We start from the raw sequence: 58,963 nt of genomic DNA on the forward strand, positions 1-58,963 counted from the left end.
CAGTCTACGTAAAGTGTTTAGCACATGGTAAGAATTTAACAAATGTGAATTATTATTTTCTGTATTAACTTAGACAAATCCTTTCAAGAAGTTTGGCTATGATGGGAGAAGAGAAATGACAATAGCTGGAAGGGGGCATAGAATTAAAGAAAGGTGGTTTTTGTTTTGTTTTGTTAGAATTAGTAGACTTTATTTCTTAAAGTTTAGGTTTACAGAAAGATTGCATGGAAAGTGCAGAGAGTTTCCAGTTATGCTTTCTCCCCCTCCACACACAAAGTTTCCCCTACTCTTAACATCTTGCATTAGTGGTACATTTGTTACAATTAATGAAGCAATATTGATACATTATTACTAACTAAAGTCCATAGTTTACATTACAGTTCACTCTTTGTGTTGTACAGTTCTATGGGGTTTGACAAATGTATAATGTCACGTATCCATCATTACACTATCACACAGAGTACCTTCCCTGCCCTTAACATCCCCTGTGATTCACCTATTCATCCCTCCCTCTCTCCAAGCCCCTGGCAACCCCTGATCTTTTTACTGTCACTATAGTTTTGCTTTTTACAGAATATCATATAGTTGGAATCATACAGTATGTAGCCTTATCAAACTGGCTTCTTTCAGTTAGCAACGTGGCTTTAAGTTTCCTCCACGTTTTTTTGTGGCTCAATAGCTCATTTCTATTGCAGAATAATTTTTCATTGTGTGGATGTACCACAGTTTATCTATCCATTCACTTATAGAAGATATCTTGGTTACTTCCAAGTTTTGGCAATTATGAATAAAGCTGCTAAAACATACATGTGCAGGTTTTTGTGTGGACATAGGTTTTCACCTCCTTTGAGGAAATGCCAAGGATTGCAGTTGCTGGATCATACGGTGAAGCTATGTTTAGCTTTGTAAGAAATTGCCGAACTGTCTTCCGAAGTAGCTGTACCATTTTGCCCTCCCATAAGCAATGAATGAGAGTTCCTGCTGCTCCACATATTCCCCAGTGACTGGTACTGTCGATGTTTTGGATTTTAGCCATTCTAATAGGTATGTAGTACGATAGTAGCTTGTTGTTTTCATCTGCATTTCCCTCATGACGTATGATGTGGAGCATCATTTCATATGCTTATTTGCCATCTCTATATCTTCTTTGGTGCGGTGTCTGCTAAGATCTTTCTGCCTATTCTTTTTTTTTTTTTTTTTTGGCCACACCACATGGCTTGTGGAATTTTAGTTCCCCAACCAGGGATTGAACCCAGGCCCTCGGCAGTGAGAGCACGGAGTCCTAACCACTGGATGGCCAGGGAATTCCCTTTTTGGCTCATTTTTTAATTGGCTTGTTTGTTTACTTATTGTTGAGTTTTAAGAATTCTTTGTATATTTTTAATACAAGTCCTTTACTAGATTTGTGTTTTGCCAATATTTTCTCACAGTGTGTGGCTTGTTTTTTCATTCTCTTACCACTGTCTTTCACAGAGCAGCTTTTCGTTTGAATGGAGTCTCATCTATCAAAACTTTTTTCATGGATAGTACTTTTGCTGTTGCATTTAAAAAGTCATTGCCAAGGGAATTCCCTGGCCATCCAGTGGTTAGGACTTGGGCTTCTCACTGTCAGGAGCCTGGGTTCAATTCCTGGTCATGGAACTAAGATCCCACAAGCTTCTCGGAGTGGCCAAAAGTAAAAAAAGTCATTGCCAAACCCAAGATCACCTAGATTTTCTCCTATATTACCTTCTAGCAGTTTTGTAGTTTTGAATTTTACACTTAGGTCTATGATCCATTTTGAGTTAATTTTTGTGAAAAGTGTAAGGTCTGTTCTAAACTTATTTTTTTGCACGTGGATATCCAGTTGTTCCAGTGCCATTTGTTGCAAAGACTCTCCTTTCTCCATTGAATTGCCTTTGCTCCTTTGCCAAAGATCAGTTGACTGTATTTGTGTGGGTCTATTTCTGGCCTCTCTATTCTGTTCCATTGATCTATTTGTTAATTCTTTTGCTCATCCCATAGTATCTTGATTACTATAGCTTTATAGTAAGTCTTGAAGTTTCAGTACTGTGACTTTGTTCTTTGATATTGCATTGGCTATTCTGGGTCGTTTTGCCTCTCATATAAACTTTAAAGTCAGTTTGTCAATATACACAAAATAATTTGCTGGGATTTTGTTTTGTTTTTTTTTGTTTTTGTTTTTGCGGTACGCGGGCCTCTAACTGTTGTGGCCTCTCCCGTTGCGGAGCACAGGCTCCGGACGCGCAGGCTCAGCGGCCATGGCTCACAGGCCTAGCCTCTCCGCGGCATGTGGGATCCTCCCGGACCGGGGCACGAACCCGTGTCCCCTGCAACGGCAGGCGGACTCTCAACCACTGCGCCAACAGGGAAGCCCCAAATTTTTTTTTTTTAAGATGAGGAGAAGCTTGAGCATATTTTAAAGTTTGGGGGGAGGAGCCAGTAGAGAAGAAATGGTTGGAGGCTCCGAAGGGAGGGAATAATCAATAGCAGAAGATTCCTAAGCAGACCGCAAGAAATGGAGTTCAGAGTGCATGTGGAGGAGCTGGCCTTAGACCAGAGGAGGGACCTTTGTCTGTTGTAAGGGGAGAGGAGGGTGAGGATGTGTGCAAATGCACGTGTATTTGTTAATTTGGTAGTGTTTGGATTTTTGGCAAAGATGGATGCCAAGTTATCTGTTGAGAGTGAAAAAATGAGATAGTGCTAGGAAGTTTGAATAGAGGAAGCATGAATGGTCATTGCAGGGAGGGAAAGAGCAGGTTGACCAGAAGGACGTAGCAGGGTCACCAGGCAGAGTTGGGGACTCAGCTGGTGATAAACTGAAGTACTGATCTATGCTGACTTGTGAACTGCCCCGTGGTGCTCAGAAACCCAGTTGCACACATGGAGATGGAAATAGTTCCATTCATCCAGGATTGGGGTATTTCTACAAAGGTTTGATTAAAGGTCAGAGAGGCAAGGGAGAGACTTCCCTGGCAGTCCAGTGGTTAAGACTCCACGATTCCAATGCAGGGGGCACGAGTTCAGTCCCTGGTCGGGGAACTAAGATCCCACATGCCATGTGGCCAAAAAAAAAACAAAGAGGTAAGGGTTTTATAGTGTTGACAAGAGAGAGACAGAAACAGTGTAGGATCTAAGATGGACAGAAAGGGAAGTGAAAATGGAGGGAGTGGATGGCTGGAAACCAGGCAGATGAGGCCGTAGACTGGCAACCCTGAGTAAAGAACAGGCACAGAGGGAGCAGCTGAGCAAGAAATCGGGGGTTATGGTCAGAGTTTCCACATCTGTAAAGTGGGGGAAACAACAGACGTGAACAATGAAAATTAAATGTGACAGAGCATGTGCTTCGTAAACTGCTAGACACCATACCAGTGTTGGTTTGTTGGTTTTTCACTAGACTGTCAGGTTCTTGAAGGTGGGAATTGTGCCTCAGACATTCCTGCTTCCAGCAAAATTGCCTGATGCCAATAAGTGCTTAGTGAATCTAAGTGTGTTAGAAGGATGGATGCACGAGCTGGTTTCCCTTTAAGATTGAGACTCTGCCAGGATTGTCTGAATTTTCTAGTCCAGAAAACAGCCAACTAGTTCTTCAATATTCTTGTATACAGATTAGCTGAAGTTTGACAACATTGTTAAAAGATCAAACCATGTTCTGATAATGGCAGAATAGCTTGTTTTGGTTAGATAGATAGATGATAGATGATAGATGATAGATGATAGATGATAGATATTTATATTTATCTATAGGTAGATGGATAATAGATAGATGATAGATAGATATTTATTTTATCTATAGATAGATATTTTTAAATATTAAAAATAGTTGCTTGAATACATTGGAGAGTGCCCCAAAGGGCAAAAAGTGGAAGAGATTTAATGCTTAAAAGAAGGGAAAACACGGGTGAGATCCACATTTAACTGACTTTTAAAAACAGGTTTTCATGAGGTGCGTGGTCAGTGTGGGGTGGTGGATAGAGCCTGAGAAGAAACAGGCAAAACTAATCTATGGTGATTAAAACTAGAATGATGGTTGTATCATCTAATTTTAGATGAGGGGGTTGAGGGAGGTAGATTAGAAACGGGCACCAGGGAACATCATTGCATAATGGAACTATTCCATAACTTGATTGGAAGAGTGGCCTCACTCACCTGCCCAGACCCCTGTCCAGACTTACCTGGCTAGACTCATCACCTCTCCGTCTGCTTTTATACTAGCAATTCTGAGCTATGGTTCTGAGAACTAATAGTTCTCAGAGCATACCTTGCTCTTGTACATTTCTGTGCTTCTGCCCACATCTCAGGACCGGTAGTCTATACCGTGCCTTTGTGAAAATTAGGAAAAGGGACCTCCTCTTACCAGCGGAGTGCAGGCTGGGTTTCAGGCCCCTCTCATCCCTTGGTCTGGCACCATATTGCATGGACCAACATGCACACCATTTCCAAAGCCTGGAACAAACACAATTAGCCCACCTGACAACCCCCTACTCAACCACCAGGTCTCAGCTCAACCCCTACCTCCGCTGTGACCTTCCTCTAGCAGATGTAGGAGGGGGTTTGGCCAAGCTTCTTCTGCTTTTGGAATAGCTTCCATTAAAGCGATTATCTTTATTGAATTATGGTTGTTTGTCTACAGACCTCCCTACCCCCATTAGGTTATTCTCAATGCTTTTTCCTCTTTTATTCTTCATACAAATTCCAGTTCCTAACACATAGGAAGTGATCTGTAAACTTGAATGAATGAATAAATGAGTGACATTTTCCCTCTCTGGTCCTCATGATGCTTTTTTGAGAATAAAGGAATCAGAATAAGAGATGCCTGAAGTTCTTACCAACTCTAGAATTCTCTTTTCCAATATTCATTAAGTAAATGGCTGGTGAGCAGATGAATAGAATCCAACCAAAATAAAATCCCTTTAAAGGCGCACCTTAAAGGAACATGGATCAATTTGTTTAAGTCCTATTCTAGAAGCAGGCTACTGTGAGTTTTTTGAATCTCTTAAATATTTTGTCTTGCCTCTGAGACCTTTCAGAGACATTTCAGACCATCTGAAGCAGAGTTTAAGAGGAACTGCTGTAGGAAACCCTTCCAGAGAGTAGATTGTCTTCCATCTCATTATGTACATTAACTATTTCTGTATGTACCTTTCTCAGATATTTTCACAAAAGGAACAACTGTTTCTCTCCACTAGGCATCTCTTTAGCCTCTTTGAAGCTAAAGTTACTTCTCTCATGAGAGGCAATTTTACCCTGAGTTCTTCCTCCCTGATCAGAGATATTTTCCTTAAGCGGACATTGTCAGTTTCCCCAGAAAGGCAGCAAATCTATTCGAGCGCATCAAGCTTCTGAGAAGCTAACAGAAGCAGAGGTCTAGAGCAGGGGCTTTTACAGACTATCTCCTGGATCCCGAAAGAGTCCACTAATTCCCTGAAACTCTATTCACAATATTGTGTGCGTGTGCATTTTCCAAAGAGAGATCGATATCTTTCTTCAGACTCTCAAAGGAGCCCCTTGACCCAGAAAAGCTGAGACAGAACCACTGGTCTAGAGTCTGGGATAAAATAGGCTGGGGAGTACAAGGGCTTTTAAGATCAGATAATACTCTTTGGGGTCATACCAAAGACAGCTTCCTCAACAGCCATAGACTGGAGTCCTTGGAACTGAGTCCATCTGGCCATTCCAGGGGCCCTCCCTCAGGGGCTTCCCCAAATCCCTGGGACTTGCTGAAACCCGCCTGCTCTGCAGACACAGGGACGTTTTGGGGGGATGGCAGATGTCTGGCATCCCTGCCGTTATGTTTTAACAGCAATGGCCTTGGGGCCAGAGGTTCCTGAGAATCATGGGACCCTCTGAAGACAGAATCATTATTCCGCCACAAGGGGGCACCCAATGCCCAGACAGATGGGACAACGAGCCTCTTGCCTCTGCTCAGAGAAGCTTCTCCTGCCCTGAGCCGAAGCTTGAAGCTCCTGGTTATACAACCGGCCTACAAAGCCCTTCTACCCACACCCAGTGTCCCCCAGGAAGCCTCATTGCTCCTTTTGATGTAAACTTTGCGTATGTTCTTGCTAGCCTCAGCCCTTTCCCTAGAGGTGACCCTGGACCCCACGTACCTCCCTGGGGTCGGCCTGGAACATGTAATTTGAATTGCGAAGTCCTGATCCGAGGTGATCATAGCACACACTTCTGCTTTCCACTCCCCAGGTTACTCCTGGGCCTGCAGGGCCCTCACCCAAGGCTCAGTCTTTAGCGTGATTTCAGGGTTGTGAACAGAGCCCTGCAGAGGTGTGCAGATGCCCATGGACATCACTAAAACACCTCTAGATAACTGTGACCTGTTCAGACAGGATAAGGAAAACATCCAGTATTCACTGAGCCCTAAGGGAAGCGTTACCAAAAATCCAGCTTGTGTCGGGATCCCAGGCTGCCGTGTACTCTAGTGAGGGTGCGATTTTAGCCCCAGAAGGCGGGATGAAAATCTAAACCCATCAGAAGGGTGTGGACTTAGACAAAATCCAAAATATTTTTTTGAACTTCTTTTTTAAAAATAATTTAAGTAGAGCACAATAACACTAAAGAAATACAGAAATTTGCTAATTATAGAATGACAAATAATTCTTTGAAGAATATACTTATTTTATTTTCATATCCTATAACAGATTATATCAATTTTTTATAGTATGTTAATAGGTATTCAGAGATTGGATTATATTTATGCAATCTATAAGCGTATCTGGAGGTTAAATCATAACTAAGGCTTTGAAGGAAAATCGGAATGAGATTGAAGAGATGAAGGAATAATTCTAGATTTTCCATCAGCCTCTATGCCTCTATGTGATTTTATTTTATTTATTGTATTTTATTTTTTTAATGCAATATCTATATCTTTAAAAAATCAAAAATATTAAATTTATAAATGGAGGTTAAAACATTTCCAGGAACTTAGTGTACCCAATAGAGAAGACTCACCTAGATGTACGTTGGCCCCAGGTCTAGCAACCCAGCCTCAAATCTCTGGCAAATAGAGAACTTAAGCCTTCTTGAGATGGCAATCACACATCATGGTCATACATTGTCCGCTTGAGATAGTAAAACTACTCCCTTAGTGGACAGGTGTCCTTTTAACTCCAGGAAGGTTTGGAATTGACGTGGTGGCATTGCACTGTGTCAGCTTAGCTAAGATGAAACCACATTTCTTGGAATTCCCTCCCTGTGTGGTTCCAGGTTAAGGCTGGCCAGGAGAGAAATGTGTATGAGGTTCGAAAGGTGGAAAGGCAGACGTGAAGCAGCAGCCGCTGCTCTGAAGGTCAGCGTGGGCGCTAGGCCGCCCCAGCCCCTACCCATCCCAGCTGTTCTGCTGGTTCACTTTTTTCAGCCCAGGTAGCAGCCAATCCTGCAGGGCCTCCAGCTCCCGTCAGGTCTCCTCCTTCAGCTGCACCGACTCCTCGGCCAGGCATGTGTGCCTCTCCATGGCAGAGGGTACCAGGTCCTTCCGCAGACAACCCAAATCATCCAACCTGGAGGTGGTGAGGGACAGACGCAGGTTCCACTTGGTCCTTCCAAGCTCTCCCCCACTCACAGCCAGAACGTCTTCCCAGATGACCTGTGGTGATCTCAGGCCTACCACAGACAGAAACAGAGGAAACAGACATCCACAGACCCCCTTCACCAGTTCCTTATTCCATGTCACTCACAGCAGTTTTGCTTCTCCGGTCAAACGTTAACTGATATCAACCAAAAGTGATGAAGCAAATCAAACTCATGCTAAGCTTCGTATACATTTTCATCATTAGGACAATCTGTGTATATTTACTGCTTAAAGTTTTTGTAATACTTAAAAGAGTTTAGCATGGGAGAGCTATAAAATTAGCCTCATTATTCTATTAAAATGTACAATTGATTTTCTTTTTTTTAATTAAAATTTTTTTTTAATTTTTATTTACTTATTATTTACTTTTGGTTGCATTGGGTCTTTGTTGCTGTGCGCAGGCTTTCTCTAGTTGTGGCAAGCAGGGGCTACTCTTCGTTACAGTGCGCGGGCTTCTCATCGCGGTGGCTTCTCTTGTAGAGCACGGGCTCTAGGTGCGCGGGCTTCAACAGCTATGGCACGTGGGCTCAGTAGTTGTGGCTCGTGGGCTCTAGAACGCAGGCTCAGTAGTTGTGGCGCACGGGCTTAGTTACTCCGTGGCATGTGGGATCTTCCCGGACCCATGTCCCCTGCATTGGCAGGCAGGTTCTTAACCACTGTGCCACCAGGGAAGTCCTGTATAATTTTTTTCAATGAGTGATTCTAAGTTGAAGGGAGTAAAAAGTGTTGACACAATTATAAAGTTTGAGGGAACTTATGATTCTCTATAGCTAAACATTCATTAGACTTACAAAAAGTATTTAAGTATTTAGGAAATATTTTCTTGTTAGGGTCATAAGCCCATCCAGTCATACATTAAATACTTAAAAAGAAATCATATATGTGAAATTTAGATACTCAATTTAAACTATTTAAAGGAATTTGGTGGACTATAGTTGTAAATGGAGTAGATAATGGAATTTAGATTTTTCAACTTCAGTTAATCTAATGTTAACTGAAGGCCAAGAGAGGGAGAAAGAGGCAGAGAGAATAACTGAAGAAATAATGGCTGAAAGCTCAGTGAATTCCAAGTAAGATGCACTCAAAGAGACCCACCCTGAGACACATTATAATCAAATTTTCAAAAGGCAAAGACAAAGAGAGAGTCTTGAGAGCAGCAGGAGAAAAGCAGGGAATTCCCTGGTGGTCCAGTGGTTAGGGCTCAGCACTTTCCCTGCCAAGGGCGTGGGTTCAATCCCTGGTCAGGGAACTAAGATCCAGCAAGCTGCGGGGTGTGGCCAAAAGAGAAAAGAAAAAAGAAAAAGAAAGAAAGCAGCAGGAGAAAAGCAGATCCTCACACACAGGGGATGCTCAATAAGATCATCAGAAGCTTCGGAGGCCAGAAGCCAGTGGGCCAGTACATTCAAAGTGCTAAAAGAAAAGATATTAACCAAGAACACTACAGCTAGCAAAACTGTCCTTCAAAAGTGAGGGTAAAATTAAGACATTCTGATACAAACAAAAGCGATGGGAGATCATGACCATTAGACCTGCCCTGCAAGAAATGCTCAGGGAGGTCCTGCAGGGTGAAATGAAAGGACACTAGACAGTAACTTAAAGCCATATGAAGAAATAAAGATCTCAATAACGGTAAATATATGGGCAATTATAAAAGCTGGTATTATTGTAAGAGTGGTTTGTAACTGCACTTTTTGTTTCCTATAAGATTTAAGAGACTAATACATTTAAAGAAAAAAATTATTACTGTAAAAGTTAGTGTTACTGAAACTTTGATATGTGACTCCCAGTCTTGTTTTCTACATAATTTAAGAGACTAATGCGTTCAAAAGAATTATTAGTTTATGTTTTGGGGTACACAATATAAAATGTAATTCTGTGACATCAACAACTAAAAGGATATGGAAATGGAGCTGTAAAGGAGCACAGTTTTTGTGTGTTATTTAAATGAAGCTGGTATAAATTCAAACTGTAGCGTTATGACTTTAGAATGTTAAATGTAATCCCCGCGGTAACCACAAAGAAAATAGCTATAGAATATACACAAAACAAAATGAGAAAGGAATATAAAAATTTCACTACCAAAAAATCAACTAAACACAAAAAAAGACAGGAATGCGGAAATGGGGAGGGGGAAAGCTATAAGGCATATAGAAGACAAGTAGCACAATGGCAGAAGTCTCTCCTTACCAGTAATTACTTTAAATGTAAATGGTTAAGCTCTCCAGTCAAAAGACAAAGACTGGCAGAATGGATAAAAGCACATGACCAAAAAAAACCCCCCCAAACAAAAAAACACATGACCCAACTTTTGCTATCTGCAAGAGACTTACTTGAGATCCAAAGACATAAACAGGCTGAAAGTGAAAGGATGGAAAAAGATATTCCATGCAAAGAGTAACCAAAAGGAAGCAGGAGTGGCTGCACTAATATCAGAAAAAAATAGACTTTAAATCAGAAAATGTTACAAGAGACAAAGGTCATTATATATTAATGAAAGGTTCAGGGCTTCCCTGGTGGCTCAGCAGTTAAGAATCCGCCTGCCAATGCAGGGTACATGGGTTCGAGCCCTGGTCCAGGAAGATCCCACATGGTATGCAGCAACTTGCATCACAACTACTGAGCCTGCACTCTAGAGCCCGTGAGCCACAACTACTGAATTCATGTGTCACAACTACTGAAGCCCTAGAGCCCGTGCTCTGCAACAAGAGAAGTCACCACAATGAGAAGCCGGTGCACTGTAAGGAAGAGTAGCCCCTGCTCGCCTCAACTAGAGAAAGCCCACGCACACCAATGAAGACCCAATGTAGCCAAAAATTAATTAATTAATTAATTAAAAAATAAATAAAATATACAATTCATTCATTAAATAAAATAAAAGGTTCAATATAGCAAGAAGATATAATAATTATAAACATACACTCACCCAATGACAGACCTTTAAAATTTATAAAACAAAACCTGACAGAATTGAAATAAACAGTTCTACAATAATAGCTGGAGATGTCAATACCCCACTCACGATAATGATAGAAAAAGCAGAAAAAAGATGGGTAAGGAAATAGTAGGGGTTTTTTTAAATTGAAGTATAGTTGATTTACAATGTTGTGTTAATTTCTGCTGTACAGCAAAGTGATTCAGTTATACATATACATACCTTCTTTTTCATATTCTTTGCCATTACAGTTTGTCATAGGATATTGAATATAGTTCCCTGTGCTATACAGTACGTCCTTGTTGCTTATCCATTCTCTATATAATGGTTTGCATTTGCTAACCCCAAACTCCCAATTCTTTTTTTTTTTAAACATCTTTATTGGAGTATAATTGCTTTACAATGGTGTGTTAGCTTCTGCTTTATAACAAAGTGAATCAGCTATACATATACATATATCCCCATATCTCCTCCCTCTTGCATCTCCCACCCACCTTCCCTATCCCACCCCTCTAGGTGGTCACAAAGCACCGAGCTGATCTCCCTGTGCTATGCGGCTGCTTCCCACTAGCTAGCTATTTTACATTTGGTAGTATATATAAGTCCATGCCACTCTCTCACTTCGTCCCAGCTTCCCCTTCCCCCTCCCCATGTCCTCAAGTCCATTTTCTATGTATGAGGGTTTTTTTTTTTTTTTTTTTTGCTGTACGCGGGCCTCTCACTGTTGTGCCCTCTCCCGTTGCGGAGCACAGGCTCCGGACGTGCAGGCTCAGTGGCCATGGCTCACAGGCCCAGCCTCTCCGCGGCATGTGGGATCTTCCCGGACCGGGGCACGAACCCGTGTCCCCTGCATCAGCAGGCGGACTCTCAACCACTGCGCCACCAGGGAAGCCCAAACAACACATTTTTAAGCAAACCAATGGATCAAAGAAGAAATCACAAGGGAAATTATAAAATACTTAGAGGCAAATGCAAATGAAAACCCAACATACCAAAACTTTGGGGGTGCAGTGAATGTAGTACTAAGGGGTAAATTTATAGTGAATTGTTTATACATTAAAAAAACAAGATTTCAAATCAATCAATTTTTCTAGTTCCTTAACTTTACAACTTAAGGAACTAGAAAAAGAAGAAGCAACTAAACCCAAAGCTAGCAGAAGGAAGTAAAAAAGTTAGGGCAAAGAAAAACAAAATAGAGAACAGGAAAACTATAGAGAAAATCATTGAAACCCGAAGTTGGTTCTTTGAAAAGATCAACAAAATTGGCAAACCTTTAGTTAAATGAACTAAGAAAAAAAGAGAGAAGACTCAAATTACTAAAATCAGAAATGAGGGAATTCCCTGGTGGTCCAATGGTCAGGGCTCTGTGCTTCCACCGCAGGGGGCACGGGTTTGATCCCTGTTTGGGGAACTAAGGTCCTGCAAGCTGCGAGGGGCGGCCAACAAAAATAATAACAAAATAAAGTCAGAAATGAAATGGGGACATTACTACCTATTCTACAGAAATGAAAAGGATTACAAGGGAGTACTATGAACAATTGTACACCAAAAAACTTGATAGTCTAGATGAAATGAATAAGTTCCTAGAAACACAAAACTTACCAAGACTAAACCACAAAGAAATAGAAAATTTGAATAGACCTGTAACTAGCAAGGAGATTAAATCAGTAATCAAAAATCTCTCGGCAAGTAGCACTGTTTACAATAGCCAAGACATGGAAATAACCTAAGTGCCCATCAACAGACAACTGGCTTAAGAAGATGTGGTGTATATATACGATAGAATAATGAAATATTGCCATTTGCAGCAAAATGGGTGGACCTAGAGAATATTATACTTAGTGATGTAAGTCAGACAAAGACAAATATTATATGATATCACTTATATGTGGAAATCTAAAAAATAATACAAATGAATCTATATACAAAACAGAAACAGACTCATAGACATAGAAAACAAACTTATAGTTACCAAAGGAGAAAAGGAGGGGAGGGGTAAATTAGGAGTGTGGGATTAACAGATACAAACTACTATACATAAAATAGATAAACAACAAGGACCTACTGTATAGCACAGGGAACTATATTCAGTATCTTGTAATAACCTATAATGGAAAATAATCTGAATATATATATATATATATAGGACTTCATGGAAATTTTCAAAATTTGTGTATCAAAGGACACTATCAACAGAGTAAAAGGGCAACCCACAGAATAGGAGAACATATTTGCAAACCCTGTATCTGATAAGGGATTAATATCCAGATTATAGAGAGAACTCTGATAACTCAATAACAAAATAAAACAACTACAACAAAAAAACCCTCAAACATGTGCAAAGAACTTGAATAGACATTTCTCCAAAGAAGACAGACAAATGGCCAATAAGCACATGAAAAGATGCTCAACATCATTACTCATCAGAGAAATGCAAAACAAAACTACAATAAGGTATCACCTCACACCAGTCAGAATGGCCGTCACCAAAAAATCTACAAACAATAAATGGTGCAGAGGGTGTGGAGAAAAGGGAACCCTCTTGCACTGTTGGTGGGAATGTAAATTGATACAGTCACTATGGAGAACAGTATGGAGGTTCCTTAAAAAACTAAAAATAGAACTACCATACAAAACAGCAATCCCACTACTGGGCATATACCCTGAGAAAACCATAATTCAAAAAGAGTCATATACCACAATGTTCATTGCAGCACTATTTACAATAGCCAGGTCATGGAAGCAACCTAAGTGTTCATCAACAGATGAATGGATAAAGAAGATGTGGCACGTATATACAATGGACTATTACTCAGCCCTAAAAAGAAACGAAATTGAGTTATTTGTAGTGAGGTGGATGGACCTAGACTCTGTTATACAGAGTGAAGAAAGTTGGAAAGAGAAAAACAAATACCGTATGCTAACACATATATATGGAATCTAAAAAAAAAAAAAAAAAAAGTGGTTATGAAGAACCTAGGGGCAGGACAGGAATAAAGACTCAGATGTAGAGAATGGACTTGAGGACACGGGGAGGGGCAAGGGTAAGTTGGGATGAAGTGAGAGAGTGGCATGGACTTATATATACTACCAAATGTAAAATAGATAGCTAGTGGGAAGCAGCTGCATAGCAGAGAGAGATCAGCTCGGTGCTCTGTGACCACCTAGAGGGGTGGGATAGGGAAGGTGGGAGGGAGACGCAAGAGGGAGGAGACATGGGGTTATATGTATATGTATAACTGATTCACTTTGTTATAAAGCAGAAACTAACACACCACTGTAAAGCAGTTATACTCCAATAAAGATGTTTAAAAAAAAATAATACGCCAGAAAAGGTGTTCTGAAACACACACAAACACACACACACACAAAGTGAATATCATAGTCTTACTCTATTATAAATAGTCAAACAAAATCTATAGGTCGAAATTAAAGAAAAGTAATAAGTAAGAATTTAAAAGTTTTATTATATTCATAATAGAATAACAAAATGTATAAGTTGAACTTAAAGAGAATAAGGGAAACTAGATTTTGAATTTGGTTACTTTAATAAACTATTTTTTAATTCCAATAACCATGCATAGACTTTTACTCTGTGCTCTCAAGTATCAAAAGACACACGTTTGCAATATCCTTCCTCTTGCAGCTGTACCAAGCCAGCCTATCCCGTTCCATCAGTGTGAAAATGTGATGGGGTCTCCTCAGCCGCAGAAGCCTCCCCATTGCCCAACCTAAAGCTCCCATTGCTAATTTTGAGCTCTAGTAAAGGTGAGATTTGTCCCATATACCTCCTCCTGCTGGATTTCTCCCTTCCACTATGAGCTCTGTACCACTTCAGGAATCCCAAGCTCTCACACTGCCCCAACCCCAAGAAGGAAAAGAGCTTAATAATCAAACCATACTCCAAGGAACATTTACTGGGACCTTCTGCATCAAGCCCTGTGTAGGGTGTGCCCCCATGTTATCACACTGAACAGATCACATCCACCCTGTGAGGTAAGCATCAGCATCCCATGTTACAGTGGAAACAGACTCACAGCTTGAGCAACTGACCCGCTAGCAAGTGACCAAGCAGAGAGATGGCCTTGGACGTGGTCCAAGCAGCAGATTTACCTTGAATGGCCCTCCACATCTCAGATTTTCACCATCTGGTTGATCGCTATACTCCCTCCCCAGACTCCTCTGACCCTACCAGCCTCCAGGACCTTGCCTGTCACCCTCAGCATTCCTCTATGGGCAAGATGTCCATCAACGGAGGAAGGACTGTGGACTAACTCACACGTAAGGGGGAAGGCTGCCACAGCCCTCGACCTTCAGGAACTCCATCAGAGGCACCCAAGGTCAGGGAAAGCAGCTGTGAGAGATGGGGAGGCCCCTGTCACCAAACCACTCTCTTCCCCTCCCAGTAGAGGGAGACATTAGAAGAAAAGGAAGTGTGGGGAAGATGAGTCAGATAAGTTTCCCTTTGCATCACAGAATCAAATTCTCCATCTGTGACTTCAGATAAGTCACAGGTAACCCCAAGCAATGGCCCGCAGGATGTAACTGTAACACACCTACCCCCCCAAAGCATCATGTTCCAACTCTGTGGAGAAAACAGTTGCCTCCTTCGAAAGTCAAAGTGTTACATGAAAAATGAACAATTAGAAATGAAACTAAGAAAACAATTCCATTTACAATAGTATCAAAAAGAATAAAATACTTAAGGATAAATTTAATGAAGAAAGTGCAAGACTTGTACACTAAAAACTACAAAACAATGATGAAAGACATCAAGGAAGATCTAAATAAATGGGAAAATATCCTATGTTCTTATAGATTGGAGGACTTCGGTTTGTTTTGGGGGGGTTGTTTGCTTGTTTGTTTGTTTTTGCCATACCACATGGCACGCGGGATCTTAGTTCTCCGACCAGGGATAGAAACTGTGCCCTCTGCAGTGGAAGTGCGGAGTCTTAACCACTGGACCGCCAGGGAGTCCCAACCACTGGACCGCCAGGGAGTCCCGGGACTTCGTATTTTTAAGATGACAATACTCCCCAAATTCACCTACAAATCCAATGCAACCCCTGTCATTCTAACTGCCTTGTTTTGCAGAAATAGATGAACTAATCCTAAAATTCATATGGAAATGAAAGAGAAACAGAATAGCCAAAGTTATCCTGAAAAAGAACAAAGTTGGAGGATTCACACTTCCCAACTGCAAAACTTACTACAAAGCTTCAGTAATCGAAACAGTGTGGTACTGGCATAAAGACAGGCATACAGATCATAAACTCAAGAGTCCAGAAATCAACCCATACATCTCTGGCCAGTTGATTTTGACAAGGGTGCCAAGACCACTCAATGTGAAAAGAATAGTCTTTTTAACAACTGGTGCTGGGACAATGCATATCCACAGGCAAAAGAACGAAGTTGAACCCTTACCTCAAATTATATACAAAACGTAACTCAAAATAGATCAAAGAAATAAAACTATAAAACTGTCAGAAACAGGTGTAAATCCGTGTGACCTTGGATTAGGCAATGACTTCTTAAATATGATACCAAAATCACAAGCAACAAAAGAAAAATAGATAAACTGGACTTTATCAAAGTTAAACATGTTAGTGTAACAAAGGACACTACCAAGAAAGTGAAAAACAACCCATAGAATGGAGAAAATATTTGCAAGTCACATATTTGATGAGACTAGCATCGAGAATACATAAAGAACTCTTATAACTCAACAAAAAAGACAAATGATCCAATTTAAACATGGCCAAAGTGTTTGAATAGACATTTCTCAAAGAAGATATACAAATGTCCAGTAAGTACATGAAAAGAGGCTCAGCATCTTTAGTCTTAGGGAAATGTGAATCAAAACCACAGTGAGGTACTACTTCATACCAGCTAGGGTGGCTATAATTTTTTTTAACGGAAACTGACACGTGTTGGTAAACAAGTAGAGAAACTACATGTACCACTGGTGGGATTGTCAAATGGTTCAAATGGTTCAAACTGTGGAAAAGTTTGTCAGTCCCTTAAGAAGCTAAACACAGAATCAACATATGACCCAGCCATTCCAATCATAGGAATATGAGAATTCAAAACATATGTTCAAACAAAACTTGTACATGAATGTTGATAGCAGCATCCTTCATAACAGCCAAAAAGTGGAAACAACCCAAACGTGCATCAACTGATAAGTGGATAAACAAAATGTGGGATATCCGTACAACGGAATATTATTCAGCCATAAAAATCATGAAGTAGCTGAATCATGCCACAACACGGATAAACCTTGAAGATATTATGCGAAAGTGAAAGAAGCCAGTCAGATGACCGTGTATGACTCCATTTATATGAAATGGTGAGAATAGGCAAAGCCATACAGATCAAAAATAGATTAATAGGGACTTCCCTGGTGGTGCAGTGGTTAAGAATCCGCCTGCCAATGCAGGGGACATGGGTTCAAGCCCTGGTCTGGGAAGATCTCACATGCCACGGAGCAACTAAGCCCGTGCGCCACAGCTACTGAGCCCGCATGCCACAACTACTGAAGCCCGCGTGCCTAGAGCCCGTGCTCTGCAACAAGAGAAGCCACCGCCATGAGAAGCCCGCGCACCGCGATGAAGAGTAGCCCCCGCTCACCACAACTAGAGAAAGCCCGTGCACAGCAACAAAAAACCCAACGCAGCCAAATAAATAATACAATAAGTATATTTAAAAAATAGATTAATGATTGCCTGGAGATGGGGGAGGGGAAAGTGGGACTGACTGCTAGTGGGTCTGAGGTTTCTTTTAGGGGAGATGGAAATGTTCTGGAATTAGATAGTGGGGCTATTTGCACGACGTTGGGAAAAATCCTAAAATCCACTGAATTGTACATTATAAAACACTTAAAACGTTGAATTTTATCTCAATTTTTAGAGTCAACATGCACCAGGTTGCCCTTCAGTCTGGGCCAGAAGAAAGTGTAGTCTTAGGAAGACGTCTGGTGCTGAAGCAGAAGGGTCTGGGGGTTCCCTGAGTCCCACTGGCATCTTGCAAATGAGGTAAGGGATACCAACTCCGAGCAGATCTGAAGTCTATGGAGGTTTGTAGCGAGGATAGGAGTGATCTCGCCCACCACAGGGAGGCTTGTCTCAGCCCCTAGAGCGGATGGCAAACATCCAAAGGGATCCACGGAACTGGCAGAGGCCCTGCAGGTTGGGTCCCAAAACAGAGGATTTTTTTTTTTTTTTTTTTTTTGCGGTACGCAGGCCTCTCACTGTTGTGGCCTCTCCCGTTGCGGAGCACAGGCTCCGGGCGCGCAGGCTCAGCGGCCATGGCTCACGGGCGCAGCCGCTCCGCGGCATGTGGCTTCTTCCCGGACCGGGGCACGAACCCGTGTCCCCTGCATTGGCAGGCGGACTCTCAACCACTGCGCCACCAGGGAAGCCCCCGAAACAGGATTTTTGTAGGCAAGAGCCGAGAGTGGACTTGAGGACACTGGTGGTGACCCAGGGAGAAAAGATATCAGTCACAAAGAGGAAATACAAACGGCCAGCGATCATGGAAAGATGCTGGGGCTCGCTGGTAATCAGAAGGATGTACACTGAACAACAGTGAGGCAGCGTTTTCCTCCAGGTCGATCGTCTGAAATGGTTTGCTAATATGAAAGGCTGGCAGGATGTGAGCAGACGTGCTCTCTTCTCAAGGCTGTTGGATGTGTGAAATGGTAGAACCAATTTGGAGGGCAACTCGCCAGCACCTATTAAAGTGAAAAATGTGCATACCCTATGACTCAGCGATTCCAGTGCCCAGAATTTATTCTAAAGCGACACTCTCACAAGCACAGAGAAGTAGCAGATGCTATGCGACAGCACTTGTAATAGTGAAATGCTGGGGGAAAAGCTAAGTATTCATAAACAGGAGAATGGCTAAAAAGCCTACATACATCCATTCTCTATCGAAATGAGTAGTAGTTCTACATGTATAACGTGAAATGATCTCCAAGACGTATTACTGGGTTTAAAAAGCAAATTTTAGAAGGATGTGTACTATGTAACATTTATGAAAAAACAAAGCACAACCCAAAACGCAAGTGTGCGGGGCCCTTGGAGAATTCTTCCCGGCAGGCTGGGGTACCAGGCCAATTAACAATCCTTTCTTTACCTGGAAAAAGATGGACTTTTAAAAGCAACACGGGAAGAACATGGAACTGCCAGGCTTGGGCTGTTTCATTTCCAAGAGATCATTTTTAACGAGTACAGAGAACCAACGCATGACTCGTTCCGTAGGCTTTCTTTCTGGCTCTGTGTTAGGAGAATTACTGCCGGCTTGTATAGTATTTCCTTTAGAGAACAGAGGTACCTTCCCATTCCCAAATAAGAAAGGGAAAGCGAAAATTAGGTGTCCTTGCCAACAACCATCTCAGTTATAAAAGGCGGGGGTAAGCCCCTCACCGGGGAGAAGTAGTGACCACGGGCTGTGCAAGAGGTTCTTCGCCCACCTCCCTGGAGACCAGAGGTCTTCCCTGCTTTGAGAAATTCAAACAGAGGGTCCTCAGTAGGAGAGGGTGTGAAAAGAGAATGAGAAATATTTCGTTTTTGCTTAATAATATTTTAAGTAGGAAATAAAATGGACTTCACTGGAAAAATCCATCTGTTCTTTTTGCTGATAGATGTCTGTCTCTGGGGGGTCTGAACTTTCATTCCCCGCTATAAAAAAAGAATCTGTTTATTAACAACAGCCTAACAAGGGAAAGGGGTCTTCCCTCATTTGGGGCCATGAACGTTCCTAAATAATAAAACACACACATATAATTTGTTTGTTTAGAAAAAGTTCTGCAAGAACCCCCACTACCCTGAAACAGTGATTACCCCTGAGGGAGCAGGGAGAGGACCAGGACCAGGGCTGAGGGGAGGAGATCGAGCAGAGGGAATTTGAGTCTTATCAATAATCGTTCAATATTTTTTTCCATTTTCACTTCTAATTTTTACATAAAAAAAGGATGACATAGGGGCTTCCCTGGTGGCGCAGTGGTTGGGAGTCTGCCTGCCGATGCAGGGGACACGGGTTCGTGCCCCCGGTCCGGGAAGATCCCACGTGCCCCGGTCCGGGAAGATCCGTGAGCCATGGCCGCTGAGCCTGCGTGTCCAGAGCCTGTGCTCCGCAACGGGAGAGGCCACAACAGTGAGAGGCCCGCGTACCGCAAAAAAAAAAAAAAAGGGAAATAATGAAATCAAAAGGTGGTTCTTTGAAGGAATAAATAAATTAGACTTATTTCTGGCAAAGTGTATCAAGAAAAAAATGAGAAATTATAAACAAATATTGGGAGAGAAAATAACTACAGATCTAGTGGTGATTTTAAACATTTATGGCCATACATCTAAAACAGATTAAATACACAATCTTCCAGAAAAATATAGCCTACCAAAACTGACTCCAGAAGAAACTGAAAATCTGAAATCAGTAGTGAAAAACCTATGCTCAAAATAAACACACACACACACACACACACACACACACACACACACAATTCTACCAAGCCTTCAAGGGACAGATCACCCCTATTTTATATAATCTGTATTTAAGAAAAGAAAAACTACCACTGATCAAAAGAAGAGAAGTGGTCAAAGGAAGAATAGGGTGGTGTCTGGAAACCCAAACCAAAGGAAGAAACAATTCTCAAGTAGGTGAGAGCTCAGAGCCCACATACCTCAGCTAAACCTTACTTCCTGGCTGAAACACCCGCCAGCCCTCCCATCCCTGCACCCTGACTCTCCCCTTCACGGTGCGGCCAAAATGGCCATCGCTAAGAACTTCACATGTGTCTTAGAGATTACCTGATCAATGTCTGCCTCTTACTGTTGTGTCAGCTCCACAAGGGCAGAAACCAGTTGTTTATTTTTTTTCATCATTGTGTCCCATTACTTAGATGGGACCTGACACACAATGGACATGCAACAAATACCTGTCAAATGGACGAGGAGTAGAGTTTACAAGGTCAGTGTGGCCTTGGGCCCTCCAAAACTTCGATGTTATAATTGTGGATAGAGCTGCCAGGGAACAAAGCTGAGGATGGACCATCTCATATGTAGTAGGTGCCTTACATGCTGGGAGACACTAGGAGCTGGGATTGAGATACTGAAAAGTGGTCAGAGGTTGGAAGAACTGCCCAGAGTTGGTCAGTCCCCTGTGTCACCCAGACTGAGGAGTCCCAGGGGTGCAAACTACAGAGCTGGGATGTGAGCACCCAGACCCTTAAGCAGCCCACCCCACTGTCCTGCCTAGTTGGTTTCTCAAAGCCTTGCTGGGAAGGAGTATCTAAGGTGTTGGGGGCCTGGGGGGTCGGGAGAAGAAGGAATGGAGTGGAAGACAAAGACGACTAGAAAAACTAAGGGTTTGGTTGATGAGACTGGGGAATACGATTTCTGATGCCTATGTAATAGAACAGAACTTCCTTCTAAGGGAGAGTTTAGCTCCGCTGAGGACTTGCTTACAGATTTATAAAGGGCCAAGACTGATGTGGGGATGAGGGACTGAAGAGAGTGGAGGGATGCTGCCGGACAGGTTTCTGAAAGGCGGTCTGTGGCTAAAGGAGGAGAGAGGACAGCCAGGATGCTCGGTGCACCTACTGCTTCGTGGGAAGGACCATTAAGAACCAGAATATCCAAAATGCAATTTAACTTGTATCCTTATGAGATCTAAAGCTTCAGCAAAATTCTGCCACACCTAACAGATTTCTGCTTATAGTTGGTTCAGAGGAAAATTCAAGAGAGCCCTGTGTCCCCAACCTGGGGCCTGTGGCGGGGCAGAGGTACGGGAATTCTCAGGAGCAGAGAGGCAGGCACAAGGCTTCAGCTGAAAGAGAGAAGCGACCATCACACCGGACCCACTGGAATCCGTGCAAGTCCACAGCACTGCCTCTTCCCACTCTGCCCGGGACCTGCCCTGGCCGGAAGACGCGGGGTGTCTTGTCTAGGGATAAGGAGCAAGGGGACCCCAGCTGACATCCAGGCTACCTCCCCTGCTCCAGATTACCTTCTCAAAACTAATGAAACTTGTCAGAGGTGAAGGGCTTCCGTGGGCCTGTCTCCATAGATGCAAGAAAGGGAGGGAGTTGCTGGGAAAAGGCCATGTATCTCGGCCCAGCCGGGAGTGGGAGAAGCTGAACCCCAAAGAGAAAGTGATGGTGGAGGACTTGGTGGGGAGAGGTTAGCAGGCTGCACCTGCAGGGTCTGTAGAGAAGAGAAAAGGCTGTCCAGTCCAGGGGGCCAGCCCAGGACAGGCCAAGGCCCACCAGAAGTTGGTGCAAAAGGCACAGAAGGCAGATGAAGTCGTTCCATTCATCCAGAAAAGAGGGCCAGAAAACTGGCTTTCCTCCTCCTGGCCAGCGGTTCTCCAGGAGAGCCAGGCAGACCCTGCTCCTACCCTCCCCCCAGCTGCCCAGAGAAGTGATGAGTAGAGGAGGGAATGGGCCTTGACCCAGAGAACGGAGACCCCCCGTGGGGGAGCCCAGGGTCTAGTAGAGGCTGTTAGCTATCCGCATCCTCAATTCCCCCTTTGGCAAGTTTCTCCCTAAAGGTCCCCAACACCTTATCATCCTTCCAGGGTCTCCTGCATCCCCACATGTCTCTCCACGACCGCCTTGAAGTTTAAGACTAACAGTGAAGGGAATTCCCTGGCGGTCCAGTGGTTGGGACTCTGAGCTCTAACTGCCAAGGGCCTGGGTTCAGTCCCTCATCGGGGAACTAAGATCCCACAAGCCGTGTGGCTGAAAAAAAAGACTAACAGTGAAGATATAGACCATAATCTGGGAATGCGGGCAGGACTGTTGGTGACAGCAAAATCCTCAGGTCCCAAGGGTAACGCCCTCTGAGGAGGGAATTCAGGCACCCGGCCAGATATCGCCAAAAGGACGGTTTTGCACAAGTAACTCTTCAAATCACACCCCTGTGTGGCTTCCCACTTGAGAGGACCGTCCTGAAGAGTAGAGGAAGTTGGGGAAAGACAGGAGGATGGAAAAAATGAAGAGAAAGGAAACCGAAGAGTGAGACAGAGAACAGATCTAACAGAGGAGCCCCAGGGGTGTGAGATTTTATGAGCAGTGTGGAAACAATGGCAAAGCCCCTGAATGAAAAAATGGCCTGGAGAAACAAGCCAGTCTCTGGGGAAAGAGCGGGGGGGGGGGGGGGGGGGGGGGGGGGGGGGGGGGGCTGTATGACCCAGGTGTTCCTGGGACTCAAAGAGGGGAAAGTCCAGCTATTTCCAATATCCCCAAGTCAGTCTTCCCAGGAGAACCACAGAAATAGGGAAACAATGACCCACAGGATCAACATTTAATCCCAAGTGCCCAAGGCTGGGCGAGAAGACGCCCAGGTGCTCCAGGACCAATGGCGAACACAGCCAGAGGTGGGAAGGGGAGGACAAAGATGATAGTAAGGTGGGCTTCCCTGGTGGCGCAGTGGTTGAGTCCGCCTGCCGATGCAGGGGACGCGGGTTCGTGCCCCGGTCCAGGAAGATCCCACATGCCACGGAGCGGCTGGGCCCGTAAGCCATGGCCGCTGAGCCTGCTTGTCCGGAGCCTGTGCTCCGCAACAGGGGAGGCCGCAGCAGTGAGAGGCCCGCGTACCGCAAAAAAAAAAAAAAAAAAAAAATGATAGTATGGTGAGGGAGGCCAGCTGGGAATGGGTGGCACCTGTACCACAGGCTGGCAGGAAGGTTAAACGATCATGTGTGAGCTCCTAGCACACAGTCTGACAGAGAGGAGACACAGGTTTAAGTCCCTTGTTTGCAATTCTGAACAATCAATCCCATAGCAAACTCTTTTGGCCGTGAAACCAGACGTCAGTTGATACGAGGCTGGCTATAGCTGTTATCCACCCCATTGAAAGAGTCAACAGTTTTGCTGCAGAAACGCTGTGCTTGGTGGTGAGCACTGCTCCAGCCCCGTGAGGGTGTCATGTGATGCTGGTTTCTTCCCAAATCTGAAAAATTCTGAATGTATCCCATCCCCAAGAGTTTCAGATAAGAGTGTGCGGACCCGCACTCAGTTCTGGTTTCCCTTCCTTCCCTAAACCGCTGACCTTGGTGTAAGAAGTGGTGTGGGAAGAGGCGTGGGGACACGCAGCTGTGAACAGGGGGCAACGTGGGCATCTTCGTGTGCAGGTGCTTGAATAGGAGCGTGCGTGTCCCTGTGCATCCAACGTTTTATAAAAGCTGCAGGCAGAGTTAAATTCTTCACGAGCGGAAGAGAGACAGAGGCCACGGAGCGGCTGGCGTGTTGGGGGCGTCTTTGAAGAGAGCAGGTCTTCTGACAGTTTCCCCTTTAATGCTCTCCCAGCACCCAGCGCATGGGAAAGGGGGAGGGGTGGCGGTAGCTGCCTGAGCGAGAAACAGCTACAGTAGAACTTCAACTGCATCAAAGGTCAGCCTGCCACCCAACTCGGGGACAACTCCAAGAAAACAGGCCCGGGAGGTGCAAAGAAGAGGCACCAGCGCCTGGCTGGGGAGGTGCCAGCTCCCCCAAGGCCCGAAGTCGGCAGCCAGGGCAGGAAGAGCTCCCCGGGCAGTAGCCATGGCCCGGCCACCTCCCTGCTGGCTGTGGGTTCTGGGGCCCCTGGCAGTGCTCTCAGCGACCCCAGCCTCCAAGAGGTGTCCGGAAAAGCATTACCTGGCTCAGGGAGAACGGTGCTGCCAGATGTGCGAGCCAGGTAAGAGGAGGCCTTGCCAGGGTCTAGCTGAGTATGGAGAGAGAGGACCAGGCTTGGGGTGGAGGGACGCAGGGAGGGAGTCTGAGCTCAAGCAGGGAGCAGAATCCTGCAGAGGCCAGGAGGCAGCACCTTGAAGAGGGTGAGGGAGCGGCCTTCCTTGGGCTTTGACCCTGGACCTCTGCTCACAGGAACGTTCCTGGTGAAGGAATGTGACCAGCATGAAAAGGCTACTCAATGCGATCCGTGTACACCGGGGGTCTCCTTCTCACCAGACCACCATACCCGGCCCCACTGTGAGAGCTGCCGGCACTGTAACTCTGGTGAGATGGGCAAGCATTTGGGGAGCAAAGTGGGCATGGAGAAGCAAAGAGGGGGCAAGTAGGAGCTTCAGTTGCTTCAAGGCTACGGCCAGTGGAGCCCGTGGTGGGAAACGGGGTGCCCTGGGCGGTGTGTGTTGATGTGGTAGGGAGAGCTGTGAAGTGATTCAGGGAAGGGGCAAGCAGAGTTTGAGGGTCTGCTGAGAAGGGGTCTATGGCTAGGATCAAGACAATACAGAGTAGGAAGTTGCTGTAGGAGCCGAGATCTTAGACGAGCCTCTCCCCACTGATGAACGGGCCGTATTCTCAGAGGGCATATTGGTCTGGAAATTGGAATACACCTTTCTAAGGACATAACGATCCCAGTCAGTGGATAACACCCTCTTTTTGTCCAAAAGCCAATTCAGGAGAATGAATGTGTATGTGGCTTGTGTCTTTATGTATTTTGTAATTTCATCTTTTTTAAAACTAAGAAATGAAATATCAGCAGCTGGGTTATGAACACTTTCATCATTTCTCTGTTTTAGCTAGAATTTTAGATACTATGTATGTACAAGTGTACATAGATCAGCAGATCTAAAGTGGCCCCTTTGAACAAATATTCTCCAGCAGGACACTTTTGAGGACGATTTAGCTGAACCACATTACTCGCCTGTAAATGACTGACTAGGCCTTTTAATACTGTATTCTTGAAAATAAATACAAGGGTTTGTTGCTGCAAATCAGTCAAACGGCAACATAAGAAATACACCAGAGGCATTCCTCAGTCTACTTAACTTACAGATATGACTGTTCATGGGTGCTTCTCTCTTCTTGGCAACAATCTGGGCAAGATGGGGATTTTTTTTTTTTAGTCAAAGCCTCCCCAACTCACTCTGCAGGCCCCAGTAGAAGGCCTTTTCCTAATATTGAGCCAGTCGGAGCTCCCTCCACTCTGCTCCAGCCCAGCCCAGCCCACAATCCTCCTCTGTGAGATTCAGCCCACAGATCCCTGAAGCACTCAGGCAGCACCTGGCTGCAGGACTCCAGGGCACTGGAAAGAGGCTGAATGGGCTTGGTCCTCTTGGACCTCAGTATTCCCATCTGTAAGATGGACAAGTGCCTGCAATCAGCATGGAATTCTGTGCACAGGTTGTACATGGCAAAGAGAACTCCCAGGTTTCTGTAGACTCCACTGAAAACAATGGTACTTCACTCATTTTTTAACCAATCCCAGCCCCTTCTTTAACCCTTCCCATCCCTTTGGGCAGATACCCTCCCTGATCTTCTTCACCTTCCCTACCTATTTCCATCTCCACCACCACCGTTCCCTCCTCCATCACTGCTCTTCCTGTGCAGATCCTTATCCAGGCTGGCTCACAATTCCTGGTGAGCCACAAGGAAACCTAGTTCTAGTAGCAACCATGAGTCAGAATTCAGAAAGGAGATGCCACAGGGGCATAAAGATGAGAAGGAATTTACACCCTTTCCTGACAAAAGGCGCACATTAAAGAAATTGGGAGGGTTGATGGTAGTCTTTGGTATCCTCAGACGTCCCTTTCTGCACCCCTCTCCCACCTGTCAGGGCTCCTCTCCCTGGGTTCTCATGAGTGCACCCTGCCCCACCAGGCTCCCACTCAGTCCTGGCCCACATCCGGGTGCCACCTTCCCCAGAGTCACACTTCTCTTCTCACCCCCAAACACCCATGAACCCAAACCCATGCGGCGCCCTTCCTACCTACCTCCCCCAGTATCACCGATTGGCAGCCACCCAGCACCTGACCTCTACACTTGAATACAAATTATATTTTAGAGGCAAAGGATATCAGTAAAGTTAAAAACCTATTGGGGACCACAGCAGCACCATTTCCAATTGCTAAAAACTGGAAACTACCCAAACACACCAACAGTAGAACGGATGAATAAATGGTGTTGTATTCACACAGGGGAACACTAGATGGCAGTGAGAATGAACGATTTGCAATCACACTCAACACTGGATTAATCTCACAAAGAGCTGAGTAAAAGCAACCAGGCACGAATGAGCACACGCGCTTGATTCATGCATATAGTTCAAAAACTGGCAAAACCAACTTGTGTTGTTAGGAAGTCAGTAGCTATTCTTGGTGGGGACGGTGTTAGTGACTAAAAAGGAACACGACTGGTCATCTTGTTTCTTAATCTGGTGCTGGTTACACCTGTGAGTCCAATTCGTCCCAGTTCTCAAGCTTTACACTTGTGACATGCATACCTCTCTATAAGTATACTTCAATAAGAAGTTCTAAAAGCATCAGTGAGTGAGAGGAAAAATCATGTAAGCTGTTTCGACTTCTGAACCGTAAATTTTCTAAAAGGTCCGAGTTTTTCTTGAATAACAATAACACAAATGGCAAAGGCACTGGATGACAGTGGGGGAGGGGCAGGCCTGGGAGGCGAGGGAGGGGATTAAGCCAGTGGACCCTGTGTGTTCCCTCCCTCTCCTCTGTCGCCAGGTCTTCTCATTCGAAACTGCTCCCTCACCGCCAACTCGGAGTGTGCCTGCCCTGAGGGCTGGCAGTGCAGGGACAAGGAGTGTACAGAGTGTGTTGGTCCAGCCCAGGCCCCAGGCCCACACCCACAACCCTCCCACTCACCTTATGCTGAAGGTAAGTTCTAGGCAACCCTCTGTCTGGTCACTGGGGGTAAGGGTCACACCCCAACCAGCACCGCCTCTCCCATGCCCAGCCCCACATACGTTGCCTCGTCCGCCTGTCTCGGCCTTCGCACCCCCAGGCTCGCTTAGGCCTTCAGCCTAGCCTTGTGCCCTCTGGGGCCCCCTGCGGCTGCCCATCTTGTCTCTGTTTTTCCAGGGACACCAGAGGCCAGGACAGGCCAGCATATGCGGACTCTGGCTGATTCCAGGTGGCTGCCTGCCCCAACTCTCTCTACCCACTGGTCACGTGAGTTTTCTCCCCACTCCCCACCCCAAGAGAGAGAATGCACACAGGAGGGTCCAGGAGGGAAGCCAGCCAGAAAGCTCCTAGGAACAGGGGTAAGAAGAGGGAGAAGCAGAGTCCAGGGATTAGGAAAGGACGTGGTCCAATGGTGGGGGCAGGGGAGGAAGGTGGGGAAAGGGGAGAGGCAGGGGTGACAGAGGGCTGGGCTGAGGGGAGTCAAGGGCTAGGCCCTCCCCCAAACTCCCTTGTGACCCCTGCCCATCCCATCACAGCCCAAAGGTCCCTGTGCAGCACGGATTGCATCCGCATCTTTGTGCTCCTCTCTGGAATGTTTCTTGCTTTCACCATAGTCGGAGCCCTGTTCCTCCATCAACAAAGAAAATATAGATTAAGTAAGAGACAAAATTCAGGTTTCTGCACCCCACCCCACCATCTCGGCTTTGCCTCCCTATCTGGAACCTCACTGAATCTCTCCAGCTCCATCTTTAGCACCCTGTGGCCTCTCTTCCCCTCCTGTAAGCTGGGGCCCTCCTGACAGCCCGCCTTTGCTCACCTCTTCTCCCTTCACCCATCCTCCACCGCCGATCAACACTCATCTGATTCTCCCTCTTCAGACACGAGAGAAGGTCCAGTGGCGCCTGCAGAGCCTTGTCCTTACAGCTGCCCCAGGGAGGAGGAGGGCAGTGCCATCCCCATTCAGGAGGATTACCGAAAACCAGAGCCCGCTTCCTACCCCTGAGCCAGCGCTCGGCGGAGGGGGGCCGTCACTGCAGTCAAGTCCTAGCCTCCATCTCAACCCACCCGCCATCCAGGGGGATCGAGAGACGGCACCTCCAATTTCAGCACTACCCTCTCATCGGGACCCTTTCGTGTGTGCCGACTTGGGAAACTGTCCTGTGTGCCTTTTCGAGACTGGCAGTGGCGAGGACCCAGGGGAACGAGGTGGGGGGCGGGAAGCGGGAGCCCGAGTGTGTCAGCTGCACCCCTGTGCTGCCAGAGGGCTAGGGCTCCAGGTGGAAGACATACTTCCGCCTACGGTAGGCCCACGTGGTGTACCGCTGACCTAGAAACTCGACAAAATAAAGAGGCGCCTGCAGCTTTCCAGCTCTGAGATTTCAGTCTCCCCACGCAGGCCACACCCACCCTCCTCGCAGACCCGCGATCTGAGGGCGGAGCTTTCTCCCGCGCAGGCGCGCTGGGGCCCACGCGGGTTGGGGCGGGGGCAGGGGCGGGGCAGGGGCAGGGACGGGGCAGGGGCGGGGGCGGGCAGGTAAGGCGCCTACAGAAAGTGGGGAAAGGTCACGGCTACCTGGGAGCTGAGTCTGTTGTCAGTCCCTCCCTTCCTCCACCCTGCCTCCCGTCCCTTATCTCGACTTTCTTGGGGCTGGTCGGGAGCAAAAGGGCGCACGCGGTGAAGTCAGGTCCTGAAATCACCGGGGGATTTTTTTTGCGGAGGAGAAGGTGGAAGGAAAGAACAGTGAGCAGACTCTGGCTCCAGCACCAATGGCTTCAGCCGGAGGCCAAGGCAGCCTCGGTGACACTTCCTCAAAGTGAAAGCGAAAGCCAAGTAGGCGGAGAGGACTGACGGGGCCAGGCGGTCGGCCAGGCAGGCGTGTTTGGAGCCCCTTCTCCAGCCCGGACCTGGCCGGCGCGGGGCACGAGGAGGGGCGGCGGGGGAGGAGGGCCTGAGAGCAGCCCCCATGGGCTCCGAGGGGTGGTGCTTGCTGGTCTGCTTGGCTCTCTCCGGGGCAGCAGACGCCGGTGAGTCGGGGGCTGGCTGGTGGGGCGTGTCGGGTTAAAGAAGCATCAGGTAGCCACCCTCCCCGAGGTCGCAGAAGGGGAAAGGGGCCGGGAATGGCTTCCAATCGCCTTCTAAGCCCAGCAGGCGGAAGACTGGGCGGCTGGTAACGGAAGGAACCAGTTGTGCCGGGGAGAGAGACTGAGAACTCTGGGGAAAGGGCCAAACGAAGGAATGAGGGGCCGCCTCGGTGGATGTGGTGGGCCCCCTGGCCTACAGGAGAGGGAGCTGGCCTGGGAGCGGACACCTTCAGGAGAGGAAGGGGGGCCCCTAGCTAGGAGATCACGGAGGGGGGTAGGTGCTCCCCAGAGGTGGGGGAGAGGAAGGCCACCTGTAAAAAGCACGGAGCGAGCAGACCCTGGGGGCTGACTGGGAAGTTGAGACGGCTGCCAACGCCCTAGCATCCAAGCCCGTCTCCTCTCCCAATGCAGTTTTGTTCATTTATATGCTTTTGCTGAGAATTCCTTTGAAGAGATAGCTTTCCATTGATAGGTGGAAATAAGCTTCTTAAATCCCTCTGAGCAAGGGAAATCAGGACTTTAAATAATTCACACCAAGAAGTATGTACCTGGAGAAGCAGGTGTTTCGCAGAAAGCTGGTTCTGGGTAAAACAGGATCAGAGCTGGACGCAGAGGCAGCTAGGAACGGGGAAGATTACCCCTTGATGACTCGACAAGTATAGAAGTAACTTTCTGGGCAAGAGGGTGCTCATCCCAGCCTGTTCCCTGCAGTAGAAAGGCAGTGGCGGGCAGTGGACGTGATCTTGGACTGCTTCCTGATGGGGGAAGGTGGGCACCGTGGAGCTTTCGCCAGCAGTGAGAACATGGTGAAGGCCTTGTTGGTGCTGAAGCAGGTGCCAGTGCCGGACGACGGCTCGCTGGAAGGCCTCACGGACTTCCAAGGGGGCACGCTGGCCGAGGACGACCCACTCATTACCTTCGAGGCCTCAGGTAAGAGCCCTCCACGCTGTGTCCCAGTCCTTCTGGGCTCCTTCCAGTTCCTGAGCCCAGTTCCCAAGGACACCCACCCACACCTGCTTCCCATCAGCCCAGGTGTTCTCTATCCAGCTCCATCTCTGTGCTGCCCTCTTCTCCCCCAGTGAACCTGATACGGATTCCCCAGGCCGAGGCCTTGCTCCATGCTGACTGCAGCGGCAAAGAGGTGACCTGTGAGATCTCCCGCTATTTTCTCCAGGCCAGGCCCAAGGCCACGGTGGAGACGGCAGCCTGGTTCATCACTAACGTGCTAGTGCCTGGAGAGGGACCTAGTATCTCCATGGTGATGAAGACCCTTGGGGATGCTGAGAATGGCGCTGTCTTGCATCCCATGCTGAAACTGCCCCTGAGCCCCCAGGGGACTGTGCGGACTGAAGGTGAGAAAATGAAAAGTAGCAGAAAGAAAGTTTTAATTTTTTTAAAGGGGTCAGAAATGGGGGAATAGTAGGAGAAGGAAGGGGACAAGTCCACCTCCGTGCACATTGGTCATCTCAGGGTGTCCCCTAGGCCTCAGTCCTTTCTTCCTAAAGACCCCAAATGGGGATAATTTTCACCTGGCCAGGTGACTTGAGGAAATAAGGCATGTGATGTTCTACTTGCATATGCTGTCCACAGCTGTCTCAGTGAGCAGAGTGCCAGCTTTTCCCAGGGAACAGCTAGCCTGGTCAAGATGAGAGAGGAGAGCACAGGCCCGCAGAATTTGTTCATTATCTCCTATCAGTAGAACCTGGTCCTTGCTCTCTCCAACCTTGCACATCTCAGAGGGCACAGAAAATTGAGAACATGATGATAGGTTTTTCCAAAGTTCATGGAATCCAATATTTTGCCTCCAAGAAAGACAACCACATCCAGAGAAGATTAGGGGCCTACCCTTGTATCCTTAGAAAGCTTCAGAACACTCAGATTATTTTGTGGTCCAACCTAAATTTATCCTGCTACATCAAAAAAGGGGTCCTCATGTCTGTCCAGTGTCAACCGTAGTCCTAGCATAGCTAGGCATTGCCCCCATTTATTTTGGGATATTTCAAACCTACAGAAAAAGGTGAAAGAATAATAAACACCTGTATACCGTGCACCTGGATTCACCAGTTGTTAACATGTTGCACATCCTTTCCCCCTCCCTCATCTTCTCTCCACTTCCCCTCCGCTTAACTAATTGAAAGTAAACTGCAGACATCTCTACACTTCATCCCAAATGCTTCCATGCATAGCATGTGTTAGTTTATAACCAAAGACATGAATGTTCTCCATAATCATAACACCATCGCCTCGGCAGCAACCCAAGGTGGGGAGTGGTCTACCCGGGGTGCAGGCAGTAAGGGGGGTGCAGTGTGCAGATAATGGACGAACGTATCCTCACCGTCAGCCTACACTGGCAGTTATGAACCATGTCAGTGATCAAACACTCCTGCCTGCCTGCCAGGGCGGACCATCCTCACCTCCCCCACCATGGCTGGGTCCGCCCCTGATTGTCATACTTAAGGCATTTTAAAATTGATACAATACTACTATCAAATATGAAGTCCAAATTCAAACTTCTCCAATTGCCCTCGTAGTGTTCTTTATAGCCTTGGGGGGTTTGGTTTGGTTTTTGAAGTCCAGGATTCAGACAAGGATTGCGCGTTGTATTTAGTTGTCCCGTCCCTTCAGCCTCCTTTACTCCAGAACAGTCTTCAGAGCCTGAACTATCTTGAGGCCGGGCCACTGCCTTGTAGATGTCCCAGCATTGGGACCTGTCCGATTGTTTCCTCATTAGTCTGGGGTTCAGCACGTGTGGCTCACACACCACCACTGTGTATTTAAGCTCTGTCTCCTTTAGTCTCCTCAGCAGCCTTGCTCTAAGCAGATGAGGTCGGCAACACTGAGGGGCTTGCCCAGGCCAAAGAGGGAGTTAAATGGAAGAGCCGGGCTTCTGAAAGCTGACTGCAACTCCAGTAGCTCTTTTTTTTTTTAATTTATTTTTGGCTGCGTTGGGTCTTCGTTGCTACGCGCGGGCTTTCTTTTAGTTGCGGCAAGCGGGGGCTTCTCATTGCGGTGGCTTCTTTTGTTGCGGAGCACGGGCTCTAGGCGTGCAGGCTCAGTAGTTGTGGCTCGCGGGCTCTAGGGTGCAGGCTCAATAGTTGTGGCGCATGGGCTTAGTTGCTCCGCATCATGAGGGATCTTCCCAGACCAGGGCTCGAACCCATGTTGCCTGCATTGGCAGGCAGATTCTTAACCACTGAGCCACCAGGGAAGCCACTCCAGTAGTTCTTAACCTGAGGGTCAACAGTAACCCAAAATTTTTTATAAATTTATATAAAATTTTTTCTTTTATTTTTTTGGCTGCATTGGGTCTTAGTTGCAGGATGCGGGGTCTTCGTTGAGGCATGCGGGATCTTCGTTGTGGTGCGTGGGCTTCTCTCAAGTTGCGGCATGCAGGTTTTCTGTCTCTAGTTGTGGCACGTGGGCTCCAGGGCGCGTGGGCTCTGTAGTTTGCAGCACTCAGGCTCTCTCATTGAGGCACGCGAGCTCTGTAGTTGTGGCACGTGGGCTTAGTTGCCCTACAGTATGTGGGATCTTAGTTCCCCGACCAGGGATTGAACCTGCGTCCCCTGCATTGGAAGGTGGATTCTTTACCACTGGACCACCAGGGAAGTCCCAGTAAGCCATAATTTTGCATATGTATTTGCCTGGTCTGTAACTTTCATCAGATTGTGCAAGGGGTAAGTGACTCCAAAATGGTTAAGAGTACCACGCATGCATGCTGCCTCTCAACACACCCCGAGCCTGCCACAGCTCAGAGATCAGGTGGCCTCAAGGAGAGAGCGGCCCACAATCACCCTCTTTCTCCCACAGTGGAGTTCCAGGTGACAACACAGACCCCGTCCCTGAATCTCCTGCTGGGGTCCTCAACCTCCCTGCACTGTGGCTTCTCCATGGCACCAGGCTTGGGCATCACCAGCGTGGAGTGGCACCGGCAGCATAAGGGCAGTGGCCACCTGGTGTACCGCTGGGCCACGGGGCAGGGGCAGGGGCAGGCCAAGCGGGAGGGCGCCACCCTGGAGCCTCAGCAGCTGCTCATGGCTGGGGACGCCTCCCTCACCCTACCCAGCCTCACTCTGAAGGATGAGGGGACCTACATCTGCGAGATCACACCCTCCCTGTACCGAGCTCAACAGATCATCCAACTCAACGTCCAAGGTGAGGCCAGGACTCAGCTATGCCGGGAAGAGGGGGAAAGGGATGCACCTACTGAGAGTGCTCCAGAATGGGATCAAACACAAGGGCGCCTTCCTGAGAGGCAGACTGCATTCCCACAGCCTCAATGCCGTCTGCATCCTAGAAGCGCAGATGGCATCAGGTGGAGTTTCCCGTCGGGCTCTAGATAATTCCATTGAGAAGTTTCCCAGCCCAGGATCCTGCTGCCCCGCACTGGCCGGCTGCCTCCAGTCACCCCCGTCCTTTTGGGCCACGTCCAAAGGAGGAGCAGTAGCAAAGCGAGGAGAGGCGTGGGGGCGGCCCGACCGGGAGGCCTGTCTCAACAGGACAGCCTCTAACATCACTGGCTTGTGGTGATGCTAAGAAGCAAGCCAACCTTTAGTTGGTTTTGCTGTTGTTTTTCAGTTACCTGTGGGAATCCTACCCCCTTATGTCGTGCATCCAGGCAGGCCCCTCACCACCACTGTCCCCCCACCGCCTGCCACCTCACTGAGGAGGGGACTTCCGCCTCCACAGCCTGCTCTCACGTGCAGCAGGAGAAGGCTCTAGGCTCCTCTGCTGCCCCGGTGATGCCTGTGGGATTTTACTTCTCCTCCTCTCTTCCAGCTGCCCCCAAAGTACGACTGAGCTTGGCGAGCGAAGCTCTGCCGCCCACCCTCCTCTGCAGTGTCACTGGCTATTACCCTCTGGATGTGACTGTGACGTGGATCCGGGAGGAGCTGGGTGGAGCCCCGGCCCCAGTCTCTGGTGCCTCCTTCTCCAACCTCCGGCAGAGCATGGCAGGCACCTACAGCATCTCCTCCTCCCTGACGGCAGAGCCTGGCTCTGTGGGTGCCACTTACACCTGCCAAGTCACCCACGTCTCCCTGCAGGAGCCCCTGGGGGCCAACACCTGGATTGCCCCACCAGGTATGGGAGTGCCCTCCTTTCCCCACCACCACACCTGGGCTCACGGCTCCTGCCCTCTGGCCTTGTTCTGCTTCCCACAGTGTCGGCTGCTTCTTTCCCAAGGTGACAGCCTCCAGAGGTCCCACCCCGTCCTCCAAGACTTTATTACCCCCCGAGTTCTGGGGTACCAGGCACTGCTGAGAGCTGGAGACCAAGGCTGAACAATTCCTCATCCTGCCCTCGAGGAGCTTAGCCCAGTGGGAGGGACAGACTAGGCAGTCAGGGAAGATGACCCGGGGGAGGCCTGCAAGCCGGCTGAGCTGGGTCAGGGGCAGGGAACACCAGGACCGAAGGGACATCATGTGTGAAGGCCTCATTATAAAACAGGCTAGAAAGAACTGGGGGGGCTGCACAGCTAGAGGCAAGGGTGCGTGGGGAAAGGGGGCTGTGGCCGTGAAGCTTGAGAGGTGATGGTGTTCGCTGAGCGTCTGTGTCAAGCCAGCAGGGCACTGAGCCCTCAGATGTGGGCCTCCACAGGTCCTCACTCCTCCCATCTTAGAGATGAGTAACTGATACTTGCAGAGGTTCAGTAATTTGCCCAAGGTCACCTGCCTAGGAAATGGTCAAACAGAAAATGTGGAAAATAGGCGATTCCCCTACAGCCTCAACCCCGCTCCTGCTACTGATGGGCAGATAACAGCAGGCCTTCAAGCTGGAACTTCATCCCGAGGCCACAGAATGTCTTCGAAAGGTCCTACACCATAAAGAGTCGGCACCTCGAAATGCCTTGCTTGGTGTCTCATGAGACTGTAAGCTTCCCCGAAACTGGGGTTTTGCCTCAGCTCACATCATTCCCAGTGGTTTACACAATTCCAGTTTAACTATCACCAGCTAATCTAAACTAAATCTCCCGTGCAAAGCCGTTTGAAAAAAAGTTGTCCTGAGGTGGGAAGAGGTAGAGGATTCTGTGTGGAGTGACACACGGACGTCCACCGAGCAGGCCCCAGCGCCACCGTGTGCTGGTTCCTGGGTGAGAGCAGGAAAACAGCTGATGGGAGCTCCTCGGCCAGGGATGCTTGAACGCAGGCGCGCGCGCCCTGTCCTTTCTGCCGGGGCAGACGCTGCACATGAGGGCTCGGTATGGTTCCCGCCACTGATCCCCGTCCACACCTCTGTCCCCTACAGAGCAGAGGACGGCCTTTGGAGTCCTTTTTGCCAGCAGCCTCTTCCTCCTGGCACTGCTGTTCCTGGGACTGCAGAGACGCCAAGGTAAGAGTGAGCCTGCGCACCCTTGGCTCTGGCCCTGACCGAACTCACTTGGAGACCAGCTGCTCTAAGTGCCGCCACACCCAGACCAGGGATGAAACGCAAGCATCCAGAGCTCCAGCTGGCCCCCCAGCCCCCAGCTCCTGGGCTTACCCCCCCTGACACCAACTTCCTTCCCTCCCGTTATCTCCTAGCTACCTCACCAAGGCCTGCCAGGACCCCGAGGCACTCCGGGTAGCCACTCTCCTGCCTTAGATATAAGAGAGAGTCACATTCTCCCAGAAGCTGAGTCCCAGAGCTCAAAGAGGCCCCGAGAAAGATACGAAGGCACAGATCACTGACTGTGGCGCTGGATTTCTGCAGGCCTCTGCCTTCCTTCACTGCATGCCCTGGGCTGATACACCCAAGGGAGAAAGCGTGAAGAGGTGAGAGGGTGGCAGGAAGGCAGGAGGTCTGGGTGGAGGTTAAAACATGAGCCAGGTTTGAGGCGCGGTGGTAGGAACAATATAGCAGAAAAAAATTAAGAAAGGAGCGGATGAGGGACAGTGGAACAGGATGGGGGTTGGAGGGCCACGCACAATCGTTGAACTCTGTCCCAGTGAAAGCCCTCATGTCCTCAGAAGCAAAGCTTTTCCACTTTCCTGTCTTTCCTCACACTGGGGCCCGCCCCGCCGCTTGGCTGGCAAAGTGCTTGAGGTGTGAAACGAAGACCCTCAGAGGCGGCCCTGGGCCCCCCCCCCCCAGTCGCTCAGGGTAACCTTGAGCTGCCGTTAAGCTCCTGTACCTTTGGACAGCTGCTGGGCATTTCAGGACACCTGCCCACACCCCTGCCTTGGCCGCAGGGGACAGAGCTCCCCTTTCAGTCATTTTCAAACGGGCCTGGTCAGCACAGTGGGACTTGGCAGAAGATGGCTATGCATGGGGACGGTGGGGAGCAGAGCGTGTCCCCTGGGGGCCTCCTCAGGGCCTGGCCCAGGACCTGGAGGGAGGAGGCGGCAGATGTCTAAGAAGATCTGCGGGTGTCTGTCCGTGAGATGCCCGCTCAGCTTCCTGCCGTGGCTTCCTGTCACCCACACCTGAAGAGCTGGGCTGCTTCGGGCACGGAGGCTGAGAGCGGAGACCACTTCCTCTGCCAGCACCCAGCTGTGGAATCTCGAGAAGACCGACAGCACCCGTAAGCCACCCTTCCGGCGCAGGGCACCATCAGAAAGGAACCAGAGAGAAACAAGACACCTCCGCCCTGCTGCACTCACCCCAACCCAAACAACAGCCGAGTCGGTTTAGTGGTAGGAAGTTGTATTGTTGTTTTGCCTTTGTTCAGAATACAGGAAATTGGTAAATACGCCACATGCCTTTGGTGGAAGTACAGCTGTTATTTCTGTACAAGTAGGAGATTGGGGTTAGAAAAAAAGACAGAGAGGTGATGACAGACACAGTGGGGACGCCACATCGTCCCACGGCAAACCCAAGAGGGGCCGAGGAGACCCGGCCTCGCGTGACTGCCAAGCCCCAGGCTTAGTTGCATATTTGCTCATGCACATGGGTGGTGGGAGGGAAGGGGGGCGGCAAAGACACAGAAGAGGGGGGTACAGGGCAGGGTGAGAAAGAGAGTAGAAGGGCTACCGTCCCCAGAAGAGCAAAGCCAACTACACCTGGGACAGATGGCACAGAAACGCAGAAGTGATTCCTGTGACGGGGCGGGCCAAGAGGGCGGATTTGCTCCAGGCTTGGGACACATCGAGGACAGTGGTGGTTCTTCTCCAGCGGTGACCCCCTGCATTAGGCAAGGGGAGCCCAGAGGAGGGTGGAGGCCTTCGAGGGGCCTCTGGCCGTTAGGAGGGTACAGAGACTGCCTTCGTCCAGCTCTTCCGTCCCGCCCTGGGGCAGGACGAAGGGAATGTGGGAACAGGGCGAAGGGAGAGGAAGGATGGTTTTGCGGAACGAAATGCTGCTGCGTGGAAAGCGAGCCTGGCCCAGCCGCCTCCTGCTGGTGGACTGGTGGACGGAAGGAACGAAGGAACGTGGGGCGGTCCCCGTTCTGTTCCCAGCCGGCCCTCCTCCCCTCTCACCGGGGTCTGTCCCACTGAGTGCCCTTTCCTGAAACCCAGCACTGGCCCCCGAGACAGGCTGAGCAGCTCCATCCCCAGGTCCCACTGTCTGTGCCACAAACCATGCAAAGAGGAGGAAGGCAAAGGGAATTCAGGGGTGCTTTGGAAGGGGAACGTACTGCTGGAAGAACAGAGGGGCCGCTCCAGACGAGAAGGCGCCGTGGTGGCACAGCAGTCAACAAGCAGGCCCGTCTGCTGACGGCTCCACCTCCGCCCCAAGGCTGGCGGGGGCACCGGACTCCCACCGCTCAGGAGCAGCCGGGCCTCAGGAAGGGCCTCTCTCCTCAGCCCTGCCCTTGGCAAGTACACGGGGGTGGTGTCGGGGGAAAGGCTCCCAGAGGGTCCAGGGCTCCTACCCTCCGACATCTCATCCTCCTCCACCAACAGCAAGGGAGGTACAGGACGCTTGTAACAAGAGGGTGAGAAGTGGCTTCCTCCAAGCTTGGTATTTTCAGATTAGGCCCTTGACTCGCTGTTTCTCTGTAACTAACGGGCATTCTCTCATTATCTATGCCAGTAACTAAAATTGAGAGGCTCAAACTTTGGCTAAATGAAATTATTTGATGCCTTCACGAGCAATACAGAATGCTGTAGAAAACGTGGACAAGAGCCCCTTCCAGGTATGAGCTTGTGGGACTGTTTCTAGGATGGGAACGAGAGTCCTGATATTTTTGCTATTAATACGTGTTCTCCAGGTCTCTGGAGGACAAAGTAAAAGGTTGTAAGATCCCTGAAGACATAGATCTTGGACTAACAGATGGGAAATAACTGTGAAAAACAGGTTTGACTTTCTAAAAGAGTCCTGCACCAGGACCAAGCTGGACTTTGGGCCTGGCTCAGGCTCCTCTGCAGGCCTGGCACAGGAGAGGTGAGGGGGCATCCTCCCAGCTGCTCCCAGCCTCCTCCGGCCAGCAGCCTGGCCTTTTCTGGCAACACCATGGGCACAACACTCTTCTCCTCGTCCCAGTCTTGGCCCCTTCTTGAGCACGTCACCTCAGCTACACCCCTTTCCCCATCCCTTGGCCTCCAACTCCTTTTGTCTTTGGGGGAACCTGAGAGAACATGAGAGGGTAGGAAGGAGATCCCAGCTGTTGTTCTTCGGGTAGTTAATTCAAGACTTCACCACAAGCAGCATTTCCAGTGTCGCAGGACAGCGCAAATGAAAGCAACACAAGGGGAGGAGTGGGCGATGGAGAAGCAGGGCTGGGATGGAGGAAGGCAGATGGGGAAGTTCTGGGGAGAAACAGCAGGACAGGGACATGAGTTTGGATGGCAATGGAGAACAGGGAAGGGGCGGCACATTCTCAAGCAAAAAAGTAGACTGGACACAGGAGTCAGGAAGTCCCAGATGGAAAAGAGAAAGAGGAGAAAACAAGAGGGCAAATTACATCAGGTTACTGGACATTCAGGTGTAGTTGTAGGTGTCCCATCCCCACGGTCTCCCTCTGACCCAAGCCAGTGAGAAGAAGCACAGCCCACTTGCTCAGAACAGGAGCCACGACCTTCCCCCACAGTCCTGCAGAGTGAAGGCTTGTCCACCGAGGAGGTCCCTCACCTCTGCCCTCCCGCCCTCCCGCACCAGATGGTGCTTCCCTGGCCACGACCTCCATACCTCAGTCAGAGCAGCCCCACTCCCCAGGCAGGCAGGCAGGCAGGCGACGCCGGGACCTTCCCACCTCTTCACCCCAACCAGCAACCTCAGCGATACTTACTTACAATAACTACCACGATGATGGCACAGATGGCTCCCAGCATGATCATCATCTGAGGAGACAGTGACAAAAAACAAGCCCTTGGATTTGGGGAAGGAGGCAGGAGCCAGGACCGGGGACTCGGACGGCGGAAGAAGCCACACGCCCCCCAGGACAGCTGAAGGCCTCCCAAGCCCTCGTGCTCCCCATCAGACAGTAACCCCTGCACCACAGCTGGAGCTTCTCAGAAACACGAGAGGGTCTGCAGCTTGCTCCTTGTCTCCTAGTTCCTGTTGCCCGGGGGCTTTTAAAGGAACGCCAGAGCAGGTGCAGACTTTGGATCTTTAGTCAACTGGTTCGTTTTTCATCAAAAAGTGTTCAGCTCATTCCCAAAAGCTGCAGGTATTTAAATATATAGCTACCCCAGCCATTGTGTCGATGTCGGTGTATCTCAGGAAGGGTCAGGTAAGAATTTTTCCCGGGGTCCTTTGAGAAAAGGCAGCTTGACTAACCCCTCCAAACTCCTCAGGGTCTCCCCTGGCCCTCAGTTAGTGGTTCTGAGCACTTTAGCGTGCCCTGGTGGCCAATTCGGGTAATGCAGCTCAAGAAGGAGGCTTCCCAGATTGCCTCCCAAGAGTCCTGCAGGGCACAGATCGTGAGAGGGAAGGATTGTGGAACCTGAGGGTTTTCCCGCCTCCTATGTGTTGAGACCCAGGAAAATAAGGGGGAAAGGACAAGAACATTCACCTTGCAGTTCTTCCACCAATACTTCCTCTTTAGCTTGGCAGCGCTGCTCTCAAATTGTGATGCGCCCGCCTGCAAAGCGTCGGCTCTGTCATCCAGCTCTGACAGCTTCTGGTCCCTCTCCAGGACCTTGTCCACATTTACACGCATGATGTCCACCACCTGAGCAGGGCGCAGGAGCAAAGCGGCTAAGCTCCCCCAGAGCCGGGGAGAGAACAGCAAGTCTGCCCTGCCTAACTCTAAGGGGTGCCCTGTCTCCCGGAGCCTTTAGCTGCCCCTCTAGATAAAGAGAAGCTTCCCAACTTCCATGACTTGGAAACCCTTAGAGAAAAAGCTATCCACATACCTCCTCCACTTGTGCCTGGGTCTGCTGTAGTCGTCTGTTACTGGTCAAATTAGGAGGAGGGCCAGGGGGACCCCCACCTGGGGCAGCCCCTTCTGCCCCTTCGGTGGGTGGCTGAGCTGCCGCAGACCTGCGGAGAGAAGTGCACAGAGTGACCAAGACAAGAAAGGAATCACATACGTTCTCACCCCTATCACCAAAGCAAGGGTGATACGGCTATATGCAAGTAGAAGGGATTCCAGCTCCTTGGCAATACCAAGTGGGGAGATGCAGCACAGAGGTCCAAAGCAAAAGATGAAAGCTCCTGTAACAGATGGGGCTCAGCGACATCCAGGGTGGCATCAATAGCTCTCGTTTGGGCTATCCTCTGACCCAAACTCAAACACATCCTCTGGCACAATGGCCACAGGGACAAGTGGGCCAGTCTTGGCTTAAATGGCATTTCTCTGCCTCCCGGAAGCCTTTTTCACATGAAGTCAAACTGGAAAACTCCAATCCAGGAGAATTACCTACAAAAAAAACTCAACCCTCAGGACAAGCTTACAGACTGAACAACTCTTTTTTTGCAAAGTCTGAATATAAAAAGAAAGGCCAAGCTGACAGACTCTGCTGAAGGGGAGCCAGTTATTGGTTGTTTCATGCAATGATTAGTATATCGTGGCCACTGTAAGGACGACTTGGAGAATCACCAAAGGCCTCTGTAGTTGCAGTGAGTCAGGACTGTTTGCTTGCTTTGTTTTTTGGCAGAGAAGACTGGGGTTTCACTTAGATAGAACTGGGGCCCAAAGCAATTGTGTCAATTGTGAAAGTGTTCCAAGAGCATAGACAGGGAGCAAAAATATTGGAAATGGTCCTCAGTGTACATGCACCAGAGACAGCCTGTCCCTTCCTTTTTTAGATTTGGCATCCAGTCTCAGGAGACTCTCCTAGCTCCTGATGTCCCAACTAGAAATCTTGGTTTACACTGCTAGGCACAGAGACCGTACTCCCTTTCCCTTAGCCTTAGGGGAGAATAATCCAGTGTGGGATTCTCAAAATAAACTCCTCTCCACGTCCCAACACATGGAAGCTAAATTCACCTTCTCAAGAATTCCCTGAAGTCTAACCTAAGGCATGAGATTTTCCCTGCCAAGGAAGAAGTCACAGGTAGGAGAGAGATCTCTGCAATTTGATAGAGAAAAGAAATTACAATAAGAACTCCTCAAACAGAAGCAGAATCTCACAAAGCCTACCTCATAGGAGCAGTCCAAGAGTAAATGCACTACGGATGAAACCATCACAAAGTCACCAAAAAGGAAAAGCCTTGACTACTCACAATAGAACTAATACCCAGAAGTTCCTCCTCTCTAAGTAAGTAAATTTCAGTCTCAAAAGAGAATAACCCTTCAGAGAGGTTATACTAGCAGATTACACCTGACTCATCTTGGCTAAAAGAATTGCTTTCCCATTGCCCTTTAAGGCACAAAGGAGGCAAAGGAAAGATACAACACTATGGCGGCCACCAGACTCCTATGCTACTACTGTGCCACACAATCTAGTTCTCTGGTGAAAGTGGAAAATTCAAGGAGTAGGAAGTAGCCAGTGTTTGGTCTTGGAAGCAGTCCAGGCTGGTGGCACCAATGACAAGATTAAGGTCAGAGACCTCGTGATGCCCTTCTAGTCACCACGGTTTCCCCATCTCCTTCCTTTCATCCCACATAGATGCTACTGGGAACCGGTCAACTGAAGAGGCTCCCCCTCCCAAAATGAAAACACAAGGAATCCTAGGGCTTGGCCAAAACGCATAGAATATCATATACAGTTAAAACTGTAGAAATCAAATAGAGAAAAAGGGAAATCGTTATAAAGCGTTTGAAGGGACCATTTCACTTATTACTTCTTGGGAGTTGGGAACACGCAGGAGTAACATATCCGGGGATAGTTATAACCCTTATGTAACGTAAGTAAATCTTTTCCCTTTTAGTCACCAAGAGAAGCAACACAAATACATCTAGGACCAGGCCAGGACTCCAAGAAAGAAAGGGAAGTTCTTCATTTGTCTAGCTATAGTTCTCCCTCAGGATCTTGGGATGCGGTGACCATGGTCAGATGACTAAATTGATGATTAGAGACTAAATTGAATGTACTGAGGGAAGGTGGCGGCGAGGGGAGGGGGGGATCCTTAGCTCTATTTCTCTTCCAAGTACTTGGCTAAGACTCAATGACAGGAAAACTCCTATACGGGTGGCCTTGGGATGAATGGACGCTTGGAATCACACGCCACTGCCCCTTGAGTCTTTGTGAGCTGCTCACCTGGCGCCAGAGAACTGGCAGATAAGTTTCTGGAGCTTTGCTCACTACCAAGAGCGGGGGCTACTCGTCACGGTCGGGGTGAGGGGCGTACACAAAGCTAGAGACTGCAGAGCAACCCAAGTTACTAACTGGCAGGTGCACCCATGACTGTCCTTCCAGAGGCCCCAAGCACAGCTTCAATCAACGACAAGAAAGGGCCTGGAGCCCCCTCCCGGGTGTCTCCGCGCCCCACCTTCGCCCGAGACTCGACTGAGGATCCCCGCAGGTGAGAGGAGAGGGGGCAATGAATGTGGGACCCCCGCGCCCCTGCCCCGCCCATGGGGTGCCGGCTGCGGCTGGTGCAGGAATGGGGTGCTGCCTCCCCTCCCCGGGGGTGGCTCGGCCTGCGGACGGCGCGCGGCGGTGGTTCCCCGCGTCGCCGCAGCTGCTGCAATGCGCCATTTTCGGTCCCGCAGAGTCCGGCGCTGGGGTGAGAGTTGGCAAGGTGTCGCGCCCCCCACACCAGGGTCAACTCACATGTCTCTGACAGGAAGAGGAGAGGTCCGTCTCCTCTCCCGAGGCTGCGGCGAGACACCCGGCCGGGGAACACTGCGGTGAAACCGACCGCACCGCCGAGCTCCGCTTCCAGACGGCCACTCTGAGCTCTAGCTGCGGTGGAACTGACTGCACCTGCAGCCCCGGCTCGTCTTTATTAGCGCTGGCCGCGCCCCCAGATCACGCTGACAACGCTGCGGCCCAATCCACGCCCAGGACAGGTGCCAGTCCCGAAGCGAAGCCCGGATAAGGCCTAGAGTGCCCGCCCCTGAAAATCTGCCAGTCACAGCTCTCTTCTCATCCTGACTCGGGTAAGGAGCGGTGCCGGAAGGATCTGACCAATACAGCTCTGGTTTGCGTACCTGTCTAACTAAGCGACGGGGCGGGGTGGAACTAGGCGCCCGCTCCCTGGAAGGGCGGCTCCAACAATTTGAATTAGGCCTTTTTGGTGCCTCCCAGCCAATCGCTAAGCAGTTCCTTAAGTCGGGGCCCGCTCGCGGCCGCCGGCGCCGGCGTCTCCAGCCAATCACGCCGCTTCCGCTGACAGCGGTGGGCGGGGGCGGCGGCGGGGGCGGGTTCCGGCTCGCTATGGCCTGGACTCTAGAGCCCGGGGAGCGGCGGAGGTTCGGTGGCCTAGGCACTGCGCTGGCGCTACCTGGCCGGCCTCCACCCCACCTCCCCGCCTTTGACAGCTCTGAGGAGGCTGAATCCATCAAGGCAGAGCCGCAGGCTCCCGTGGCCAAAGTAAATACGAGAGCTCCGTTCATCCGTTCTACACAGCCAACCAGCCCCTCACGCAGTGTATCCTAATTTTAACTCCCCCTCCCCAAACCTGCTCCTCCTAACCCTCCCAGGTAGCTTACTACATCGATTCAGTTGCCCAAACCAGAAACCTGGAAACTATCGTAGATTTCCTCCCCGTTCATCTTTACCTGTCCTCTAATAATTCAAGTTTTCCTTCTTAGCATTTCAAGGATTCTCCCCTCGTCTCACTGTCCTGCTTCAGATTATTATCCCTTACCTGGACGCCTTCGGTTGTAAAACTATTATTTTATGTCCCGATAAGTAAAAAAGGTAGCAAATCAACTGTGACATAATGCTTTCTTATCACTTCGAATTTTTATTTTATATTTATTTAAAGTGCAGGTGTCTATAAATGTAGATTTTTATCATACTTCACTCTCGTGAAAATACATAAAAAGGAAAACAGAAAAGAGTAACATGGTAACAGTGTTCATAAAACTTCACATTCAGACACTGACTCTTATGATTCATTTTTTTTACTCATGTGCATGATTTCCACACAATGTAGTCCTCTGTGCATGCCATCAGGGGCTTTGGTGATGCAGCATTTCTTAAAGGAATGCTCCTTTTCTGTCTGGAATTTTCTTCCAAGCCTCAGACACCCATTTGGCAAAGTTTGATTCTTATGAGCCAGCATGACAAATACAGTATGACTCTGGCTAATAGTTATAGTCAAACATCCCAATTTAGATGTTAAAATGAAAAAAAAAAGTGCCAAGTGCCTCTTAAAATTAATGAAATATAATATCTTTCTGTTTCATCTTGCCCTCATTTATAACCATCCTCTAAGAAACCACCAGGGTGGTCTACCCAAATGTTACAACCCTGCTTAAAACCTTTAAACAATTAGAAACACAATGTATTGATCATATGTGTTTATCCCATGCCCCTTCTGAAACTACATCAAAATGAAAATTGGTAAATACTGAAAACAAATTATAAACCCTCAAAGACAAACAGAATGGAGGGAATTGTTTCAGGCAGCATGAATGGCTAAGTATGCCCACCAGATTCACATGAGGTGGCAAAAAAAAAAAAGGTACAGAGCGGTTCCCCTGTACCCCTTCACCCAGTTTCCCCCAATGGTAACATCTTGTTTAGCTACAGTACAATATTAAAACCAGGAAATTGACATTGGTACAATCCACAGAGCTTATTCAGATGTTGCCTCTTTTACATGCATTTGTGTGTGTGCATGTGTGTGTGTGTGTGTGTAGTTTTATGCAATGTGTGTGTAGATTCCTGTAACCTCCACCACAATCAGGTTACAGAACTATTATATGACTACCAGGCTCCCTTGTGCTATCCCTGTATAGCCACACCCACCCCGATCCCGCACCCTGGGCAACTGCTAATTTGTTCTCCATCTCTATACCTTTATTTCAAGACTGTTATATAAATGGACTCAGACAGTCTATAACCTTCTAAGATTGGCTTTTTTTTTTAATATCCTCGAGATCCATTCAAGTTGTGTGTATAAATAATTTTCATTGCTGAGTAGTATTTCCGTGGTACGGATATACCACAATTTGTTTAACCATTTACCTGCTTAAAAGACATTTGGGCTGATTCCAGTTTGGGCTTATTACAAATTAAAGCTGCTATGAACATTTATGTACAGTTCTGCATGAACATAAATTTTCATTTCTCTAGAATAAATGCCCAAGAGTTCAATTACCGGGTAATAAGGTAATTTTGCATATTTAGTTTTATAAGAAATTGCCGAACTCTTTTCCAGAATGACGGCACCATTTTAGATTCCCACCAGCAACGCATGAGGAATCCAGTTTTTCCACATCCTCACCAGCATTTGTTGTTGTCACTTTTTTAAAAAAAATTTTAATCATCCTGATAGTTATTTAGTGATATATCATTGTGGATTTAATTTTTGTTTTTCCCTGATGGCTAATGATGTTGAACATATTTTAATGTGTTTATTTCCCATCTATATATCCTCTTTGGTGAAAGATCTGTTCATGTCTTTTGCCCATTTTCTAATTGGCTTGTTCATTTCTTTTACCTTTGAGTTTTAAGAATTCCTTAAATATTCTAGATAAAGTACTTTGTCAGATAAGTGGTTTCTCCCAGTTTGTCTTTTGTCTTTTCATCCTCTTAACTGAATCTTTTGTAGAGAAAACGTTCTTAATTTTAAGATCCAATTTATCAACTTGTCCTTTAATGCATCACTTTTAATGTCACACTTTGCCTAGCCCTAGAGTCTCATAATTTTCTCCTATTTTATTTTCTAAGAGTTGTACAGTTTTGTTTCATATGTAAGTCCATAATCCATTTTGAGTTAATTGTTGTATGAGGTGTGAAGTTTAGGTCGGGGTTCCTTTTTTTTTGTCAATGGATGTTCAATTGCTCCAGGACTGTTTGTTGAAAAAGCAATCCTTCCTCCATTGAATTGTTTTGCATTTTTGTCAAAAATTAGTTGGGCATATTTGTGCAGGTCTGTTTCTGGGTTTTCTATTCAGATCCATGACCTATGTGTCTGTCCTTCTGCCAATAACATGCTGTCTTAATTACTGTGGCTATGGTAAACCTTAATATAAGGTAGAATTATTTTTCCCACTTTATTGTTCTTTTTCAAAATGGGTTTAGCTATTCTAGGTCCTCTGCCTAATAGATCATTTTAAAAATGCATTTGTGTAAACTGGCAAGAAAATAGACTATTCAAGGACCAAAAAACTAAGTGAAAGCTGGTACCTGGAGAGGTAAATTGAGCACTGAAGCTTGTTTTGCCTTGAGGGCGTTTGCTTAAAAGTTGAATTTAGGCATGGTGACCTCATAGGGTGCCACTGTGGCATAGGAGACAGAACCCAGGGCCTGCATAGGGTTGGAAATCTAATAGAAGACCCCCACTATAACACCAGAACCCCAGAAGACTATATCCTCATGTAAGAGTGGATTTAAAATATGCTAACACCTGAACTGCCCCTAGGGGACTGCATAGAAAATGTGCTCATCTGGAATCTAAGTGCCTCCTAGAGATCTTTTCTTTTTTCTTTTAAATATATGCAGATAATTTATCATCAAAGCTGTGACTTTTCTGCCCGAATGCCTTGTTGGTCCGAAAAACAAAATAGCAAGAATTTAAAATGGTTCCAGGTTGACAGTGCCACCAAGCACCAGCTGAAACAATGCAGATCATCTCTGGATGAGCTGATCTTCAATCTAGGCCTTGGGGAATTTCCACAGATACGGTTCCAAGAAAAGTAGATTTTGGTCAAAAATGGGAAACAAATAAGGAGCAAAGAGCCAGGAGCAAGAGCCAGCAAAGATGGAAATAGGAAGTAAGAAAATTAGAAAATCAAGCCAAATAGCTCAATCTCTGATTAATAGGAGTTCTAAAAAGAGAGAAAGGTATGAGAGAACAAGATTACAGAAGAAATACAAGAAAAAATTTCTGAACTGAACAAGTCTTTCTGGATTACATAGTACACTATGTGCCTAGCATAGTGAAAGAAAAAGAACCACGTCAAGACACATCTTTGTAAAATCTCAGAATATTAGGGGAAAAGAGAAGATCCAAAAAGATTTCAAAAAGAGAGAAAGGGACTTCCCTGGTGGATCCCTGGTCAGGAACTAAGATCCTGCGTGCCACATGACATGGCCCCCCAAAAAAGAGAGAGAGAGAGAGAGAGAAAGGAACAGGAATGAGAATGGCAACTCAATACAGTATTAAAAGATAGATGATGTGACAGTGCCTTTAAAATTCTGAAGAAACATGATCATTACCTAGAATTCTATACCAGCCAAACGAATATAAGACCAATACGTACCAATATAAGATAAATATAGACATCTTTCAGATATGCAAGGAGTGAACATTTTTACTTCTCTTTCCAAGTAGGCTACTATAAGATGTGCTCTGGTAAGCAGGAAAGAGAAAGGCAGCAGAGCTAGGGAATGGAATGCTGGATCCACACACAAAACTGGTGGAGGAAATCTTTGGAATGAAAGCTACACCACAGACCCAGAAACAACCTGTCCTGCCTGAAGTAGGAGAAGGAGGAAACTGCAGGACAGTCTCCAGAGGGGGGGAAAAAAACCTGTAAAGCATCTGACATGTTTAAATATTTGAAAAAGAATATGAACAAGTACTTTACAAGTCTGCTGCGACGTGCGGAAAAAATTAGAGCTAGATACATAGAAAATTATATTTTGAAAAAGAGGTAATTATAAACTTAGGGGAAAACAAAAAGTTGAATAAGAACTAGAAATTATCTCACCTTTACGTTAATTGATTTTCAACAAAAGTGTCAAGACGGGACTTCCCTGGTGGCGCGGTGGTTCAGAATCCGCCTGCCAATGCAGGGGACAGGGGTTTGAGACCTGGTCTGGGAAGATCCCACATGCCGCGGAGCAACTAAGCCCATGCACCACAACTACTGAGCCTGCGCTCTAGGGCCCGCGAACCACAACTACCAAGCCCGCGAACCACAACTACCAAGCCCGCATGCCACAAGTACTGAAGGCCGCGCGCCTAGAGCCATAACAAGAGAAGCCACTGCAACGAGAAGCCCGCGCACCACAAGAAGAGTAGACCCCGCTCACCGCAACTAGAGAAAGCCTGCGCACAGCAACGAAGACCCAACGCAGCCAAAAGTAATGAATAAATAATTAATTTTTTAAAAAAGAGTGTCAAGACCATTTAATGGGGGAAGGAATAGTCTTTTCAATAAATGGTGCTGGGGGACTTCCCTGGTGGTCCAGTGGTTAAGACGCAGTGCTCCCAATGCAGGGGACCTGGGTTCGATCCTTGGTCAGGGAACTAGACCCTGCATGCATGCCGCAACTAAAACATCCCACATGCCACAACAAAGATCCCACGTGCCACAAAGAAGATCCCCAAGTGCAGCAACTGAGACCCAGCACAACGTAAATAAATAAATAAATAAACAAATAAATAAAATATTTAAATAAACAAATGGTGAAAGGACAGCCCACAGAATGGGAGAAAATATTTGCAAATGAAAATATTTATATCTGATACAGTACTGGTATCTAGAATATACAAAGAACCCTTCCAACTCAGTAATTTAAAAAAATGAATAACCCAATTTGAAAATGGGCAAAGGGTCTAAACTGACATTTCTCAAAAGAAGACACACAAATGGCCAAAAAGCACAAGAAAAGATGCTCCACATCATTACCCGTCAAGGAAGTAGAAATCAAAGCCACAATGAGATACTACTTTATAACCACTAGGATGGCTACAATCAAAGAGACAGGTAGTACCAAATGTTGATGAGGATTAAACCTTCATACACTGCTCGTGGAAATGCAACATAATGCAGCCAATTTGGAAAAGAGCCTGTAGTTTTTCGAACAGTTAAACACAGAGTTACCACGTGACCCAGCAATTCCACTCCTAGGTATTTAACCAAGAGAAATGAAAATGCCCACACAGAACCTAATACACGAATGTTCATAGCAGCATCATTCAGAATCGCCAAAAAGTAGAAACAGCCCAAATGTCCACCAACTGATGAATGGATAAATATAGTGTGGAATAGCCATACAATGGAATACTATTCAGCAATAAGAGAAGTGGAGTGCTAATACTTGCTACAACATGGGGAAATCTTGTACCTACACTAAGATAAAGAAGCCAGTCACAAAGGATCCCATGTTGTATGATTCTGTTTAGATGAAATATCCAAAACAGGCAAGAATCTACAGGGACAGAAAGTGGCTTAGTGGTTGCCTAGAACTGGGAGGAAGGGGGAACTGATGGTGGCAGCTAAGGGGCAGGGGGTTCATTTTGGGGTAATGTTAAAAATGTTCTAAAGTTGATTGTGGTATTGGATGCACAACTCTGCGAATATATTAAAAGCCATTGAATTGGGTGAATTGTATGTGGATTGTATCTCAATAAAGATACCAAGAGGTTTTTTTGAATATAAGAAACATAAGTTATACCACAGTACACCATTTGGCTCAGTAGTAAACAATATTTAATAGTCCTAATAATGTAAACACTGTCTACTGATTTAAGGCAAAATGCTGATATAACTATAATGAAGAGGCGTGAGGGATAGGGGTTATAAGACAGGAGGACATTGGGGAGTGTAAATCCAGCTTCCTAACAAAGTAACTAGTAAGGGCCACCAGCTCCCTCTTCCAAAATCACACGTGAAGAATCCATGGAAGCTATAGGGAATCATGAATCTCAAGAATTAACAAAGACAAAGGCATAAGAATACCTTGGGGAGACTGAAGGCTCTAGTTATGTGTTCAGTTGCATCCTCCAAAAGTTTTTATGTTTAAGTCCTAACACTCAGACCTCAGAATGTGACCTTATTTGGACACAGGTTCGTTGCAGACGTAATTAGTTGAGATGAGGTCATATTGTTGTAGAGTGGGCCCCTACTCCAGTATGACTGGTGTCCTTATAAAATGGGAAAATTTGGAGAGACACACACACAGGGAGAACGCCTTGTTAACATCAAGGCAGAGATTGGGCTGATATGTCTATAAGCCAGGGAACACCAAAGATAGCCAGCAAACCACCAGAGGCTAGGAGAGAGGCATGGAACAAATTCTGCCTGACAGCCCTGGTGAGGCCTCGTCTCAGACTTCTAACCTTCAGAACCGTGAGTTCATACATTACTGTTGTTTATGCTGCCCAACTCACGGTACTTACGGCCACCCCAGAAAACTAACACAGCTACCTTGAACCAGCACATGTGTTAGATTCCCAAAACAAACAACAAATATCATACATAGATATTACACATACATGTGATGAAAATACCAAAAGGGACTTGCAAGTGTGCTAAAGTGTTTGACTTGTCATGAATACTGATAAGTTTAAGAAACCAACAGGAGTAAACAAATATGAGTGTTTCTTAAAGCATGAGTCACCCCGAAGACAAAAATAGAACATTGTTTTTCTGGAGGACCTCAGGTACAGAAGGTGGAGTTAACTGCTACTCATCAATTCATGACACATGATCTCCACTTATGCATAGAAAGATTTCATTTCATTTTATAATTCCATTTTTCCTTATTCCCCTCCCCAGCCATAGAGAACATTATAAATTGTTTGATATTTATAATTTTGTGTTTTTGCAAAATGTGTATTGTCTCCTGCACGTGTTTTTATTTTTATTTATTTACTTATTTTTAATGGATTGATTTTTTAATTAATTAATTAATTATTATTTTTGGCTGTGTTGGGTCTTCGTTTCTGTGCGAGGGCTTTCTCTAGTTGCAGCGAGTGGGGGCCACTCTTCATCGCGGTGCGCGGGCCTCTCACTGTCGCGGCCTCTCTTGCTGCGGAGCACAGGCTCCAGATGCACAGGCTCCAGACGCGCAGGCTCAGTAGTTGTGGCTCACGGGTCCAGTTGCTCTGCGGCATGTGGGATCTTCCCAGACCAGGGCTCCAACCCATGTCCCCTGCACTGGCAGGCAGATTCTCAACCACTGCGCCACCAGGGAAGCCCCAAATGGATTGATTTTTTTTTAAATTATATTTATTTGGTTGTACTCAGTCTTAGTTGTGGCAGGCGGGCTCCTTACTTGTGGCCCATGAGCTTCTTAGTTGTGGCATGCGGGCTCCTTAGTTGTGGCATGCAAACTCTTAGTTGTGGCGTGCATGTGGAACCTAGTTCCCTGAACAGGGATCGAACCCAGGCCCCCTGCATTGGGAGCACGGAGTCTTAACCACTGTACCACCAGGGAAGTCCCGTATGTATTTTTAATTTACATAAATGATATCATGTTTTAAATCTCATTGTTTTTTCACTCAGCATGAATTTTTAAAGATGAAATTCATATAATTTGTAAATGATCATTTTGCTCTTTCCTTCCAATCCTCGCATGCCTTTAATTCCTTCCCTCCTTCCTTCCTTTCTCCCTCCCTCTCTTCCTTCCTTTCCCCCTTTCTTTCCTTCTTTGTTTTTATAACACTGACTAGTACCTTCAGTACTAAGTTAAAGTGCAACAGTAATAGTGGGCATTCTTGCCTTGTTGCTGATCTTAAGGGAATATATATCCACTAAACATCTGTTGTTGATCTCTAGTATGTCACCTTTACCAAATTAAGGAAATGTCCTTCTGTTCCCAGGGTTTTATTGAGCTGAATTACTTAAATTCTCTTTTCTATATCAACTAAGATCATCACAGAGAACTAAACCTTCACCCTTCATAACAGGAAGCTAACAGATGTCTAAAGCTGATAAGCCATGAAGAGCAGGAGGGCATATTATTTCCAATTATGACGACAAATACTAGAATAGTTCAAGGAAGTGAAAGTCTTTCATTCTGGGAAGCTAGTTTGGAGGGTAGACTGGGGTTAGGCAGGGGATGGCTCTTTTTGTCATATAACTTTCCCTTCTTTTTGATTAACTATATGCATGTATTACTTTGATTTTTTTAAAAATAAAGCTTAATTTAGAAATAAGTCTTCAAGTCTCCCAACCCATTTTTTTAAGTGAGATAAAATTCATGCACTATATGAATCCACTCATACAGTATATACCTAAGTGATTTTTAGTATATTCACAAGGTTGTGCAATCATTACCACTAATTCCAGAACACTTACATCAACCCCAAAAGAAACCCTGTACCTGTTAGTAGTCCTCTCCCATCCCTCACCCCTTACCCCATCCCCTAGCAACAACTAATCTACTTTCTGTCTCTGTGAATTTGCCTATTCTGGACATTTCCTGTAAGTGGAAATACAATACGTAGCCTTTATGACTGGCTTCTCTCCTCTGCCATAGTGTTTTCAAGGTTCATCCATGTTGTAGCAGTACCTCATTCTATTTTATGGCTGAGTAATGTTCCATTGTATGAATAGACCACACTTTGTTTATCCGTTCATCAGCTGATGGACATTTGGGTTGTTTCTTCTTTTTGTCTATTCGGAATAATGCTGCTATGAGCATTTGTGCACAAATTTTTGTGTGAATATGTTTTCAATTCTCTTGGGTATATGTATACCTAGGAGTGGAATTGCTGGGTCATATGGTAACTCTCTATGTAACTTTCTGTGGAACTGCCAAACAGTTTTCCAAAGTGTCTGCATCCTTTTACTAAAGGTTCAGTCTTAATGGTTCTCTAGAGTCGTCTTTGTGATCTGACTCTTGCCTCCATCTCCTGCCCTCTTTATCACGCACCAACGGATACCATTTACAGCTTTCCCATACACACCATGCTGTTTCTCACCTCTGGACCTTTGTTTCTGTTTCATCTGCCTGGAAAGCCTGCTAGCCTCCACTCTTTAAGATATCTCAGTAATGGCCTCCTCCAGAAAGCCTTCCCTGCCCCACTCCTGCTCCCCCAGGATTAGCGTCCCTCCTCTCTGAACCTACACAGTAGGTAATTAACAAGCTTTAAATGCCATGATATATTTTATAATTATGTTTCTTTTTTTTTTTTTGCGGTACGTGGGTCTCTCACTGTTGTGGCCTCCCCCGTTGGGGAGCACAGGCTCCGGACGCGCAGGCTCAGCGGCCATGGCTCACGGGCCCAGCCGCTCCGCGGCATGTGGGATCTTCCCGGACCGGGGCACGAACCCGTGTTCCCTGCATCGGCAGGCGGACTCTCAACCACTGCGCCACCAGGGAAGCCCTCTTTGCTATTTTTTTAATTGAAGTGTAGTTGATTTACAATGTTGTGTTGATTTCTGCTGTACAGCAAAGTGATTCAGTTATACACATATACACATCCTTTTTTTATATTCTTTTCCATTGTGGTTTATCCGAGGAGATTGAAAATAGTTCCCTGTGCTATACAGTAGGACCTTGTTGTTTATCCATTCTAAATGTAATAGTTTGTACCTACTAACCCCAAACTCCCAGTCCATCCCTCTCCCTCCCCCCTCCCCTTATAAGTATGCTTCTTTGTCTACCTCCTGCATTACATGGAATTCTTTAAATGCAGGAGTTGTATCTTTTTTTCTTTGTATCCCTGGAAACTACTGGTGACCTTCAGTAAATGGCTGTTGAATGGATTACTTCTACAGATATTTACCAAGGGCCTATTAAGAGCCAGTACACAAAGAGACCAGATATTAGACTACTACAGTGAACAGACATGTGCAAGACAGTTCCTGCCCTCAGTGGGAATGAGGCCTAGTCCGTGGGGAAGGTGGACAAAGAGATACATAAAACCAAGCAAGATCGAAAAGCAAAACTATGAGTTCAGAGGCTCAGACATCTCAAAGCAAATGGACCTTGGAAAGTATTCCCTTGTCTTCTTCCACTTTCCCAAAGCCGTGGTATTTGACCCCGATTTAGAATCCCTTATGGAGCTTTTAAAAATATGAATGCTTGGGACAGCAGCTCAGGTTGATTTCATTGGTCTGGGTTCTAATCTTTTTTTTTTCTTTTTTTTTTTTTTTAATCTTATGAAACCTGGATTTGGGTCCACTTGCCCAATACACAGCAAAGCCAATCTACTGACACCAGGTTGTGGTGAAGGAAAGTAAAGCATTTATTGCAAGGCCAAGCAAGAAGAATGGGTAGCTTAAGCTCAAAAGGCCAGAACTCCCCGAACTCCCCAATGGCTTTTAGGGAAGGGTTTTTAAAGACGGTGTGAGGGAGTCACAGGGTGCATGATCAGCTCGTATACGTCCTTCTGATTGGTTGGTGGTGAGGTAACAGGGTGATGTTTCAGGAATCTCAATCATCAACTTCTGGTTCCAGCCAGTCTGGGGTCTATGTGCCTGTGGTCAGCATGTAGTTAACTTCTTACACCTGGTGGGGGTTTAGTATCTGCAAAACAGCTCAAGGATACGGCTCAGGATATTATTTATAACCCTCAGGGAGGAACTAAAGGTCCTTGATTTTGTTTTAAGGCTATTTATTTTGTCTTGCTTGACTGTTTCCCTTTGTTTCTGCATTTTCTCACTCCTCTGATTAAATTTGCTCTTTGGAACTTGGGGCAGGCCTAGGAGGCTAAAGATGTTCTACAAACAAGAGGCAGGGGACACAAGTGGTGGTGGGGTGTCAGTCCCCAGGAAGGCCCCACGGGGTCCCGCTGGGTTTCAAGCTCTGACAAGAATTCTAACATGTTGCCAGGATTGAACAGCACTCGTCTGCAGGGGAAAAAATAAATTTAAGCTCTTCATCCTGGCTGGCATTCAAGACTCCTAGTTATTTGGCACTAGATTTCCTATCCAAACTTATTTCCTACTATCAGAGAAAGCCTACTGTGTGTTAATGATCACTAACTAGTCCTATGGACTTGTGTAATTCCCACCTGAATTATTTCTGAATTATTTGAATTATTTCATATTCTGAATTATTTCACATTCTGAATTATTTCATATTCTTCAAAGCTCCTCCCTATAGATATTACTGTCCATATTTAACAAGGATTTCCCATTTCCATCAGCTGAAATTTTCCAAGATTTAGTTCAAATGTCATCTCTTCAACAAATAACTTTTCTGATCTCCCCCCAGCCAAAAAAGAACTAATTTTCCTATGCAATTATCATATCCAAATTTATATTGTTTACATATTGTATCTCTTAAGTAGACTGAAAGCTACTGAGAGTCAGGAACCAACCCTGACTTAGTGATTTATGTCCCTCCAAATAACACTGCACATAATGGTTCAGTGTTTATTGAATAAAAATATTACACTGTTTCACACCAAAACCAAGATTGTTCTGTCCTTGAAAACATGATCTTATAAATCTTCACAGCAGGAAGATTCGCTGCTCGTTGAATTAAATGATCATTTTCCTCTTTACCAAGAACCACACATCCTACTAAAACATGTACTCATATTCTTTGGGGCACCTTGCACTTAGCAGAATCTCAAACATTTGATTTTCTCTTCTCCAGTCCCACCAAATCATGTAAAGTATCCCAGAGCCACTCATACTTCACACCAACCTCTCCATTCTCATATCCAGCTCCTCTCCAGCCATCCCTTTAAAAATTCACTCCCTTTGAGTCCTGACACTCTCATATATACATTTACATGAGACCCAGGATCATAATGTATGGTCATGTATACCCATCAATCCACTTCTCCAAAATCTACTTTTCAGTTCATCTAACATGTACTTAATTAGCTTCACTTCTATTGAGCCTTCCAAAAGATAAAGTCCCAACAAAGACACAAAATGTTACTGAGGTAGATTGCCTGCAAATATGTCTGTGGACACTTCCTCACATCCCTGTAATTGCATGCACGTTCTCTGATCCAAAAATGGAGTGCATTTCCACATAGCCTTGAATCTGCGCTGGCCTGTGACTTACTTTGACTGGTAGAATGCAGCACAAGTGACAACATGTCACTCCTTGGCCTGTGTCTATCAAACCTTGCAACTTCCATTTTTGCCCTCTGGAGTCAAGCCTCCATGTAAAGAAGTTTAGGTTAGCTAGACTACTGAATAATGAAATCACGTGGAAAAAAATCTCAGCCACTCCAATTGAGGCACCAGACATGTGAGTGAAGACATCTTGGACATTCTTGCTTCAACCAAGCTCCCAGCTGAATGCAACCACATGGTTGACCCCCGCCAACACCAAATGGAGCATAACCGCCCTGCTGAGCCCAGATAACCCAGAGAATATGAGTTCATAATTTGTTGTTTTCAGTCACTAAGTTTGGGGATGGAGTATTATGTAACAATAGATTATCAAAACTGATAGTTTTAAAGGATTTGGATCAAATAAGAGACCTAATCACCCTAATTCCTTTACCTTCAAATCTCAGTTTATATCTATAACTAATTCACTTTCTTTAGTTTGCAATACTTTTACTGAAAAGTTAATTTAAAAAACCTATTTCCATTCATTTCTTCACGTTTTTCTAATTCTTGGCAACTACACACACTCCAGAGGAGTGTCATTACCATTTACATTGCCAAACTCTGTACTGTTTTACATGCATAATTTCATTTATTCTTCACATAACCCTATGAGGAAAGTATTGTATTGTTCTTAATTGACAGGCTAAAAAAACTAAGGCTCAGAAATTACCTACTTTGCCTAGGGTCAAATAGAGTGGTATAGCTTGAGTTTAAACCCAGACCTGTCTGACTCCAAAGGACGTTTTTAATCAACAGTCTACACTATACTAGAGACTCATAATCAACCTGAAAAACCCTCCCAAGAAACACAAATAGCACTTTTAACCCACATAAAAGATTTCTTTAAAAGCAATATGTCAAATACTTTCCTTTTGCCCATTTCTTTTTTTTTTTTTTTTTTCCATGCCTTGTGGCATGCGGGATCTCAGTTCCCCAACCAGGGATCGAATCTGTGCCCCTTGCATTGGGACCGCAGAGTCTTAACCACTAGACCACCAGGGAAGCCCCTCAAATACTTTCCCTACTTCACTCTGCAAATATTTATTGAGAGCCTTACATAGGCTAGGCTCTGGAGACACTGAATTTAACTCTAATCAATACACAATTCTAAAATTGTAGCAACATTTTTCTCCTCTCAGTCGAGTAATGTCAAACTTATTTAACTTGATTTATGGCCAAGCAAATCATTAAGAGGTGAAAAAGCAGACAGTGTCATTATAGCTAGACCTACCCAGCCATCTCCCAACACATTCTATATTCCCTCACCGTGCACCACGGATCACTCTTCTCTTCCCCACTTGAAATGTTCTACTTCTTTCTCTGCTTACTGAAATCCAACCTCTTCTATGAAGCCTCTTCTGATTAAGCCAAACACACTCTCTTATCTAGGTTATTTATCACCCGCATCAGTGGTTTCCAAACACAGCTAATTAAAATCACCTGGCTTTTAAAATTAGAACTACTTAAAATTAGAGGAGTCATACTTTGAGAAAACAAAAGCAAAAGCCTGGAAACAATCTAAATGTCTATCAAAATGGAACTGGTTAAATCATTATGGTATATAACGTAAGGATAGAAAACCATACCTAAGCTACATTAAGTGAAAATGTAACTTAGTGTGCATGGAATCCTACTTTTTTAATAAAGAAGACAGATAGATAGATAATATAAGCTTGTACGTGCACACTATATATCCAGAAAGATTAAAAAGAATCTCATAAGAGTGGTTGCCTCAAGGAGCACAAAAAGCAACCTGTGAGAAAACTTTTCATCTCATTACTCTTTTTTTTTTGGCTGCGTTCAGTCTTTATTGCCGCACAGGCTTTCTCTAGTTATGGCAAGTGGGGGTCCTCTTTGTTGCAGTGTGCAGGCTTCTCACCGTGGTGGCTTCTCTTGTTGCGGAGCACGGGCTCTAGGCACGCGGGCTTCAGTAGTTGTGGTCCGTGGGCTCTAAAGCGCAGGCTCAGTAGTTGTGGTGCACGGGCTTAGCTGCTCCACAGCATGTGGGATCCTCCCAGACCAGGGCTCGAACCCGTGTCCCCTGTATTGGCAGGTGGATTCTTAACCACTGCGCCACCAGGGAAGTCCCTGATTACTCTTAATTTGAAATGTCTATATATCCTATATGGATGTCCATATGTCCTATATGGATGGATACATTTTTTAAAAATTATTAAAAAAAAAAACAAAACACCCACATAGACCCACAAGACTCAGCTCAGCTCTACAGATCACAAATCTTTGGGGGCAGGGACTAGACTTTCTAAATTGTTAAACTACCCAGAGATTCTGATGATCAATCAGGCTTAGGAACCACTCAAGCAAACCACTCATATGGTACTTAATGCCTCATATTAAAGTGTACATGTGAGACTATAACTTTATACACATAACTAGAAAAGCATGGGGGGAGGATATATTACATTTTGGCTTTCCTACAGTTCTCAGCTCAGAAAAGGTACTCAATAAATATTTTTTGACAAGATTAGTGCAGAAGTATAATTCCATTTTTCTATTATACTTCATTTCAGTGCGGAAGGGTTTTAGAAAATACATTTAACATGATGGCACTGTGGAGTAGTTTAAAATT

General features: G+C 46.6%; 3 protein-coding genes and 1 long non-coding RNA gene across 8 annotated transcripts; 3 read left to right on the forward strand and 1 right to left on the reverse strand.

The window, feature by feature from the left end:
* Positions 1-23,791: 23,791 nt before the first annotated feature.
* CD27 (CD27 molecule) lies at positions 23,792-28,532 on the forward strand. 3 transcript variants are annotated; one of them, XM_027093227.1, is made up of 6 exons: positions 23,807-24,196; positions 24,385-24,516; positions 26,985-27,137; positions 27,342-27,431; positions 27,701-27,820; positions 28,043-28,532. In XM_027093227.1, exons 1-6 carry the CDS (start codon positions 24,061-24,063, stop codon positions 28,165-28,167), a joined length of 756 nt encoding a protein of 251 aa, XP_026949028.1. In that variant the 5' UTR covers positions 23,807-24,060; the 3' UTR covers positions 28,168-28,532. The 3 variants fall into 3 exon arrangements, with proteins under 3 accessions (XP_026949029.1, XP_026949030.1, XP_026949028.1); XM_027093228.1 differs by lacking the exon at positions 28,043-28,532 and having other exon boundaries at positions 23,792-24,196; positions 27,342-27,523; positions 27,701-27,797; XM_027093229.1 differs by lacking the exon at positions 27,701-27,820 and having other exon boundaries at positions 23,799-24,196.
* A 165-nt stretch (positions 28,533-28,697) lies between these two features.
* TAPBPL (TAP binding protein like) lies at positions 28,698-36,917 on the forward strand. Of its 2 annotated transcripts, none has more exons than XM_027093221.1 (7): positions 28,698-29,189; positions 29,958-30,176; positions 30,326-30,598; positions 33,057-33,401; positions 34,026-34,328; positions 35,493-35,576; positions 35,768-36,917. In XM_027093221.1, exons 1-7 carry the CDS (start codon positions 29,129-29,131, stop codon positions 35,809-35,811), a joined length of 1,329 nt encoding a protein of 442 aa, XP_026949022.1. In that variant the 5' UTR covers positions 28,698-29,128; the 3' UTR covers positions 35,812-36,917. The 2 variants fall into 2 exon arrangements, with proteins under 2 accessions (XP_026949022.1, XP_026949023.1); XM_027093222.1 differs by having other exon boundaries at positions 29,961-30,176.
* On the reverse strand, positions 36,853-43,411 carry VAMP1 (vesicle associated membrane protein 1). Of its 2 annotated transcripts, none has more exons than XM_027093225.1 (5): positions 43,268-43,374; positions 40,463-40,589; positions 40,120-40,278; positions 39,394-39,445; positions 36,853-37,568 (listed from the first exon to the last, which is right to left on the reverse strand). In XM_027093225.1, coding segments are annotated over exons 1-5 (804 nt in total). In that variant the 5' UTR covers positions 43,270-43,374; the 3' UTR covers positions 36,853-37,104. The 2 variants fall into 2 exon arrangements, with proteins under 2 accessions (XP_026949026.1, XP_026949027.1); XM_027093226.1 differs by lacking the exon at positions 36,853-37,568 and adding an exon at positions 38,442-39,002 and having other exon boundaries at positions 43,268-43,411.
* On the forward strand, positions 42,611-48,431 carry LOC113612938 (uncharacterized). The gene is made up of 3 exons (XR_003430027.1): positions 42,611-43,016; positions 43,207-43,596; positions 47,114-48,431. It is a non-coding gene; the product is annotated as an uncharacterized LOC113612938 (long non-coding RNA).
* Positions 48,432-58,963: the final 10,532 nt, after the last annotated feature.

Source organism: Aethalodelphis obliquidens, unplaced genomic scaffold (genome assembly GCF_003676395.1).
Source record: "Aethalodelphis obliquidens isolate GAN/ISIS:26980383/991018 unplaced genomic scaffold, ASM367639v1 scaffold83, whole genome shotgun sequence".
Classification (NCBI taxonomy): Eukaryota; Metazoa; Chordata; class Mammalia; order Artiodactyla; family Delphinidae; genus Aethalodelphis; species Aethalodelphis obliquidens.

What these genes read in the sequence shown, in the direction of transcription:
- CD27 (XM_027093227.1), top strand. Translation starts at nt 24,061, where the DNA reads ATGGCCCGGCCACCTCCCTGCTGGCTGTGGGTTCTGGGGCCCCTGGCA. An exon ending in CTGCCAGATGTGCGAGCCAG is followed by an intron (nt 24,197 to 24,384) that starts GTAAGAGGAGGC and finishes CTCTGCTCACAG; the next exon opens with GAACGTTCCTGGTGAAGGAA. An exon ending in TCTCTCTACCCACTGGTCAC is followed by an intron (nt 27,432 to 27,700) that starts GTGAGTTTTCTC and finishes ATCCCATCACAG; the next exon opens with CCCAAAGGTCCCTGTGCAGC.
- TAPBPL (XM_027093221.1), top strand. Translation starts at nt 29,129, where the DNA reads ATGGGCTCCGAGGGGTGGTGCTTGCTGGTCTGCTTGGCTCTCTCCGGG. An exon ending in CTCCGGGGCAGCAGACGCCG is followed by an intron (nt 29,190 to 29,957) that starts GTGAGTCGGGGG and finishes TGTTCCCTGCAG; the next exon opens with TAGAAAGGCAGTGGCGGGCA. An exon ending in CATCCAACTCAACGTCCAAG is followed by an intron (nt 33,402 to 34,025) that starts GTGAGGCCAGGA and finishes CCTCTCTTCCAG; the next exon opens with CTGCCCCCAAAGTACGACTG.
- VAMP1 (XM_027093225.1), bottom strand. An exon ending in ATTGGTGGAAGAACTGCAAG is followed by an intron (nt 39,446 to 40,119) that starts GTGAATGTTCTT and finishes CTGTCTCCTCAG; the next exon opens with ATGATGATCATGCTGGGAGC. An exon ending in CATCGTGGTAGTTATTGTAA is followed by an intron (nt 37,569 to 39,393) that starts GTAAGTATCGCT and finishes TCCGTCCACCAG; the next exon opens with TCCACCAGCAGGAGGCGGCT.